At 43.1% G+C, this 72,089-nt stretch overlaps 1 protein-coding gene across 5 annotated transcripts; it reads right to left on the reverse strand.

Moving 5' to 3' along the window:
• Nucleotides 1–908: 908 nt before the first annotated feature.
• On the reverse strand, nucleotides 909–39,468 carry adamts16 (ADAM metallopeptidase with thrombospondin type 1 motif, 16). 5 transcript variants are annotated; one of them, XM_058053221.2, is made up of 24 exons: nucleotides 39,280–39,468; nucleotides 39,041–39,128; nucleotides 35,573–35,928; nucleotides 29,378–29,774; nucleotides 28,122–28,324; nucleotides 25,715–25,798; nucleotides 25,172–25,331; nucleotides 23,928–24,033; nucleotides 23,708–23,845; nucleotides 20,621–20,774; nucleotides 17,569–17,664; nucleotides 14,054–14,202; nucleotides 12,997–13,169; nucleotides 12,652–12,782; nucleotides 12,345–12,468; nucleotides 11,954–12,198; nucleotides 11,664–11,799; nucleotides 10,537–10,663; nucleotides 4,733–4,937; nucleotides 3,533–3,727; nucleotides 3,402–3,458; nucleotides 3,105–3,308; nucleotides 2,570–2,717; nucleotides 909–2,226 (listed from the first exon to the last, which is right to left on the reverse strand). In XM_058053221.2, exons 1-24 carry the CDS (start codon nucleotides 39,370–39,372, stop codon nucleotides 2,111–2,113), a joined length of 3,885 nt encoding a protein of 1,294 aa, XP_057909204.2. In that variant the 5' UTR covers nucleotides 39,373–39,468; the 3' UTR covers nucleotides 909–2,110. The 5 variants fall into 5 exon arrangements, with proteins under 5 accessions (XP_057909204.2, XP_057909207.2, XP_057909208.2 ...); XM_058053224.2 differs by lacking the exons at nucleotides 39,041–39,128; nucleotides 39,280–39,468 and having other exon boundaries at nucleotides 29,374–29,774; nucleotides 35,573–35,708; XM_058053225.2 differs by lacking the exons at nucleotides 35,573–35,928; nucleotides 39,041–39,128; nucleotides 39,280–39,468 and adding an exon at nucleotides 33,029–33,134 and having other exon boundaries at nucleotides 29,374–29,774.
• Between the last annotated feature and the right edge of the window lie 32,621 nt (nucleotides 39,469–72,089).

Genomic DNA, 72,089 nt, shown 5'->3' on the forward strand with positions numbered 1-72,089 from the left:
TTGCATTAATGATTAGTTTCAGGTTCAATTGCACTCCCTGACTCTCTTTTATCACCATTGTTCATTGAAAGAGTCACCAGATAAGTCTGAATACTCCCCTAAATACAGCTACAGTGGCTTAGTTAGTTTAGTTCATTTATATACCATTATATGCCAATATAAATACAAAATAGTTAATTTATGTACCATTATATGCCAATACATATACATATATATATATATATATATACGTATATACATATACCATAGGGGGGAATCACGGCCAAGTACCCTCTAAACTGATGATCGAATTGTCCCCCGATGATGGGACCAGTGTTTCGTAATGAGATCAGACATACAATGAGCAGGTTCCCAGTCCTGTCACCAGTATGGGAGGTGGTCGTCGGTGGGGCTCCCACAGCAAAGTGCAGTGACCGCCGCCGGCCCATCCTGATGAAAAGATAACGCTGTGACTCCAAGAAGACCACCTGAGTGTAGCTTCCAGGCAGAGGAGGCCGAAGCCTTCTACACAGATGCAGTCAGAGATAGTCCAGTTTGGAACTGGGCTGAGTAAGACCTGGTTTAAGTGACACTTTGCCAGCTACCAAATTGATCTTAATCACACGGCCATGTTTACAGGAAGGCTGTCTGAGAGCCATTGTGGCGTAAACATAAATACTTCATTCACAACCTTGTCCCTACTTTTCGTCTTAAAGGACTTTTGCACCAGAGAATCCTCTTTTGAAAGCTAAACAATATGATCTTTGAGCAGTATCACCGCCACTTCATTGTTCTTTCCCCTTGCCGTGTACAATTAAATCAAGTTTTGACTTGACTGGGGTGCAGACAGGACATTCCACAAACTTCAATCTGACAGTGTGTGTGGTTTATTTCTTAGCAGATGGCATGAATTAAGCTTTTTCTATGAACATCATAAAGACACAGCACACACACACGCATCCACTTTGGAGTGAGGAAAATCTCACAGCACCACCATGCAAACGTGGTATTAAATATGCTGATTGAGGAAGTACTGTGTCATACATTTGAATGTTTACATGTCACAAGGAGGCGGGCACGGCGACTGGAACAATTGGCATGCAGACATGGTGCACGTTTATTTTATTGACATTGTAAACATGACTAACATTGCACAAGCCTTTAGCGGTCAGTTCTTGAAAAACATGGCCGTGGTATAGTACCCTATTTGTGGGCCTGTAATACGCCTTCACACGGTACAGTACGTGCTTTACTTTCTGTCTGGAACTGTGGGACTTGAAATCACGAAGTAAATCATAAAAAGGTCTCCGTTCATGCTAGCACATCCATATACTGTCTCGTCACTTTTTTATTCACCATAAACATTTCTTTTCAATGTAAATGGAGCCACTTGTGAACCAAAGTAGAAAATATAAATGAGCTAAGCGTAGAGTAATACAAGGTCACAGTTATACTGCTTATTAATACAGCCTTCCATCAATGCTGTATTGTAAAGCCAATAAATAGCAAACAGTAGTGTACATGGGTCCCAAAATGACTTTGTCCAATCATGACCCTCGAGGATGTCCCATTGCAGTGGTGACAAACAACGCTAGCACCGCTGAGTAAAGACCTCGTGTACTCAGTCATTCAAGGGTTGTTGTTTTTTCCAACCTTGCCAATACAAAGGATCATGTTTTTGCAAAATCCATTTCGGATTTTTCTTCAAGTTTTACAGTAAAATGAACGTCGCTGCATCCCTTTTCATTCTTCCTAAATCATCGTCGCATCGTCGTGCCAACAAGATGCATCATCAGTTGGAAGCTCTCCTTTGTTTGACTCGGAGGTGCTGGTTTCCGTGGCAATTAGCAGAGATGAATTGCTTTGGGCATTCAGTCATTCCAACCAACCTCCCGGATTGTCAGTCCTTCCAAACTTCCTGCTCACATTCCCGTCGAGCGCTCTCAGCATGAAGGTCATGTATTGGGATGTCCCGCATCTCAAAGAGAGTAACAAGCATGGAGGCTGAAATGTCCTCTGTGTTTTAGAGTTTTCCACGTGCGGAACGCACAAACACAGCTTGTCAAGTACGGTATTTGAACTTGGGAACTACCTTCCTGTCTGTGCGGCAGACAGAGTCCCTCCTCTGTGATTACAGGTTTGATCTGGAACAGGACTGACAGCACTGCTTGCCGTAAAACTTGTGGTTGCACACTCCATGCTGGGGCACCAAGTAGCACCAGTTGAAGTAATCCCGGCACGCCAGGTCTGTCGGAGGAAGCAGTTGGTTACATTTCAATGATGTCGTGAAATATTTACAATTGAATTGAAGTGCGTACAAACACCAACAATGCTTTAGTCACTTGCACCATCTACCAATCTACTAGAGAAGTCCCATTTAGACCAAAGGTGGGTTCCGCTCTGGACTGGTTGCAGGTGCCTGAACCCACCCCACATCACACTGAGAGGTGTCTGTGATATTTTCTAAACTGTATTTCGCCATATGTGGGGGAGAAAATGTTGGAGAGACCTCTCGGTGTGGTGCTGGATGAATTTGGTTTTACTATCAGATCTCATTGGACGCCTTCAAGCCATCGATGAGGTTCAGTACCTTTTTTGTCAGGTTGGGGGCAGAAGTTGGTATTGCAGGCCTGCGACATTGAGGGTTTCAAATGGTGGGCACAGCCAGAAAAAGGCTTCCCCTGTGCAAGACACTGGACCATCCTGGCTTGCACGCCACCTCCACATGTCACGGTACACTGGAGAACACAAAGAAGTCAGCTTCATCACGACAGGTCCCGGATTGGCTCAATTTAGGCTTGCGACTACGATTATTTGCTTAGTTGATTAATCTGAGGCTTGCTGTTTCCATGAATCCGCCAGCCGGTTATGAACCAGACAGAAACATCTAGTGCTTTGGTCCGCGACATATCAGGAAAGATGAACACGGAAGATGACGGGAAGGTAAAAATATTCACATGTGAGGATATTTACATTTTGAAATAAAACAAATGATTCAAATCGAATACCGAAATAAACGATTAATTGTATAATTGATGAATCATTGACTTATTAATTAATTTCTGCAGCTCTATTTAAGATGTAACACTGGTGTGAAAGATGATGGTCCTTCCTGCCGTCCTTACCTGAGACCAAGGTGACGCGTGCCATTCTGGCCGTGGTAGCGGTAGCGGAGCACGAGTGAAGTGATGAACATTCCATCGCTGGACTGATGGCGTTGTTCGAAGCGGACACTCGACTAAGATGCAGTGCCGCTGCAGCTCCACGATGGGTCGGGGGATGTGGTGGCACTTTTTGGCTGCAAGCTCTCTGTATTTGCCCGCTGTGTCCTTTTGTTGGGGAACCAGAAAGTTCTCAAATGGCAGTAGCTACAGCTTGTGACACCTACATAGACATGTACAAATACGTATTGTTATACTTACCTTTTCTGCACACTTGATGAAACGTGCTTGATAGCCGCTGCCACATGTTACTGAACACTGCAAAATCAATGCAAATGAACTTTATTGATACATATACAGCATACAAAGAGGCTCGTCAAGAGGCACCGTACCTCTTGCCACGTTGAGACAAACCACTGGACTTTACGTTGTTTCTGGCAGCGTTTGATGAAGCAGGATTCTTGACTGGCAGGTTTCGGCAGGCCTGCGCACAAACTGTCGGCCAAAGTCTGCGACCGTTGGTCTGTGTTGGGTCTGGTGCACAACACCGTCCGCTTCCTCAAACCATTGCCACACTTGCGAGAACACTGCCGCATGTAAAATAATACCAATTATTAATAGTCAGGTTTGTCCAAAAACAGAATTACTGTATGATTGACTTTATATTAAAGTCACATGTCAGGGTCAGTATCCGATTGCCGTAGTTTTAAGGAACTGTTAATTATCTAAAAAATGAACTCAATCAGTCAAGTGAAATGTCTTAGTTTTGGTTATGTATTCATAATTGCTCTTTAAACAAACAAAAATATGTTTTATCCGATGATTTAAAAGAGTTTTGAAATGTTGGATAGCTGCAGCCCTCGTCCTGCTGTTACTAAATATAAAAAAGATCATCGGTCAATAATAATCATTCCTATGAAGGGAAAGAAAACATGGCCGCCTCCCTGCCGCGCTCGCCCTCCCACTAAGGGACCAAGTGGGGGTAAGTCACCGTTGATGCACTACTGCACTACTGATAAGGACGTCTGCCAATTCATTTCAAAAGTTGAAGAGTACTGGGACGGTGTGAGCAGTAGAGAGTCCAGTCGGTCTTAGTGCAGGTCTTAGAGCGAGCCGCTGCTTTAAGACAAACACACCCTGTCCCACCATATTTGATTGTCTTGTGCAGGCTGCAGGCCTTCAGGCAGCAACCCCCACTTATCCTGCGAGTCAAGTTATGTGGCCTTTATCAACATCTTGAAGGGGTTTTGGTAAAGTAGTCACTGCAGTGGCGCAGGGCATCAGAGTGGAAGACGACTACTTGTGGCGAGTACCGGGGATACCCTAGTTGGGGTTACAGAGTACTGTGTAGAACAGAGAAGCCAATAGGATGCATCTCAGTGGGCTCATTGAGATTTTAAAGCTGTTGAGATCATTGTCATAAAATGTAACAATGTTAGAAGTCTTAAGACCAGGACCCGGGTCACTCGTACAGGAAATGTGTTTCTGCTTAACAAAATGTTTTTGTTCGTTTTCACTGTTACGTCATGTTTTTCCTTGTACGTTTGTGTACACGCAGGTAAAGCTCCTGCATCAAAGGACTTAGGACTCACCTGGGACCACGGCCCCAAAGTCCAAACTGGCGGACAGCTGTGGGGGCTGCAGGCCTGCCTCCTCGCTGGGGCCGGCTGAGAACAGTGCGAGTCGGCGGTGGTGTCTTCTTTGGTCCGACTGCTTCTTTGGACGCAGCGGACCTGCCGTGTCTGCTCCCCGCCTCCGCAGCTCTGACTGCACGCCCCCCATCCCCCGACAGACCAGCTGGGAAAACACAACACAGCCTGCTGAGTCAACAAGCTCGGCCTCCCAACCCCTTCTTCTCATGGCTGGAGTTCACAAATGACAGTATGATAACCGTACGAGTTTTTAAGACCTTCCCTTATCACAACTTTGCTCCTTGCTTGAGTGATGAAGGTTCCTCTCTCACAGAACAAACGGAACAAAGTAGCCGCATGAAGGAAGAATTACTGGCATGGTTGGATTTTACTTTTACTCGAATCATCTGATGAAACCATGATTGGCAAGTGTGTATGCGGCACAACATCATGTTGTTTTCACCGTTCTTACGCAAAACGTTACACAAATGTTGTCTCTGCAGACAGATTGAAAATGCAAACTTGAGAAAGGCAAACTTAAAATGGCAATGCTCATTTAATGAAACATAATATTCATTTATTTGGGGCGTTTTATCTTCTAAAACGCCCCAAAGAAAAACTTCTGATCATTTTTCTGATCCTGATGGTAGAAAGACAATAAAAACATGGGGCTGATGGAACTGGTACAGCTGGTACACATCTTATGTCAACTATCATTCCGAGTTCATCCATCCATCCACGAGAGCCAGCGTCCACCCTGGACCGACCCATTCCCACCTACAGACAATGTGGAATCATCACTGAAATGTTTTCGCACTATGGGAAGGAAACGTAGGCAGAATCAACACAGAGTAGGACCCGGATCTCAAACCACGCCTTCTTCCCTCAACACTGAACAACAATTCCGTGAAAGTTGAAAGAAAAATGGCAGAGCAGAGACGAGAATGATAATCCATTACTATAACTGCCAGACCTTTGGGGGTCCCCTTTTATCATCGACACCTGACAAACTGCGAGCAGCATGGCCCTCAGGCTCGACTTGCGAAGGCGCTAGGCATTTACTCACGGATGACTGGCTTCAGAGCAAGTTAGAACAACCCAAAGTCGGTGCTTTGACTGTAACTCAAATCCACAAAAAGCTTGAAATGCTTCTTGCTTCATCTCTGCACTCATCTCCACTCGAAGCAAACATCATCACATGTGGCTTTCATTACCGTACTTCATATTTCGTTAAGCCTCTTAACAAATGTGTTGCAAGCTGTGCAGTCTTAGTGTTCTTAGACCCAAACCGTCGCTTATTGGGTCAACATCATGTCACACGAGGCGCAGCCTTTTATTACGGTCGTATATTTCGCTGGCCTAATCCTTGTTCGGTGACCTATTAAAAACAAGCTACGTCTGCGGTGTCCTCCGAAACAATTGGAAGAGTGAAGTCAATGTCTTCGTTTTGCTGTTTGGGTTCGACATCAAAAGAAAAATACGAGAGTTCGGCTTTTCTTTCCAGGTAACTACATCTGGATCATACAACAGGGTTGTAGGACCACAACGGAAAATAATAACTTGAGGTTTGGAGAAAACAACTCGTACATCTCGGGAAAAAAGTCGGAATATTATGAGAATAAAGTCAAACTTTTCCTTCCTTCCCGAAGAGCTATGCTCTATTTTCCCTCTGACACGTCTGACATGTAACATCATCACCTCATTCTCATACATTTATCGTTTTATTCTTGGAAATTTACAGCTTTTTTTCTTGGAAATTTAGGATTTTTTCACGTAAATTTAAAACTTTATTCTTGAAATCTTTTTTTTTATATTTGTGGCCCTAAAACTCTGTCTTCCGCACAAGCTAGAAGATAGCACCTTTGGTTTGAACCCCCCATGTCCATGTGAACCAAAGTAATGGAACTTGCGCCTGACAGTTGTTGGGTCCTATTACGTCGCTTATCCAGCCAATAACACCGTGCCACGGCCCCGTGCCATACGCGTACATACGAGGCAGCACACCTTGACTTGGGCACCGGCCCAAGCATCAACCTACCCAAGTGGCCCGTGCAGCTGAACAATGCAAACCTCACGTTTGCAGGATCAGTGACTGAATGAGAATCGTGGTTGTTGGTGACTCTTTCCGGTGTCAATTGAAAAATCAAACGTGATGATTATTTACACACAACATGACTACAGTAAAGCAGTCTGGCTCAGAAATAGTACTACAGATCACAATGAAATACTACTAATATAATGATAAGGAGAATAATAACAAGGAGAAACAAATGGAGATCAGATGAGCAGTCAGTTACCCTCCCTGCATATGAAGCATATGAAGAGTCAAATATCCTCTGGTCTCAATGACAGTCTAGATTCTCACGGGGGGCATTAAATAACCCCTGACTAACATGAATGGGTGGGACGCGAGGTTGGGAAGCCCCATACGTGTGTGGAAGTGAGTGCGTTAGTGTTAGTGTGTGTATCTGGGTTAATATTTCACACTGCAAGACAGAATGATATCATTGTCTAAAAGTGAGCAGACATCAGAGATTCTTTCCCATGATGTAATCTCACCTTCATCCAATGAGCAATTTCAAGCGCAGTACCTGCAGGCCTCGGATTAGCAGAACCACAAGAGATCGACTAACGCCAATAGCAGGATAACCATAGTGAACATTTTTCAACACATGCTTCGCCTCAGCTGCCAGTTTAAGGACAAAGAGGGCCCGCAAAAAAACTTGCGGGCAAGTGGTGGAGAATAGATTTCAACATTTTCCATAGAAAAACTGAGGCATGTTTCCGATTCCGAGTTTACATTCCGGCAGATGGAAAGTGAAGCGTGGTATACAAAATGCAATCACAAGGAAAACTGTAACACCAAACAAATCTCAACGCAAACATTTACGTAACCAAATGCAACATCTGATGCAAATAACATCAACGTCAAAGCAGCCTGGAATCTTCACGTGGAAATAAGGATTGTCAGTAATTAGTATTCTTTATTTAAACTTCAAATAATGAACAGTCGCTAGTTTTAATCTTATCTAGTCTACAGTTTTTAACATATGAAATAATAACTTCAACGTCAACAATTTCTCACAATATAGTCAAATATGTTTATGAATTACATTTATGACATTCATAAAACCCGTATTTAACTTGACTCATGCATCATAGCAGACAGCATCATTGGAAATGATCTATGTTTCGTCTAGTCGGCCTAATTCATTTGGAGAATATACGTAGACAACTGCTATTTAGTTCTTCAAAACAGTGAACAATGGTTGGGGCGTTACCTCCCTGGCGATAACAATCAAGTAAAACAATGAAATCCCAACCTGATTTGAAACAGGTGATGTCAACAAGCTTTTTCCATGCGGGTGACTTTGGTATAAAAATTGCCGCTGAGGTGGAAGGACTCTTTTCCAGACATCCACAGGCAACGTGTATCAGTGAAATCCCTCGAAGCGTATAAAAGAACAGCCTGTCAGCGGTATTTGGCTAATTTACCACATCCCACAGCGAAAGAGTTTAGGCTCGAGTGGGAACTCGTGCTTCAAAAAAGCTGTAAAAAGATTCTGGATGGATGCTGGTGTTATTCCTTATAGGATGGCTGTCTTATATCTTTATTGGAGTCATTGTCGTAAACAAACAAACACGATGGCATACACGATGAAGGGAGTAACACATGCACCACAAAATATTAAAAATATTAAAAGCAGTGTAGGATAATTTCTGTAATTTCTGATTTTGCAATGACTGATTGCAGTTGCTGTAAATGTCCTATGCATGGGTCTTGAAAAACATGTTAATCATTGACATAACCTAAAGTTATTTTCCTCATTCATGTTCTCCCAAGTGTGTCATTGACTGATTTCCTTTCTAGTCTGGCCCTTTATGACGCTGTGCAGAGCAGCACTGACAAAGGGAGGGATGCAGGCCAGTGGCGCTGTGTCTTTATGTGCATGTGTATTCTACATCCTGGATTCCAAAGACCGTGACTGGACCAGCTTCGCATACAAGCCATTGGGTGCATTTTATAAACGTAAACATGTTTTTGTAAGAATGTAGTAAAAAAAAGAAGGAAAGGCATAAAGTGATAAAACTTTTCTTGCACCATGGTTGTCACTGCTTGTGTAAACGAGTAAGTACATCATTTGTTCGTTACAGTACACGACTCTGTATGAAACTGTTGTTGTTCTGGAACAGTCTTTTTGCAATCTCAGCAGTTCCACTATGGAGGATTTTGTACATTTTGAGCTAACCTCATCCTTTCATTAGCATAGAACATAAACCATAAAAAGATGTCTCTGGTGGATCCATTGTTTAGTCGTCAGCTTGGGTCCACATGTGACTTAGTCCTCACTCTGTTGTTGTAAACAAACACAGAAGCTAACAAGTCCTGACAGTTTGTGAAGTATCGTAGTGAAAGGGATGAAGCCAAAAACAAAACATCCAGTTCAAGTCCCCCTCCTCGCTGATCCTCACACGCATGTTTTGGCCAAAATACAAATTATTGTTATATTATGTGAGAGGAACGATTGTGTCACCCTCCGACAGGTGCGTTACTGGACTGGGAAAGGGTGGGGAATACGGCCTCCGCCTGACATACTCTATTCTCTTTACTGTGTGAGACTTTTGGAAAAAATGTTCAAGCAATAAACACCTTGACCTTGCATGTTTGTGTTGTACAGATGTGTGGCCATTGTAGGCCAACGACACCAAGTAATTGTACTCCATTTCAAATTACAACGGGACAGAAGGTCAGTGAAGTAAAGACAAAACTACACAATAACAAAGACGTCACCGTGAGAAAGGACAAACACACATGCCAAGTGTTGCATTCATATTATATGATTTTGACCTCTCGTGCTTGGATAACAACCCTTTTACCAAACCACCAGCATGACTGAAAGGGAGTGAAAAGGTTCAATAGCGATCAACATGCCTATTTTTAAACATCAATCCCTCATTCATCGTGGCTAATTGGTTCCGCACCGTTATTCATAAATGGAATGTTTTCATAGCTGGAGCATAGAAAACCTGTGTACGACCTTGGAAATGTGTTTTTTTAAAACATTATTAGAGCTCTCCAGGCATAAACCAACACCCCTATAGTAACCTTTGGAGCCGTATTACCCAATATAGTAGACATAATAAGAGTAAAGAAGACGTAAATAAAACTCCTGCTCATGTGTATAAATGGCAGACAGGAAGTGATGTCAGGGGTTCAGAGGTGAGTTTTAGCTTGTTGTGGCTGACGGATGCCACAGTAGTCTGTGTTGTTACTAGGGATTACTGTGCCTGTTGTGAGACCATTCCAACCTGCTGTGGTTCAAGCAGTCAGGCGTAATGAGTCGAACATTCCAGTAACATTACTGACACCTAGTGACCGATGTGGAATACTACATCAGCGTCTTTGAATGCATCTTTTGAATGCCATATATTTTTATTCTAGTTCATGTAGCCATTTTTATGCTTGAAGATGCTTAATTTAGGCAACAAATATGTAACATTATGTTAGATATGCTTATGTTTTGATTAATAATGGGCCATATTAAACCACAGAACAGCATGATTTATTCATTTATATCCATCCATCCATCTTCTATAGCGCTTATCCTCACGAGGGATATAGTTTGAAAACCATAATAGAGGTGAAGAAGCGCAAAGTGGTGAGGGATGACCGTATCATGGAAGGCCAATTATCCAATATTTGACCAAATAAAGATAACCTGTTTTTCTTTGTTGTGTTTTTGTCATCAACTGTTAAGACTTACCTGGCAGGGCATGGTTGGGTGTTGCAGGGGATCACTCCTGTGGCCGGTCTTGATCTGGCATTGCAGTATGATGTGTTCACTTGTAATCGCATGTCTCTGTAACATGCCGGCTTGGTGTTCATATGGCCTGTGAGGAAACAATGAACAATAATTATGTATTCTCATAACATTGTACACAATGAAAGCCATGCTTGGGGTGTTGTCCATTTAGGGCATAGGTCATTTATAACATGGAAGCGGATTTTCATTTGGAAAAGATGAATATGAACAGTATAATTATCCACCAACACTCTACACCATAGCTTGCCATCCCAGAAAAATGATAATTGGCCCACAGATCTGTCAGTATTGGTGTCGATTGATTTGGTTCATCTGCAACCTGATCGCTGGTTTGGTTTTTGGCCTGAGGCGAGTTCAGCCCACAAGGGTCAGTTAGTCAGTCACACTCTTTAATCAGGCAAAGGCCCCAACCCCGTGGTCTACAATCAGGACACAAAAGGTGGAGGTGCTTAGGGCAGACTGAGACAGGCCAGGGTGAGGAACTTTAACCTCTCTGGTCAATCAATAGGAACTCTACACTGGGGGGCTTTGTTGACATCAACGAGAGCAAGCAAGTGCACGTGCAACACCAACACAGAGAAATCTGTAGTATAACTAAATATGCCGCACATACACACACTTAGCCCGCTGACCTCCGGCCTGGGACTGCCCCGGTCATTAAAGCAGGCTTTATGTGTGTGTGTGTGTGTGTGTGTTGTTGGGCCACTGTGGAACTAAAGCCACTGGTCAAAGCCATGCAAGTGTGTGCTTGCTTGTGTGTGTGTGTGTGTGTGTGACACGATCAGTCCTGACCAAGAGCAGCTAATGTGTCCTGAGTCACGATGGGAACGGTGACGCTGCAACTGAAGACCTCATTAGAGGCCACAGAAGCTTGAGTGAGCTCTGCGTGTTTGTTCCTTCATCTCCAACCTGTCCTCTTCATCTGGAGCTCGCATCACATGGTTCACATGGAAGGTAGAAGGTATATAACTTCTTCTTTCTTCGTCTTCTTTCGCAAATCAACTGTACCGGGCAGTTTAAATACAAATAGGTATACTCTACATGAGCGTGAAAATGAGCAACCATACCTCCGGCACATGATGCTGAGCACTTGGAGCGTATGACGGCCCAAGTGTAATTGTGTTTGATTTGATTCCTTCCTTCATCAGCTTTATTTAGGGTGTATTCCCAAAGCACACCTGGGTTCACACCTTGCAGCAGTATCTGAAATATAGTGAAATCTAGTGGTAATGATAGGATTAATGACAGGATGTACAACGTATGCAGTGATTAAGTGAAGTACAACAAATTAAATTATCTACAAAAAGGTTCTTATGATGTATTAAAACATGCAAAGATCAACGAGACAAATCAATACCTCAATAACAAGCGTCTCATTGGTAGGGCCAACTGACAGGAGGCTTTCTGGTCTGTTGTAGGGTCTCTTATATTCAAAAATGGCTCCCGCAATTGGATGTCTGCCTGGCCAGTCCACCGTCCAATGCCCATTCAAGAAGTAGCGCCTCTGGGTATCCCTGACAGCCAAGTAGGAGCTCGACGTATTCAGCTCGAGAACCCGGATACTCCGAGCACCTGCTGGGATGATGACCACACCGTAGTACTCTGAAAGAAAAAACACGGTCCGTGATAGTCAGTAGAGCAGTCAGAAAAAAATCAGAATTTAGTCCATATTTAAAGCTGAATGACTGCATGACAATTCCATTTCAAAAAGCGATGCTACACTTCACGATGTGACAAAGATGACGTACGGTTGGAATGATGCTGCTTGGTGTATTGCCCTTTGTAGGTCTTGCAGGTGGAGTTGTCTCCTTTACACACTCCGCACACATCGAGCCCAGCCGTGGAGCCCAGCACGCGGTCACAGCCCACTCTCTGTGCGACAAAATGATCAATGGCACGTTCATCTCTCATTATTTCCTGTTGGCTGCATTTTCATTCCTTAAAGAGGACAGCTGTCTTGAGTTCACCAGAGACCAGAAGTCCCTTCCACGCTGACATCCAAAGCATGCAAACATGTTGAAAAGCATTGTTGACTTCCGAGTAAAACATTATTACCTCACAAAGGCCATCAATACAGACATTAGGACTGTCCCGAGAGCAAAGGGTCCCATCCTTGACTTTGCTCGCAAGGGCAAAGAAGAAATCATAACCTTCAGCAAAGCAGTAAAGCTTGCATATATCCTGATCTGCATGGGAGGGCAAAGTCAGCTCGTTAGACATTTTGCACATTTTATTTTGATATCTTCTAAAGAATCTCCTAAATATGGAGTGCATTTTCTGCTAAATCTGAGGGAAAGGTCACTGATGCTGCACAAGGGGGGCAGGGAGGGGAGCTAAGGGACCGAGCACCAGGCCTGGTCGATTGTCAATGATGTGGAAGTGTGTCCCCAGGATTCTCACCATCAACTCTTGTGTACGGTCTCCAGGTGTAGTGCCATCCTCTGAACTGCTTGCTGTTAAATTCCGCACATTGCTGCATTCTGTAGTCCATGGCATTGGGGGGGCAATCCTGAGTGTTGCACAGCTTAAACAACCTGGTGGAGCCTTCACAGAACTTTCCTCCATAAGCAGGTCTGCAACAGGAAGTCAAACTCACCGTTAGCATTGCTACACAGCGCGCCAGTATCATCTGATGACCAGCTTTCTGTGTTTAATTCAACGTTTGGCGGTATGACATGCTTGGATAGTCTTTATGTGGCTGGGAGGTACTACTTTTTGTGAAGGGTTCTTCAATCACAGGTATACATCCTCAGGTAGGAGATCCCTCTATGAGCTGCTCGTACTTATCTATTTTCTTTACTCTCGCATTTCCTTCTCGCGTTTCCTGCTGTGGTTGTCGACATTTCATCTTTTTCTATCTGAGAAAAACATTTCTCTGTTAGCCCTTTTCTCACCCGCTAAGGCCCTCTTATCTCAGCCTATCTCTGTCTTCTTTCCAACGCCACCTTTGCCCTCCTTCCCTCCCGTGTCTGTCTACTTTAGCCCACCATTTGTCAAAAACTTGGCAAGACCTGATAAAGAGGAGCCTCGGGTTTTGATAGAAGGCACCAAGGCTGACTGGCTATGCAAATATTCCCTCTTGATTTATGGGAAAGGGGATAAGTGAACAGATAGGAGATGATGCAGTTGAGTCATGTGACCCACACAGTAGCTAATAGTAATAATAGTAATAGTAAAATGAGATAGAGCATAACCATCCAAAGAGGTGGAATCTGTTGTTTGGTAGTATTCATGCAAGATGGCATGGATGAATACAACTGGCATCCATCGAGTACATAGAGTACATAGAGTACATAGAGTACATAGAGTACATAGAGTATGCAGATTGACCTCATTAGGACACGTCTTGCGTCATCATTTTGCCATGACGTAAGGATAGCGGCGTATCTATGATGTCATCACATGGAACTTTGAACAAGTTTTCTCAACTATTTGTAGCGAATCGTGTCTTCCCTACCTTGGGTTACTGCAGTGCCGCTCCCGATAGGTGACCCCACTCTCACAGCTTCTCGAGCAGACAGACCAAGAAGACCACTGTGACCACTGGCCATGCTGGGGCCTGGGGCCCTCATCTCCCTGTTTCACACACTGGCCCCTTCGACACCACTGGATGACAGAATGACAACGTGCATACGTTCAGGCCGGCAAGCATCAGAAGCATAAAGGTGCTCCATCGGCTTCCAAATAAACGTTATTCACTGTTAAATGGCTTTCAAAGCACGGGTGAACTTTCCACATGCGAGCCTGTTTACACACGTGCACGTCTCCAGTTGAATTAACTATGCTAACCCACATGGAGCCGAGGTAGGAGAAAATACCTGACAATTATATTACATTCTCCAGATAGATACTGATACTTTTCCAAACACTGAGAGTAGAAATACTACTGAACACAATGCATAAATCAATTAAAGCGTGATTTAGAACTTTCTTCCTGAGTAAAGACAACATTGAGTGCTGCTTTGGGGGTCTTTTGTCTCTTCAACCGAAAAGACAAATTCCTGTTTTACTCCAGCACTTGTCAGGAATACATGTGGTGTTGTGCTTACAGTGATGGAGTGCAAGTGAGGTCAGGTCTCACTGGAGTTCACAATTACCCCCGTTCTCTGAACGGGACCCGTTTACATGCGATGGAGGATGGTCCATTATGTTGCTGCTGGTCTAACGAATGAAAGTGAGGGCTAATTTTGAGGGCTGTCAAAACTAACATGTTTATTACATGAGTCATTTATGACATTCATTTTTTAGTGCAATTAACACAAGCACGCCTCTCTGTTATGACGGCAGGCAAAGCACGGTGGCGCGACTCAATTTAATAACGTCATTCTGACCTGAACACATCACAGCAGCACAATCACAGTACCATAGACTGTATCTCCAAGCCATGACACTACCTCACTCTCAATACAATGATGCCTTCAGGGACACTGTGAACAAAAACGGCTTTATAATGCCCGTGTGTGTAAATAAACAGGAAGATGAATGGATATCCTTATCGCTAACTCCGTAACTCTGGAAAATACACTGAAAACAAGTACATTATCTTTAAAATTATTATTATTGTATTAAAACGCAAGCGTCAGTCCTGATAATAACACGGTTTAACGCATGATGAGGATGTTGTGCTATTATTAAAGAGACTAGTGTCAGACACATCGATTTTTAGACTAGCGTGGTCTCCTTTATCTTTAGTCACATATTCACTGTTAATACTTATTGTATCATTTTTTTTCTGTTCATTAAATACAGTAAAAATGGGCATATTTCAGACATAGTTGCTAATAGTGATTAATCATAATTAATTCAAAAGTAATTCATCTGCATACAATTTGTAATTATCTGGCAGCCCTAATTTCCATGCTGCGTTCAATCTGATTCAAGCTGATGAACCAATGACCAACCACGACTTGAAGGGACCGTGACCTCTCTCCAAATCCCCGAATGTCATGCGAGAGGACATTCTGAAACTCAGACAAGCGGTTTCTATCATGAACCAGATCTCTTGGTGTTAAGATGACATCAGACATGTTGCAGACCTTTGGAATGATCCATGTTGATAGTTGGGGCACATGTGCTGTTTTCATGCCCCCCCCCCATCTCCCGTCTCAGCCTCATCTTGTGCTTCTCCACTCAGAACGCCAACAGCTGATTTCTCCCTCAGGTTGTTCCCCTACCGAGATTTCCAAGTAAGCTTATGATGTTTGGTTCTGTTAATTGTCCCGGCGAGGGAGAGGGTGGGATTAAGCCATCAGGTCCAATATATTGAGAAGCAAATGCCGATCAGGGGCTGTCAGGGGAGCGGGGGGGTCGGTGGCCAGAGGCTGGGAGAGAGAATGAGCCCCTTAGGGAGAATCCGTTTAAAAGAACGAAGGAAAGAAACAATAAATAAAACGAACAGATTGCTTTCTGGCAGAGATCCCATGAATACATTTTTTGCTACATCGGCAACAAAGCAGTTGCAGCTGCTCCCTCCGCCCCATCATAAAGAATATTGTATAGACGCTGCACTTGAATTATCTCAAATCTAATTTATAGTCAAGATTAGCCAAACTTTTCACTTTGCTGTAAACTCAAATGAGGCCCGCCTGCACTTAGCACAAGTGCTGTGTCAGGGAATTCCATGAAGTGGATGAGCTTCCGTTCGGTGCTTAACTGATCGATGGATGTTGCTCTACATCGACAAAGTCTTGGGACATTGGGCCTTGGCACCAACACACGCAGAGCAGGGAAGGAAATATGGAGTTGGTCCCCATTGAGTCTGCCATCCTCCACAAGATCTTGGAGTGTCTCTGTGGAAACGGCCAATGGTTCTGTCTCCTGAAAAGGCTACCAGAGAGGTCGCCATCACTGTGAGGGTCCTGACGCATGGACTACTTTGCTGGTTAATGTGAATCCCTAATTTGCTCATATGCATTATTGGGTTCATATAAAGTAAACATTATTTACTATTTCGTGTTTTGGATGAATTCCCAAGTAAACTTAAGAAAACTTGAGTCATAATACGCAGTCTAAATATATTTTATCATCGCTTGTTTGGCGTGGAACTCCATATTTTGTGTTTGTGCCAGTGAGTATTTGTCTGTCTGTTTGTGTTCAAATAACTTGAAAAGTTCATAATGGATTAGGATGACATTTTCAGGAATTCTCGGAAATGGGATATGGAAGAACTGGCCAAATTTTGGGGTTTATCTGAATCACCGTCTGGAGCCAGGACTCTTTTGGTGAACTTGCCATGTCATGCTATGTCACACTTTTGGTACCCCTTGCAGGGGACTGACTCCAATCAGCCCAATGATGGGTCCCCGATTTGATGGGGGGTTCAGGTTTGGGATCTCAGGTTCTCATCATGGACCTAGCATTGTGGACTTGGGCACAGCGATTCTGGAATAGAAAGAGCCTTTCCAAAACGGTTAAAGTTGTCAAAATGAGGAACGAACCATGCAGGTTGCATCCATCCTTGTCCATGTCTATATTTTCATTGTGGATCCTGCTCACCATTTGTCTCATATGACATTTAATCCCTCAGTGATGTGTAACATCCCTTGGAGGAGGAATGCAAGTCTGGCACCGCTGACGTGTTAAAGGGGAAACCCCCTCACTTGCCTCAGTCTTTAAAACCGTGGATTGAATCTGAGGTATTTCTAGTCGCGTTTTGTTGAGGGGATTTTTTAAACCTATGTTGTACTGTGTTTACTGGTTATGATGTTGCCATGGCGCCATATACTCGTATCAATCCACCCGATATGCTCACATAAACAAGTGTCTGTTAACTGCTGGATCGGCTACAATGGACGACTCCTTTTCCTCCACATGACCACAACAGAATCCAAACAAGACTGTTTAAATGACCCCAAATATTTAGTAGCGCCAACATGTCATGTGATGACATCCATACACTTTGAATTCTCTCTTTCTCTCACAGGCACACACACACACACACACACACACACACCAAAAGCCATGATAAGTCACCATGTCAGGTCCACAGGCCGAGCCTTCTGCTGCTGGCATGAACTTGGTCTCGCACTTCCTCCCAACACGGTGGCACCAAAGAGCCTTGCAGATATCCTGGAAGATAAACATTTCATGATACTTCTGCTACCTTCTTGTTTTTTCTCCAAATATAAAGGTCACGACTGCCACCGCGACCTAATGACTCTACTTTACACCGGCGATGTGGAGTAAAATAGATTTGCTGTCAGGACAACAATGTTCAATCTAGCAATTTCAACAATAAGAGAAATGTAGAGTGAAATGTCAAGTACTTTGCTTGTTTTAATACTTTTATCACAGGAGTCTTTTTGACACAGTAAAACTGTAAATTTGATGTATAGAATTAGCAGAATTGTGCAAAAAAACATACTAAACCGACGGCCACAAAACTTTATGAGAGGGTAACATTTTGGTGAGTATCTGTTTAAAGATGCACATACAACAACATACAGTCATGTGACTCCACTGCAATGAAATATTTGACCCTTAGAAATTCATTTTTCATGTACTTTGGTATCAATTTGAGCTATTTGGAAGCTGTCTCTTTTTATGGAGCTGAGACAAAAGAACCGCTTTGCTTCAAAGAGACCAAATTCCCATAACCATGTCAACATGAATGTTGCTTACAAAGCTAAGGATGTTTTGGCATTACTGTGTTTTTCCATTTGAGCCATTTAAGACTTGTAAAGCGTCCCCGACGTGCACTGTGGGGGGGCTGGGCGAGTTTAGGCTAGCAGATAATTGCTTTGTCATTCTACGTGGACCATGAAGTAACCTGCTTACTAGCTAACAGACGGACAAGCAAGTGTGACATTATGGTTGTTTATGGCATACGGTTGTATGATCAATACGGTGTTGGTGGGAGAAAAACATTCAGAGGCGGCTGAAGGTTTTTGCACGTTTCTGCAGATAAAATTGTTCACATAGAATAGGAATAAAGGAGTAAATTAGGAGGGTAACATCCTATGTGTTTTCATTTGAACTGACAGGTACAGATATGCAGAGGAAAAAAAATGAAAATAATCTGCAATCTCAAGAATAATAGGGCACAACTGCCAAACTCAATTCACATGATCTCACAGCCGTGATTCTCAGCAGTGGTCTGCAAGATTGGGACGCGAGCACCGTGTGGTTTCCCCGATCACGTTGCCAGAAAAACATAGCCTACTACTTTTAAGCGTTTCCATCATCTTCCTATCTGAACGGCTGGATCCGAGCGACTTTGGCAAGGCAGCAGGCATGCTGACAGGCACCTTGGAGTCGACGCTTGCCCCAAAAGGGCCACCTTGGAGGCCATCCCGAAACCCATTTGTCCGACTGTTTAGCTCGAGACTGTTTGAGAAAAAAATAAAAATGCCACGGGGAGGAAATTGAATAAATACAGACGGACAGTTAAGACATGATACTGCAATGGAGGCCACAACCTACAAGATCTGATCTTCGGTGTTTTGCAAAGGTAGCTCAGCAATTTCGAACCCGTCTCTTTCCATGAGGACATTTTCAAAGCGCCTGCCAAAACGGTTATGCATGAACTCATCGTACGATAAACTGCAGCTGAGAGGTTGATCTTTGCCATGTTTTGTTTAGAGACAAATATCTGGGAAGGCTGTGACTTTAAGTGCTGCCCAGAGACTTTGAGCCGTCGTGCAGTTCGATTCCACCAGGTGCAAAGGCGAAGAAATGTATTTAGTCATGACAAAAGACAAGTCCACGAGAGAGCGCTTGCTGAATATTTTATAGCTGAACTTGGCTTGGTGTTGTCATGTTTAGCGGTTCAGACTAGCATGTTCGGGAGGATGGCGTGTTTATGTAATAGGGGAGTCTGAAGCCTTTTCCAAACGTAGTCATGCTGTTTCTGTCATTCATCAACATGTTCTGGATGTTAACTTTATTTAACTAGACACAGTCAGATGGAACCCTCGGAAGGGGACCAGTTAAAATCCCAGTACTAGTATATACTGGTAGTATAGTCATTAGAAACATTATGTTACAAATAATTGCAACAATTAGCTTCATATTTGTAATAATGATATCAATGCTATATATTTTATAGGGTTCACTCAGAATGTTTGAATTCAATTTACGTATATGACACGGTGTCTTTGAACGTTGGGATCCAACACAAACGGCTGTATGTTAAAAGCGTCCCCTTTAAGTCAACCCATCTTTCTTACATCCTGTTTATTGAAGCGTCAGATATGAAAATATACATGAAAAAAGCGTGGTTATTAATACATGGCCAAATGCTTTGGTCTCAGGGTCGGTTGTATTCAGACGCGCACTGGCTGGGGGCAAAGGTTTGCCCTGCTTATTGCTACTTTTTTGGATGGATCGGATGGTTGGATTTCACATGGTCTAGCTTTCCGTGCCATAATGCCGCCAGGCTACAAGGAACCTGAAGCACATGAAGTCATTGACACCTCCATGAGGTCCATCTTCAGTTTAATGCGATCCGATACAAGAGCCGTGTCAAAAACCTGCGCCTTTGGAAAAACATGCAGTATATTTATTGTTGGTGAACTATTTAGTCAGCGTACAAATGAAAGAATCTAAAGTGAGATCCAGCACGTCCAACAGCGATCAGCAGTAATGAGACAATGGGAGAGTAACAAGGAGCGATTCCCATTGGCAGAGCTCCAGTGTATATTTAGTCATAGATCCCAGTGAGTATTTCATGGGCAGCGTTGCAGCCCTCCATGTTTGTTTTGCATGCGTGTGTGTGCGTGTGAGAGTCAGTGAGTGAGTGAGTGAGTGAGTGAGTGAGACTATGCATGCATTTAGACGAGAGCAAGCGAGCCTGAGATTCCACATCAGTTTCACCCTTCCTTTCCTCCTCCATCCTTTCTTTTTTCCTTGACCTCATTCCCTCAATCATACTTCCATACTTTTTGAAAAAAGAAACAGATTCCCAAAGCTCTCAGGTTCCAGGAAGTGAGCTGAGAAAATGTGAATGAATCATATAACAATGGCAGGGCATTTCCAATTCTTTTTTTTTAATCTGCAGGGGGTTTCATGACTTTTTGAAATGTACCTTCTTAAACTCAAGGGTGCAGAGTTTGGCCTTTTCCCCAAACTGCCATTTGCATTGTGTGTCTGCATCGTAGAGCTCGCCCGGCAGCTTCTCGGGGTAGCGATACTCCTTGACTCCTTGGGGTTCATCCGATAGGCACAAAGCCTGGGCAGAGCTGGCGGGTAGAACGAAGAGTGGAATAAATGGATGGTGCATTTGGAAGTGTGGCTATCATCAAAGAACCTGGGAACTTCCTTTTAAGCCATACTTTAGTATATTTAGGTATTGCAGAGTAGCGATTCAATCATCAAACAAATATGTATGACATGTATATACCTTAGTCATTAGCTCCTCAATAACTACTGTATTTTTGAGCACCGTCTTGTAAAGAGAGACCAGCACTAGTTGCAACTGTTTGATTGTGTTTTGATGTACAACAAATATCTTAACGTTGAGTTCAAGACATTTTTTTACCGGTGCAGTTCATGATATAAAATTAAGTGGATTTGACTTTCTATAAAAATAAGTAAAAACAAAAAAGCAGATACTGTACATTAGCTTCGGTGCTGTGTCGTGTACCCACGTCATTCAGCAATTATGTTGCACAGCATATGGAAGGTTGAGCAAGTCTAACGTGTAGCAGGATAAAACAAATGATGATCCATTGTTCCCCACATTTGAGAGCAACGCGGGGTGTTGCTATGGGAACATAACATTCTGACAAACTCAAACCCTGAGCGGTATATTTCAATGTACTCGGCACTCAATTTTGAGCAAAAGAGCCATGTCACCTGCATCCACGGACAAGTGGGGGATTTCCACGATTAAGTGATATCACCCATTCTCATGCGGGGAACTTAAAACTCGAATACAGTTGAACTGTGGGGTTGAGAGAGCATGAAAAGGTGCACTACTTTGGCCCACTTCACTGCCGCGGCCATGTTGCTCTAGCAGAGGATACAAGTGTGCAAAGCAGCGCTGATGCCAATAGAAAACAATTGCTGTTCAACATCGAGCTATCCTTCATTGCTCACGTCATAAAGTTTCTGAGAAAGACATTACAGGATAGACGAGTGCAGACACTCATCCTCGTTCTGTATTTAAAGACAGTTGTTACATACTTACATGACACTCTATCAGTACACATTGTACCAGCTGCTCTTTGCTAAGTCCGAGTCTATATTCTACTTATTATGTCTTTATTGGGATTACATATGGACGGTAATCAGCAACAGCAACAGCTTCCACTGATTTACTGCTTTCTTCTCGTACACACAGCGACTCTACCTTACTAAGTATTTGTAAAATATAAGCAGGACCAACACAACAGGATCAAATACAACATGTTCCTGATCCAGATCCTGTAGTGAATCTCATTAGACTGTACACGTGTTCCTAATGAAGCGTCAGATGAGTGTCTCTGTCAATACTAACTGAGAGGGAAGAATCTTACATCTTCTCTAAACGATTGGGGGCTTAAAAGCGATGGCCGTGCCAACAAAAACATTTGTAAGTGTCCTTTAAGTAGACCTCATCTGTCATGCAAGCTGTCTGTCAAAGTTAGGCATGACTTGTGTGGGCACAGACTTCCCTGTCATAGCTGACTGAGGATAAGAAGGGTTTTAGAAGAAGGGTCAGGTTGGGTGCGATTGCACAAAGATTCCTTGAACTGAAGATGTGGAGCCGTTCAGGTGTCTGTCAATGCACCCGACAGAATATCTGGATTTCAATTGGGGAATTAAACCGCAAACGGGCGATGACCCCAGGTTGCATCAGTAGCGGCCCAAGCCACGGGGCCTCGTGGGCTCGGGTGTTGATGACTGGGTTTCTTAATATAAGGCTGACAGACCTAATGAAGGTGACATCAACCCCTCTCTAATAACCCAGCGACAAACAGCGTGCGTCTCCAACACTGCAAGAGTTGAGTTAACACACTAAATTTAGTAGGGACGCCGTTTCTGCAGCGATCTGGTTTCCAGCTTCTCTCTCCCTCAGACAAACACGTGCAGGCAGCCGGACACGCCGACGCAATGCCTGCGATGCAGACTGTCTAGCTCGGATGCGTGAAAAAGTTACTGCACAAACACAGCGACAGCTTTGGTACAAATTCGCCATCAAGTATCTTGGCAGTATATTTGAGTCCTGTGAAATGTTTTTTTTCACGATATTTTTAAGCCTCACGTGCATGGAGAAAAATGGAGAATGATTGCTGAAATGTCTAAATGTGTTGAACGATTCCACGATGACTGACGATCAAATCAGCAACCACCCGGTCGGGAGAGGACCCATCTACCGCCTGAGCCATGTCACCCTGGAGACTAAGTGGCGGGTTCCAGTCATGGAAAATGGAGAACGATTAGTCACCAGCTGGGTCCTGATTTGATGTTCAACAGACTGAAAACGTAGAATTTAAATGTTGAAAAGAAAAAATGCAGCCTGAATGAAAATGGATGACTAAGTTCCGTTCCCTTTTCTCCTCCTGTTTGGCTTTCTGTTGCAGACGCCGTGTTACTGGCTGGAGGCGGAGCTGCTGAACGCACCTGAGGTTGACGGTCCACACCCACCACTTAGGCTGACTGCTGACGGCTGGGGAACGCCAGATTGTTCCTTCTCGACTCCTGCTACTTATGTGCCGCTTCTCTTTCTCTACCTGCTGGCTTCGTTTCACGTGTGCTTCAGCAGCTCCCGCCTTCAGCCATTACCGTGGGTTCTTTCCTTTGTTCTTTCCTTTGTTCCATGGTGCACCTTTTTAATCACCATCGCCTTTTTGACGGAATAAATTGTGCAAGGAAACTCGCCTGCCTCAGCATCAAGGATGCAGACCTGCACCACACCGTGAAAGAACAATTACAGTGGGATTGAGGGTCGAACCAGCAACCACCGGGTGGTCATTTTCAATTGGAGTATTGTCACAGAAAATATGTGTTAATGTGGAACTTTTATATAAATGCCAACTTTTTAGATATATTGAGAATATTGAGAAATATGGCGGGAATTAGCAGACAAAATATGGCGGAATAAGAATGAGATGATTTAGAGGAATAAGTAGATGGAAAATAGAATCTTGTGAATGCTGGGACGCATTCCAATCAAGCTATACTTTCTTACTTGAGAAAGCGGCTGAGGTACTGGCGGCTGCATGCTGACCACGAGAAGATACCATTGTGCCCTGCTAATGTGGGAGACATGATGTTTCCTTCTGATTTCTTGCAAATGTTTCCTTCACCGTCATGGACCATTCCAAAACTGAGGAATTGAAACAAAAGACGGATCATCTATGCAGCAGGAAATGATCATTGCGGTCATCATGACAGGGAGACGTTCTTACTTGTGTCCAGACTCGTGGGCAATGGTGAACGCCAAGCCGAGACCCGTGTCTTCATTAATGGTGCAGCTCCTGTACTTGCTGCACATTCCACTTATGGGGGCAAAGCCTTCAAAGAACACATACACAATACTGCATTACAGCTACACGTTGCTATGTATTCTCTTCTGAAAAGCAACGTGTACTTTTTGACCGTCTACTTCAACAATCAGCAATAATTGAAAATCAATCCAATTATTGCAATAAAACAAGCAAATGAAATCAATACAATATACAATAAAGCAATACAATGCAGAAAATATCAATTCTAGCGTTAAAATGAGAATAGTTGATGAGGATGGAAGCATAAAAGCGACTTTACAGAATTATCGAATGAAGGCGGACAGGTCAGTGCAGTCACGGGCGGGTGCCTTTTCAGACCAGGGGGGCAGCAAAACTACCAAGGTTCTATCGCCCCAGGTCAGGACATTTAAAATCAGCAGGTCATTCATCATGAGAACTACCGTTTGACCCTTCTCTCCCTTTTTGCAACGCTACTAACTCCTTCCGTAATTGGCCTTCAGCATTTAAGAATACCATATGTCCAAATGAACATGCAAAGAGTCAAAGACACCTTTGAGCTTTTCTTCTGAGCCTCAACACTTCCAAGTACAAACTGAATCTGTGTGTGTGACTGTGTGTGTGTGTACACACGTGTGGCCGCCCCCAGGAACCCAAAATGGGTGGCTTTTCCGACAGTGTGAAGAACAACAATGTGGTAGGATTGCCACGACCGCCAAAGGAGCTGTTGCATTCAGCCATTGTTTGTGTATGAACACATTGAATAGCAGATAAAAAAACACAAATCCAAGTAAAAGCAATAATAATTACAATTTCTATGATCCCTGTCTTGGTTGAACACGTCTCGTAGACATTAGTCTGGAAAAGTCTGGAACTAATTAGTTATCTCCAGCATGAAGTTGAGGTCAAACTCAGATTCTGATTCTTTGAAATCGCATTAGAAAGCAGCAATTATTTTCAGCATCTGTTTTTGTGTGTCACACCGTGTGACAAAGGACAGGGGCATATTCCCAGAAGCGGGGGGGGCAGAATGGATAAATGCGTGTGGTGCAAGAACAATAAAACCAATCCAATAAGAGGAGTTGATATTCATGCGGCCTTATCAAAACAAGCCTTTGCATTGTTCTACATTGACGTCTGGAACATAAAGGAAATATACGTTATGTATCGTTGACCAGAATACGAACCCAGGGTGTCACATGGTTCATTCTTCCAGGAGCAGATGTCCAGTCCTGTGAGAAGGATGGCGTGGTCATGACGTTGACCCTCTCGGCCTCCAAGAGTGGACTGCCACTGGCAAAAGCTGTTCAGTGTGTGGTCTGCATGGTGGCTGATCACCAATCCGTCCTGTGACATAACCAGAGGTACGAGAAATGAAGTAGTTCTTCATGAAGACACTGGAAATGTCTATGTAGAGGTAGAAAATACTGTATGTATTGATGAGTACGCTATGAATGAGTTCCACTCCTATTATGCCTTTTAGCAGGTTGGCGCACAATGTGGAGCATATCTAGTGACGTATGCACTGCCTGAGTCCAACAGTGTCCTTAATGTATTTCTATCACAAAACGTTGTCTTAGCATCCTTGAAAGAAGACTTCTTCTATGAATGAAAACCTGAATCTGCTTCTTTCCTCCGAGACTTACTAAATAAATGTTTCGCTGACAGCGCTTTGGTGCTCAGTGCCAGAACATCTTTTCTTCTGTCTTACGTGTTCAAAATGTTCTCACCTGCTCTTCATCGAGAAGCACAAGTCCCACTATTACAATGTTGATGCTTCCTCCTATGGTACCGTCTTTAAAGAGACTGGACACCTACAAGACATGCAGACAACGACCGACTGTTTACAGACATAGACATATACCGACCAGACAGCAAAAAGTTTATTGGTTCCATCTGATAAGTGAATTTCAGTGAAGTAGGATTCTTATGATTGGTCCACACGTTGTCACGTCCTACTACTCTGGGATTGGGTACATCCAATGCAAAACTGCAATAAAAGCCTGTTGTACTGGCTGTCAAGGCTACTGTGTGTCTCATCGAACATTACAGTAACATGACTGACACCTAACGACGAATGTAAAATACTACATTTCATCCACTTTTGTCAAATCAATAATCAGCAAAGAAAATCAGACAAGGAAACTACAGTGGCCCCTTAAGTGTGCAGGTACTGTATGTGGCCCTCACTTAAATGGTCTCTCGGTCCCTCACCTTGTCCTTCAGTCAGGCTGAGTGAAAACCACAGGTACCTGTCACTCTTCTTTATCTCATGGGAAACACTCATTCCTTCCTTATGTTCCTTACGTTCCTCGTCTTTGGCTTTTTTCTTGAACTGACACATGGATTGACTCAGGACTGTGTTTTGTTACCGAATTGAAGCGAAAACTCTGAGGTCAAAGAGGCAATCAAAACCATTTACCTAAAGCTGAGATCTCCTGAAACACAAGACAGACCGTCAAATTCTTAAACAGCTCCAGTGGATCACATCGTTTTCACTCAGCCCGCCGTTTTATGGGACTAATGAAGGTTTACCTTTAACCGTGTTCTTGTTTTAAAGGTGATTACCAAAATAAATGTACATGAAATCATATTTGTCTGTCCTAGCAATCATGATGTTACTGTGCGATTGAGGGAATGGATTATCAAATATTGATGAGCTTTTATGGACGGATGTGAATTGATGAGGTCAGGGTCAGTTGCTGTCTGTGAAACTCCATCTTGCGTTGAGGCAGGCTGCGATTGCTCTAACCGGGTATGGACGTGGGAGCCATGTTTTCAAAATAGATGGATTATCTTTGGGTTTGTCAGTCAGTCATTAAGGAGCCAAATGAGCGTGATGGAATTTGCTTGCAGATCAGCTGAGAGTGACGAGATGACACTTTGAGCTCGGCCTTCATGAGCTCACCCGATATCAGTGTCGTGTTTTTAGATGGGTTCTCTCTGATAAGTGAGAATGGCAGTCACTTGACCCCAAATTAGAGTCGTAGTACATAAGGTTGTCTCCTTGCACCAAACTTTAAAACAAACAAAAGTTAGCATGACTTCATGTATCATTTTTTTAAATGTCAAACTACGATTTAATGAGTACCGACGTTTATGCCAAGATGAAAAGCCAAAGAACTTGACTTTACTAAAAAGTCAATGTCCGTGTCCCCCAAGTAGAAAATTAGCAGATGACAGCCTGTCGTCAACAGGACGCTATCTCCAAGTAGCGGTGAGGACAATCTCTTGAAAGTCGCAACTGCTTGAGCGCTGACAAGAAACATGCAACATTTTGACCTCTGACCCCAGCCACCACAAGTAAGTTGGACCTGACAACATTCAAAACCACAAAGACCAGAAGCTAAATCCTTTCAACCAATTTGAAGAGCTGTCATGAGGTGACAATGAACTGATTTGACCTCTGACCCACAAACCCCAAAAAGTATGTAAATCCAGTCATGGAAAAAATGATGAGACCACCCGGACGAGCCCAAGCTTTACATTCTTTACAAATTTCCCCACGGAGGGACGAATAAAGGCATATCTTAATCTTGTTTCTTCATTGCAATGCCTGGTACAACGAAAGGTGCATTTGGATTAGATTTGGATACGGTAGCCAACATGTTATTCATTCACGCCGATGGTGATGAACTCCATTTGTAGCCACAGCCCCGTGCATGCGTGAATTTTCTCCGGGTACTCCGCTTTCCTCCCACATTCCAAAAACATGCTAGGTTAATTAGCGACTCCAAATTGTCCATAGGTATGAATGTGAGTGTGAATGGTTGTTTGTCTATATGTGCCTGGCTGGCGACTAGTCCAGGGTGGACCCCGCCTCTCGCCCAAAGACAGCTGGGATAGGCTCCAGCACCCCCGCGACCCTTGTGAGATATAACTAATTTGTTGTCATCACCACATTTACCCAAACAAATGTGCCTTAAATTGTACCAGGCGTCAAAAGACCTTGCAGAAACGAGATGGTATAGTATTTTTTTTTTCTATGACTGTTTGTAAAACTGCTGTCACTAAACTAAAACTCCATGAACTGCGTCAGGTCCTCCAGGGGCCGCATTAGCAACCTGGTAAACAAGCTTCCAACTCAATCAATGCATTTCTGTCGGGCTACAACTGGACAAGAAGGTTTCTTCTCACCATATTGAGCACAGTTAGAACATAGGTGGTAATGTTCTCATGGCCATGGCTGTCCATCATCTTTCTGTCTACTACCACCAGAGTTTCCACATTGAGCTTTTGGTTGCTTTGGTTCTTCATGAAAACTGCCCTCCTGTTCCTGGGAATGAACTTGTACTCATCTGGAAATAGGAAGAGGTCCTCAATTGGAGGTTTGGGCATGTCTGGAAAAACATGGACGGACATCCATTAGCCAAGCAAGAGGAAGTTCCTTCCAAATGATTTTGTTTTAGCTTTGACTAAGTTGTAAGAATAAATAACCTTTGTCAAACCAAATAGAAGATCCTAAACATCTCTGTAGGTTTGGAAAAGGTGTGATACAATATGTTTAGCGTTCATTGAGTTGATAACATTGATTTGACTTTATAACTTTGTTGAAGCCTACACTTATGTATTGTACAGTATGCAAGGTGGTGCACATTATATCTTTACGGGTGTGAACGGGCAATAGGTTTGTGCAAGAACAATACTCAAGAGAGACATCTGCTTCAAATTCAAATCTGAGGAAAAACATTCATTATAATCCGTGCCCATCACCACATTATGAGCACAACTCCAGCAATTATTAATACAAAATGATCCTCCTTCATCGGATCGTCTCCAACATTTGCTGATGTCGGCAGTAGGCAGGTGAGCAGCTGATGCGGCTTTGTGACTAAAACACCATGCAGGTGTTCACTGATGTCACCCTGAGGGAATGAAAACATGCAGCGTGTTTTCACCAGGGACCGGCAGCTGGAGTTGTGCAGGTCAATGGCGGCGGTACCCGTTCAGACTTCTATGACACAGCCAATGTTAACTGATATTGAGGTCGTTGCTCCAGTAAAAACACGAATCACGGTGTAAAGTGAATATTTCAGAAATACATGTAGTTCCCATAACCCTACGCAGGTCATGTCAACCAAAACATGAATGGAGATACTTGGACTTGGTGGAAAGCTGTCACCACATACGATGGTGGCGGTGGTGGTTTTCCCAAGGATTGCATTGAACATTCATTACGTATCATTTTGCCGAATCACATGCCCAAACAAAACATAGACGCCTTGGTGACTCAGTTTCTATGAAGAATTGACAACTCCATTCTACGATTCTGAAGCATGGTAATACCAACAAAAGCATATGTAACATATTTCATGACAACAGTAATAACAACTACGATAGGAATTGTGGTAAAATATTGTCACATAATAAAACGGAAAAATTCCCTTACATACATTTCTTCCGTCTTCCGCAGAAGTGCTGCCTCTGCCTGTCCTTGTGTGTGTAGTCATCATCTGGCCAATGGCTGTTATGGTAATAGCCTCCAGCATCATGCTCCCGCTGGTCGTCACGTCTGCCATTATTGCCGCCAGGTTCTCTCCGCTGGTTTCCCTGCGGGTCTTCTTCATCTGCCTGCAAGCTCCTGTCAGACTGGTGAGGAGACGAATCTGGCGATCTCTTCTGAAGCACCCGAGGGTGATGGCCACCGTCCCCTGCCCAGGCGTCCCTGTCACCTTTGTACAGGATGTGGGGCTGGTGGCTGGAAGGTGCTGTGAAGTTCTCTCCATGGGCAAAGTGGCGGGATACTGGCCTCAGGAAGTAGTCTGCATCCTGAGTGCGGATCAAACCTGTCTGGAGGCAACATGCAAAGCCCAGTTATTCTAAAATGAGCGGCTCTTTAACCTGCAAGTGTACCGACCAGATGCTACCACCAATGCATGGTAGGGCAATATATGCTATAATATATATATATATAAGATATATGAGCAAACATTGAGATATTAGGTTTGTGTTATACGAGATATTTTCATATATTCATCATTAATTAGCTTTTTTTAATATGCGAGGACTAATAGAGAATGACACCCAGGCTATACTTTGGACACCCCCGATAGTGTAGCAATATGAATATCACAGTCTTAACGAAAGCTTTATCTTTGTTTGATTTTCTGTCTTTCTGAAGCAGAAGCATCCGACGTCTCCAAGCAGACATGGAAAGTAGCCCTCAGGGCAGCAGTCACATATTCCACACAAACCTTCTCCCAACCTTCTCCAGCTATTCCTCCAACCTCCCTATCTGTCTCTGGCGGCAATTAGTCAAGATTCAACTTGGCGCGCCACAATTACTGGCTATGTTTCTTCGTGTTCAACATCTGCTCAGGGTTAGACCTTATCTCAAAATCTAAATAAGGTTGTCAGTTGAAAGACAGTGATGCGAGGACGCATGGTATATACCCTTATTATACGTATGCTCCCAGTTCACGGGACTTTGTTGCTTCAAATAACCTCACACAAAAAATACTCAGTACTGGTCGCATAGTATGTCTTATTCTGGGATATTTTGCAATAAAAAATAGAATTCCATCTGCCACTGCGGTGGATAGTGTTTCCTCAAATGTACTGTTTACTTGGATGCTCGCCCATTTCATCACCTTCATCTGTGGATGAAGTGTGAATTGCTTTTCAAAAGCGTAACAGCCTTCCATAGTAGCAGCTGACCCACAGAGTGCAGTATATAACCAGCGGACACGTCTGGGTTTGCAGTTCAGCAGAAACCTTAGTATGCATAGTATGCATGTACTATGTGTGGATACATACTAGTGTCTGTATATGATATATATATATACCAGGCAGTCATGCCAGGGCATCGCTATATCTGGATCCTGACTTCTCTCATTTAATGAACATTGACTCTCAGCGTCTGGCTGTGTGTGTAAAAATAATTGCCTCAAAATACAAGCTGCAGTTGTGTAGGGCTGCAGCTGATAACATATACTCATACAGGATACAGTCATTGATACACACTGTATTTACTACTACATGTTACTTATTAGCCTCACAAGTAGCATTGCTCTTTCATTCGTGTAGGTTAATGTGCATAAAAAAAACAAAAATGGGTGCATCAACAATGCATACATGTGCCTCAAGAGTAAAGACCTTACAAATTTAAACATTTACACTGCATGTATGTGATAGGTATTGGTAAAGCAGTGTAAATGTTTAAATGTACCACTGACTATATTAGGCGTCACCAAGGTTTTTTCTTGTCAGAGCTACTTGTAGATAATGAAAATGGCCAACAGCTACATTTATTTTCATAGCTTATTTCAGGCCAAACAGAGCCAATATGCTAGTTTTACCAGAACATGAACAAAACCGCTTCTTAAATCAGTGTGCACAATGCGGGTTTCAAACACAGCACAAACGCTCACTTGTCCACGCAAGCTGGACAGCCGGACTGGGGAAGTGCCGAGACTGGCGTGCACCCACCATGGAGTCAGAACTGGTTGCATTGGGCACGCTGTCACGCATCATCCGAGGCAGCCCCGCACACAATCCGTACTGAGGTGGTACTCATCCCCAAATTCAAGTACAGCGGGTTTGGGACCGGACCGGTTTGGGACTTTATGGCCGTTACCTGACAGATGATCACATCGCAAGCCTCAAACTGTCCACACCCTGCCAAGCGCTCGCCCCCAAAGGCTGCACCAAAAAATAAATGCATTTTGCTTCAATATGCATATTTTTCTTAACTAACAACAAACTATTCCATAATCTTCACAGTATGTTTTTAAAAGAAATCCTGTTTTTGTTTGCACAGAGGCCAGTGAGTCTACTACCGTCAGCAAACAACTGCAAATTGAAAGGTCCCATTCAATTTTTCTTGGCCAAGACAATAGTTATGATGCCTTCCTCTGTTCAGACTGTATGTTTAAGCACTGTCTTTCGCAAAACAACATGCATCCGCTCCTTCACCGAGCCCACCAAGTCCCTATGTTAAGAGATTAGGTCACTCCATTGCCTTTCCTGGCGAAGTCATCAGATTACACGCTGCACTGTACTAGGTGCAAATAGCAGTCATAAAATGCTGAAACACTACTTGGGAGGGCACAAACAGCTGGACTCTATGGAGTCAGGCACATCCAGACAAGCAGCAACAGGAAGGGGGTGGGGGGGGTGCTTAAAAACGGAACTCAGTAAGGAAGTATTTAGTACATTAAAAAGTGCACCTGACCATGTGCGGAGTCATTTCTTCCTCTCGGCATACAAATATATCAAAAACATGTTGAATTGTTGATTTGCCAGTGAAAGAACGGCCGTTGTTTGAGCATAATTTATGCAACACAGATATACCCTCCAAGTCGGGCTAACAATGCTAAAGTTAAGCATTCATTGCATGGACAAGGCTCATTGACGCCACACAATTCTTGCTGATGTCAGTGCAATTGGCCATATGTTGGCTCACCCTCGAACACACATGAGACCACATGGAGACCCATCATCTAACGTTTCCAACTGACTTCATTTCATTTCATCATTTCAGTGATCTTGCACGTTTTGCAAAGTGACTGAGGCCACCGGTCCTCTGCTTTTCAAAGCTGCATCGCTCACATCATAAGGCTTATTATGAATATTCCTGGGAATCCCAGACGTTGGATGAGTACGTACCAATCTGTCATTACAACCAATATGAGCCCTGCAGCAAGAAACATACCCATCCTTTTACAAGAGGAAAGCACAAGACCTCCACGTGATTTGTGGATTTCCAGAAAAACAGACAAGGAAATTTTAGATTTTTATGTCACTTTTCAGGCAAATAATTAGGTTGGCTCTGATGAACGCCATTTAGCATCTTTTCATCTTTCCAGAGTGTCAAAAGGATCAGAGAATATCGGGACGACAGACCAGTAAATTTGAAAATTATGAGGTGAGAGTAAAACGCCAATATGGACGCCACTGTGATCTCAGAAACTGCACAGCATCGAATGTACTCGGCATAAAGTTATGTTATTCCTCAGGCACGCATGCTCCGCTTCCTGTCTTCATGGATTGTTGATTCATGCTCTGTTGAAATAGTAAATTATCAACAAATACTCTGGACTCACATTGTTAAAAGACACCAAAGACTTCCAAGAACCGCAGCGATGTATGAAGGAGGCGGTTTCACAGTCAAATGAAGGCTACCATGTGGGGAACATTGGCTCACATCATACTCATCACACATGATGGTATGATTGGGAATGGGAACGGGAATGGGAATGGGAACACCATCCTGTCCCTACTCCTCTTTGCCCAAGTCAATTATTAGGGTAGGTCTCAGTCAGGGACTTGAACTAGCATGGGCGGAGTCATCAGCCTCTTTTATTCTCACCTTTCTTTGCTTTAAAGTGTCAAAGCCATTGTGGTTGAAGTCCTTAGTTTCAAAAAAGCTGAAATAAACTCACGGTGGACACCCAGCAGAGCACTAAAACCGCACTAAAAGTCCCATCAGGAAGTACTGACCAAAAGGGGCTCCATTCTCCCCCCATCAGGCACCCAATCAAAACGTGAATGAACAAAGTGCAGTGTTAAGTTTCAAACTAATGCAACTTTCTTTGTACGACCTCCATTTCTACCATATTATCAATTTATGCTAACTATGGTAAAGCAGTTCCCATACTTTATTACTTTAATTACAGAAAAGATACCTGAATGGTCTCACCTGGTATTTGCAAGTGCAGGCTTGCACATACACCAATATTGGTTTTGGTCCCTCTGGTCAATATTTACCAAACCAAAGTTCACGGTCCTCTTTTAGTTCTTTGGTGAACATTTTGTTACTAAACAGTAAACAGTATGCAGGGCTATTAGTACTACAGTAATATCTCATTTGTTGCAGTAAAACGTGATAAGTGAATTTCTGCCAAGATTCCTTACCGATAAATTGAGTGTTTTCGTAGTTAGACCATAGAAAACCCGTTTTATTAATATGTTTTATTTATACGTATATTCGGGATTATTGTGGCTGTTGTCAGGTAAGTCAAACCTACACTAAAAGCCCCTTGTTCCAGCAATGGAGTCTGAACATCACTGACACCTAGTGACCAGTATGAAGTACTGCATATTATTAATTCAACCATGTTCCCATACATGTAAAACATAATATCGGTCAATAATCCCAGGACTCGCTTGAGAATCAGTTCGTATGGTGCACAGCAGAAGAATACATGCCGCCATTACTAAGGATAAAGATCGTATTTTAACGTCTGCCTGGGTGTTGTAAGGATAGCGAGGAAGCAGTCGATCAACAATCTCGTTATTGCAGAAAGAAAACTTCTACTTCTACTACTACTTCTGTCAAAACATCAAAAACCTTAACTGTCCTCTCCGTATGCAGCCGTCCTCCTCTTTCATTTATTTATCATATTAGTGCTTATATTCTTGAATTGTATGTTCTTATGGTTATAATCCCTGTACAGTGGGATTTAGCAGTCAATTTTGGTTTGCACCAAATCCCCATTTCCATCACAGTCCAGGAGCGGAACTCACACGTAAGCCGAGGACCACCTGAACTGCATTTACAGCATCTGCCTTTTGAAAGGATCCTTTAGTGTTTTCAATGCTGACACACACAAAGACGCATCCCTGGAGTGCCATTCTCCGGGGTTATAGAGGGTCATTCTCGGCCATGGCAGTGGTTTTTCCCAATGATAATCCCAAACTAGCAGAGGCCAGCATGGAATCTGTTGAAATCCAGTGAAATAAAGTCAATAAAAAAACAACAGAATGGAAATGAATGGAAATGTGGTCAGACTGCTTCACACTGTCTGGAAATAATTGGAATGACATGTCTTCTGCTTTGTACTTCAACTTGAACTTGAAAAAAATAACATTGTGGAATTGATCAGCCTACTGTGAATGTCAGTTCAATGCTGAGCGGATTACACTTGTATTAATGTAGTCCTTTGTTCCCTTCAATGCTAAGAGGACTAGCATTGCAACTTGTGGTCTTATGGTGGAGCTGCTTCACTTAAGCTCAATTATTGTCATTCCCTCATTATTTTTACGCAGCAAACAGGACCACCAAGGAAAGAACTGAACCTCTGCCAGGTGTCTCCACAGAACAAAACAAGGGTATGGAGGCTAGGATTTGCCTGAGCAGCAATAAGCCAAATGCATCAGATGAAGACACGCACATACGTACACCTTCAGCCATTTCAATGCAGTCAATGCGTAGCTTTTCACTCTTTTCCTATTTAACCAAAGCTTCGGGATATATAGAAATTACGTATATCCTCAAGGCTAAACCCAGTTTCCTTCTTAATCTGTCCTGCCTAATCCCAAATCAGATCAGCAGCTGATTTGTAATTTAGTCTTCAATATCTCCAAATAGTTTCTATTTTTGTGGGAATCCAGAGATTGAAAGCGTCACAGACGTCTTAGTTTCTATCTCATCGGTTTCAACTCAGCAGGGCATCGAACGCAATGTTTACACTGTCAACGGTCCCGGGATGAGACAAACTGAACAAATATGGCTGGCTTATGAATCACTCGTACATCAAATGCTTTGCGTACTGAAATGTTCTGAGTGACAGAGAGACCTGGCTCTTGGACCCCCACCACTCATTCAGACCCTCCTGCAATCCGACCCCGGGCACGTTCAGACTCACCATCCCCATGCATGTCGACAGCGCCACCGACGAATTGACCCTCAACCTCAGTGACCCCTGGTAAAAGCAGAGGTCGTCCTGGTGGTAAGCCCTCAGGCTCTTGGTGCCGTTGTTTCCCAGGACCTGGACGGTGAAGCCAGGTGCAATCAAGCTCTTCCAGGTCTCCTTCAGCTCCATGTGGAAGTCCTGCCCCAAGCCGCTCACACGGAAGTAAGTCGTTTCACTGCCGCCATCAACGTTTGACGAGGATGCATCTGGAGACAAGGATCTGCGTCGTCTGCGCTGGTGGTGGGCAATCTCGTGGGAGACGTACATACCTTGGTGGTCCACCTCATACGGAGAAACCAGCTCATATTCTGGTCGGGATTAGAGAATAATAGTTTCATAATTGAGTCAAGAACAACAATCTTCTATACATATATTATATTACATACTTGTTCTATGGTATATTGTTGAAGAAGAGTACCTATTCAAGGAACTGGATGTAGAAAGAGAATTCGGATTGATTTACATCGGGCCCGAGCGTGTGCCAAAATACTTAGAGAATATATTCACAATAGTTCTCTGCTTTGTAATGACCCGATGCGCTTGACTAGCTCAGATAGTCAAGGTCCAGAGATCACAGTCTTTCCTTGGTGTTTGGAATATTTGGGAGTCGGCGTCTTATTCCACTTGAAGGTTTTTTTAATGTCTTTCTTTCATATGTCTTGGTTTTCACCTCATTACGGTCATTTGCAGCCCGTATCGCTACAGAACTGCAGAACAACTGCCACATACAGTAATTCCAACTCGTGGGGACAATGGGACAGAAAGCTGAGAGGAGGGCAGTGAAGGTCTCAGTCTACACTGTTTCATAGCTTCTTTCGGACCTGAACGCATCAGCAGCCGTGCTGCATTTATCGCCAACACACACACACGTCTCCAGTCCATTCATCCTGGGAACGACGCTTTGTCATTCTCATTCCACGCATGTGAGATGCATTCACGGACACTCGAAACACCACAACACCTTTACCGTGCGTGTCCGTGTGAGTAAATTAACACAAAGATGAAGAAAAACATGAAGTGAATATTTTTATTACTTTTTTCGTAATTCAGATGTACAATTTACAAAATGTAAGTATGCTGGAAAATACACTGAAAAAAATGTACTTAAATTACGTGATGTCTATGAACGCAACTTGTGATTCAAATGTTCTGCTACTGTTAAAGAGACAAGTGTTGGACAAATGGATTTTTGGACTTGTGTGGTATCTTTCAGTTTGGTTGGCATATTCAGTTTATTTGGAGATGTTAATACATACCCAGATAGATACCCTGTCCTGGCCAATGGCAGGGCACATATAGACAAACAACGGTAACACCCACATTCATACCTTTGGACAATTTGAGGTGGCCAATGAAGCTAACATGTTTTTGGAATGGGGGAGGGGAACCGGAGCACCCACAGAAAACACAAGCACAGGTAAAACATGCAAAGATGCCCAAACAGAGATTGTGAAATATTATCTTCTTGTATCAGTGGATAAAAAAATAGCTATGCTATTAGGTGAAGTCTTCAAAACAATAAGAGGATCTACTGGCATTCATCAGTTTAGTGACATACGTAGACCTCTACATTGCCACTAGGACTTCTCCCCATCATGTCTTGCCTAGATTTGCTGGGAGGGTCAAAAAAGAGTTACAAGCAACGGAAGGGATGGAGACACTTCAGCAGAAAGTGGATCATGTTTGACCTCCTGTTTTACTACAGTTTTTACCATAGCTGAGGTCAAGTAACTGCAGGTCATAAAGGCAGATGGTCTCGGGCATGCCCTCGCAGGGCCGCTACATCCCTAATGGCTCCCGGTAATTGAACCAAAAGTGTAGTTAACCTTTTGGACCACTCCACAATGACTTTTCCAGAGGTGGACACCATTCCACTCCATGGTATAGTAACTTTGCGCTCGCCAGTAAGTCGGGCAGCCAGTAACTTAATCCTTGTCTTTAAGACGCTTACATGCAAAGATTGATGTGACCGATGCCTGGGGAGATGTTATCAACCATTCTGGAGTGTTAATGGTGTGTGTCTGGTAGTAGAAGCTATCAAAACCTTCATGCACTTGATGAACTTTGGGCCTGTGAGTCACCAACAAGCAAACATATTCAATTTCACCGTCGACTTGCTGTGCCAGTGTCATGCAACAGGAAAGCGATACACAGTAGAATTATCAGCTAAAAGCCAACGTAAATATGGCAGCAACCTTGGACTTGGCGGTCAACAAAAGCCGGTTTCAGTTACTGCAAATTATGGCCTGTTTGAAGAAGCCCACATATTGATTAAAAATAGCACAGGGGCAGCGACAGCGTGTCATCAGCGTGTTTGGAACGAAGGTGCATCTTCATGTTGACACGAAGCACATCCTCTCAGCATGACCGATGCTTATTCATGGCTACATTTATTTTTAAGCAGGGTGCTATACTGAAATTTTGAACACGGGTGGTCACAGCGTGGAGCTCATCTCCAGCCCTTGAAGTGTTGTCGCCCTGTGATCTAACCACGAAGACCCCAAGGAGCAATCAAATACTTCAAGTCTGAAGCGTCTACTTTGCAGACATGAAGGCACTTAGGTAAAACACAGAATATCCTTCCTATCTTGATGCACCTTCCCCCAAACACATTTAAGTCCACTCTTGTTTGTCCCACACCCGCCCTTAACTCAAAAACCATCTGCAGTGACCCGTGTCTGACAGTATACAAACAAAGAGCTGCGGGAACTGAGCACACAAGCACACACATATCTTGTCTGATGGACCGAGACGAGATCCTGCAGTGGTTAGTTTGTTGGTTTAGTGGCTCCTGAGTGCCATTAGTGGGCCCGCTGATACGAGGTCTCACTAGTGGGTACCCTGGTTTAGTTTTAACACACTCGACATGTGACCTCTTTCAAAACCCACTTTAGCAAGCTTGCATCAGGGTTAGACACCATCCCTGACCGAAGGTTCCTGAATCACATCAACTTTTGCATTGAGAAGCATTTTGAATGGCTTACTTGGCACAGGCTCTGCTTATTATGCCAACTGGAAAATAAACTACTAATGGAATGGAGGCTGCATGGCCAAAACAGTTGCTGATGCAGCAAACCACCCGTGTGCGATGAAGAAGCAAAAACAGATGACTGTCAATAGCATCAGTGCAAATATATGACGTCATTCCTATTGTATGATAGAAGACAAACATGGACAAGTTACAATTGTTGAATATATCTCGTATCAATTATGCTATCAAAGTTACAGACTGCAGCTAATCAGTGTGAATAGCGCCCCACAGCGGCGAAGAGAGACACTACATGACATGTGTGAGCATCGTTAGATACTGAAAAGGATGCAATGCATGTTCCATGAAAAAAATCTATATAAACATGTGGACAAGTAAAGTTCCTCCTATCATATAAATTATTAGCCATACAAATGAAAAGTGTATCATACCTGTGTCCTGAGGTAAACCGAGAGAGTGAAGTACAGCTGAAGTGCCGGGAGATTCAACATTGGCCGCCCCAACATTTAAAAGAACACCCTGTAAAGCAACAGAAATTAGGATTGAATATGTTAGGCTGACATGTAAGCACACGCCAGTATAATCCCAACATGACACCTCGTCATTGATGAGTCGACAACTTTAGGAGCTCAGCATACGTCTGCAGAAATGGTGCATTCAAGTGACTTACTTGACTCAGTGCAGCACTGCAAGCCAAATGGAAAAAGAACACCGTCCTCAACAGAGCCATTGTCTTTGGAAAGGTCCGGAACAAAGCCACCATGTCTCCTGATGCCCCCAATTTCCTGTCACTTCATGAGATGTTTCAAGGTGTCAAGGAAGGACACAAACCTGCAGAGCCTTCATATGCAGAGTTCTTCTCCCTGTCCCACTTTGTCCCCCCTTTCATTTCCAAGAGTTGTATTCTCAAGCTCTCCCGGCAAGCCTCTCTCTCCCTCTCTCTCTCTCTCCCCCCACCCTCTCTCTCTCTATCCTGCTATCCCCGCACCCTTTTGACTCCCACTATAATCAGTGAAGGTCTTAAACGTCGTCAGTACTGCTATGAGCACACCTCCGTAGTACTGAGCCACTAACTGCTTCTACCAGGTATGGCATCAACCTGCTCTCACCCAGCACAATCTATTCCTGAAAACTTCAAGGGGACCTTTTGTGACCTATAAATGGAGTTAGAATGTTGTATTTTCCTGTTAAACGACACCAAAGTTTCAGATCAGGAGGTTTGCACATTTAGAAGTCAGCCCTGAAAGAATTTGGGATGGCTCAAAACGCTCGGTTTCAAAAGGCGTGGTAAAGCTGCCCCTTTGTGATGTCACAGAGGGGCAGAAAAAGCTAGCCTTTCTGATGGAGGTATTAGGAATAAAAAATATATATAACACACGACAACAACCAACAGTGTATTAAAAACAGCCTGTTAGACAGACTGTTAGACCAACTTTGTTTCATATTCCAACTTGAAGCAAGAAATGAGGAAGCCATTCTGTTCCTATTCTATGTGCACCAATCAGATGTGTGCTGAAAGTCACCATCTTTCAGTTTGGTCTGTCTTGCGTTTGGGTGACTAAATAAATTCAGGTTGTGTTGTTGCACACCTGCCGTGTTTATTTGTTTATCCAAGTGTTTGAGTCTTACTCTTTGAGGTGGAAAAAGTCGCAGATGAGATATGTTTATTGTCAGGAGGACTATTCACACCTGAAGTCCGAGGCCATGCTTCGAGTGCCAGCTCCAGGTCTGGGGATGTGATCCCGCCCCAAGTGGAGGAGTCTGAGTACCTCAGGGTCTTGTTCACGAGTGAGGGAAGGATGGAACATGAGATTGACAGGTGGATTGGTGCAGCGTCTGCGGTGATGTGGACTCTGCATCCATTGGTTGAGGTGAAGAGGGAACCGAGCTGAAAGACAAAGTTCTCAATTTACTCAATCTCCATTCTTCCCCTCAACTATCGTCATGAGGTCATTTGGGTAGTCACCGTAAAGACAAGATTGCAGGTGCAAACGACCAAAATGTGTTTTCTTCATAGGGTGGCGGCCCTTTAGCGCTGTCATCGAGGAGAACCTTGGTGTAGAAGCACTGTTCCTCTGCACTCAGAGGAGCCAGATGAGGTGGGTCGGGCATCTGGTCAAGTTGTCTCCGGGATATCTCCCTCGGGATGTGTTCAGGCACGTCTGACCGGTGAGGCCTGGAGGAAGACCCAGGACACGTTGGAGAGACTATGCCTCTCAACTGGTAACGCCTTGGGATCCACCGGGAGGAGCTGGACAAAGTAGCCAGGAAAGTCTGGGCTTGCCTGCTCAGGCTGCTGCCCAGGGACCCGACCTCGGATAAGCGGAAGAAAATGGATGGATGGCCATTAGCTCTACATTTGACTACAGACCAAATCTACCAAATCAGATTTGACTATGAAAATCCTCTATGAAAGTCAAAGACAACCCTCGTAGATCCTGAACCTCTGGTAGTCAGGATCTTCTGACCCAGTCTAAATCAGGTGGATTCCACCCATCATGCAATGGGTCATTTGTGATGGATTGAAGAAATTCAAACTCTGACCCTGCTCAATCTGCTCATCATTCTCCCACCTCACTTGTATTCAGCAGCTGTGCAGATAGGCAACTTGCCAGCACATCTCGACTCTCCACGGTGGTTCACAAAAGTACTCAAGGGTGTGGGAGCCAGATAATCGGGAGCGCTTGTTTCATATTCCTGGAGCATTTCATCCTCCCCAAAGAAATCCAGATGAGATTACAGAATCTCAGCAGGGGATGCGTGATGCTTTACGGTGTGATCGTTTGGACGCCTGGTCAGGCTCCGAATGGGAAGGAATGGAATTTAAGAAGTGATTGAAAGTGGTTTTGGAAAGTCTGCATGGAATTTCCACGCATCGGCCACAACATTAGGAACATCTGTACAATATACTGAAGTCCAATCCCCAAACTGAAAAATACGGTTTTGACTGACACATTTTGATCGTTTACCAAAATGTTTATTATTACTGAGAAGTGTTAATATTTCCCCTCGACACGTACCAAATCTTACATTTGTCAGCATGCACTTCTACACCAATTCAATGTCCAACCACAATAACAAACATATAGTTAAATACCCCTCACGCCTGTCAATCTAAACTATTATTTTAGTTATTTAGTTATTATTTTCATTATTTTGTAAAGGCCACATTTTTGATGTCATGTCTCACTAGATTGCTATATTGAAGCGTAATGTGCCTGTTTTTCCTCAAAAGTGCCTCAAGCGGTGCCAGAAGGAGACAAAGCAGAGTTTATATCAGCAGTTTGTCAATCGGGATGCCTGTGGAAAAGAATGGAAGGGAAGGAATATTTTCTTAGAGTTTACTGGGGTAACTGTCAACTTCAGGGTAATATGTTCTCAGCCAATAAAAAAAACCTGATCCAGCTTTTTTCTTTAGTTTGCCAATCAACAGCGATAAAATCCCAATTCTTACCATATGTTTGCTAGCTCGGAGTGACAGCTGCTGCAGAAGATATGTGACCCCCCACCCCCGTCCCCGCCCCCCTGCCCCATTTCTGGCATGAATACACACATAAAACATAGATTGTGTCACTTGTATCATATGTGCAGTGTGGGTAGAAGATATCGCACAGTATGTCTGTTCATTAATGCCAAAAATTGTCAGATGATTGAAAGTTTCCCAACATTTTTATTAAAGCATGCCGAGCGCTGAGGCATAGCAAAGGCTTTCATGTCTGTCTGGAGGCAAACAGTCGACAGAGAAATAAAAGACAAGATAGTCATTTGAGAAGGCTGAGCATAAATTAACATCCCGTGCTCCGCCTTGACCGGACTGCCGTGAAGGGTCTGACCTTTGAACCCTTTAGCTGCCGTATGCCTCCCAGTCTGCCCGCCCGCCTGTTTGACTGCTTGTTTGTCTGTCCGGCCGTGCAGCAATCAGATGGAGCATTTCCCTGCCTGTCGGCCTTTCATCTAGTGACGGATGACGGGAATGAGCGAGCACGAGCAGGGATTTCCTGACGTTGGCTGCAGCGCATCTGTTTTATTAGATTCGCTCACTTCACACGTTCATGAAATGAAAAAATGCTAGCGTGCTAACAATAATGTCTGGCCTCTGATGCAAAGCGAAAGTGAATGTACGTCTCACGCTAAGGTGCCTCAGGTTTACCTCGTGTCTCTTGATGGTTTTCCCTGCACTCCCTCATTTGAATGACTGTGTGCAAAGCGCTCCTAAGTCAGTTTCGTTGTTTGAGTGGGAACCTGTACATGCACGTGCTCACATGTTTGTGGTCTTTGTGTGTGTGTGCGTGTGTGTGTAGCGTAAGCTGACGGCAGCTGTAAAATTCCTCTCTGAGCCTCACAGAAGGGAGGCTGATGGGAGCTGACAGGGAGCAAGAGTGAAGGGAGGTGGGAGAGGAAGATGAAGGTGAGAGTGGAGCAAAGGGAGATGTTAGTTGCCAGGAAGTTTGATGACTGCAGGTTTAAGTCCAGCTTTGCACAAAGCCTGGATTCACCGTTTCATCTTGACCTTATCAAACTTGCCCCATGCACTGTGGATTTTGTCACTCAAGACTAATGTTTCATGTAAATATTTGCAGATGGTGAAAAAGTTTGGCTTTGGGCCACTGCTGGACCAGTTCCCGGGTATTCAATTACTCTAACTTAACAAAACTGTAAAGGGCATCTATTTTCATGATTTCATAAAGTTAACTATTATAAAATAACATTTTTGTAACCTTTTATTGTATTTGGTGATTCCCAGCAAGACAAAAATATTTTCATCTGTCACCGGCATTTCACACAGGACTGTTTTTGTGAACGTGAAATATCCTTCAAACTGTTGCTGAATCGAGAAGCAGCACGCTCTCACTGGGAAAGGTGCATTAAAGTCGCCGTGCGTCCACGCGGCGTCCTCACGCCCAGCTTCTCCTGAGCTCCACCGCACCAGCAGTGCTATGTTACCACTTCAGAGTTCATACACGGTAAGTCAGGGGTCTCCAGCCAGTAGATCACCAGCTTCCAGTTGCTCCTAAACACTTTCCAATTAGCTCTCCAAAAACTGTTTTATACGTATAAAAGATTTTCTGTGCGTGTTATTATGTGTTTCGGCTCTATACGAGTCAATACAAAGGGTATAGAAATGAGCATAATAGTTACCCTTTAATGTTCTTATCAATGACAGTAAAACTGTTGAAATGATTCACTTAATAATGGGTAATAATAACACCCCAGGAGGATTTTTAAGGACTACATTTAGCTCAGCAACACTTGTTCCTAGATGATAAACATGAATATTTAAAGCCCCCAAATGACCATGTATGCCCCTACTGGTTGGTCACGGCATGGGAGGTCTTGTTTGACCCAGATTCATCACGTGGGCACAGGAGTGCTAGGTGACTGGGTATCAGAATTATTCCTCCAGATTATACAGTGCCTGTGGTTAGCGTACATAATGACTATGTTCATTATCTTTATTGTTGGAATCAGATTATTGGCTGTGGTGTGTTTGAAATGTGTTTTTTAACAGTGTAATCCAGATTGTTTAAAGTACACCAAAGCTTATTCTGTTACATCTACTCTAACTATTGAGGGACAAACATGAGAGCACAACACATCTCACTGTTTTTGTGAGGCCAAGATTAAAAATGAACAGCTGGAGAATTGTGCTAATTATTGGTAGTCGGGTTATGTGATCACTGAGGCAGAAAAAGCATCTCTGGAGGGGTGTAACCTAAAACCAAAGTGGCCAGTCTTATGACACTCTGCAAGAGTAAGAGCCTGCTAAAGTTCATCACCTCTGTATTGTGTAAGCAGTCCGGTTATAATACCCCCTTCATCATTGCCTCAATGGAGTAACTGTTTTCCACAGAGATGGTGAATTTTAATTAGACAAGTGGTTAAGAATGTGGCCTGTGACAGCAGGGTTTGGTTCCCTTGAAAAGCAAATGCGTGGACTAAGGTACCCGTGAGCATGGGACCCAGATTCCCCAAGTGCTTGCACGGCTGGTCAAAATATCATTGGATCCATGTCGAATATGCTCCGAGAGTAATATGCCATACATTGTAGTCTTTTAACAAATCACTCAATTTGTAAGAAACAAATACTTTGTAAGGAAATATGGCATTATATGGCATTAGAAGCCTTCATCTGCATGTCACTTTCACTGCAGTACTCCACCTGTACTGTGCAGTAGCTCTGACACATCCACAGGAAATTGCACCGACACCCCAAACATTTGCATGTCTCAATACTGGTGGCTGGACGTTGCCCAGCGGGACAACTTGTCTGGCCAAGACTCCCTGACCCGCACAAGCAGCCACTGTCCGTCCAGAGGTGTTTAGCTTGCGGGTCTGGCACGGCCATGAGGGGCATAATAATTCTTCTCATGTAAAAGTTAGTTTTGACATCATTCACAAATCATGTCACCTACTTGGGACTTCAGAATCAGCGTCGGTCCACGTCCTGTACATTATTTTAGGTTTTATAGTGTTTTTTTTAGCCAAACTTCAGATTTGCCTTTCAGGGTCGTCAGCACTTTTCCATGCTCTGATTGGTTGGTGAAAGCAAGACTGGTGGAAGCCCACGATGCTCATTACATCTGGCAACGTCAACTTTGGAAGCATCAGTTTACTGCCAATCAGCGGCGGAAATTAGTCACTGACTCAAAGTTATTGGAAGTAAGGTATGAGGCCATGTATTCAAAGATAAGGGGACATTTGTCACGCCCTGTGTGGGTTCCTAAGTGACAGTTTGGGTTTGAGTTTCCTGTCTGGGCTTTGGTTTCCGTTTTGGACTCTTATGTTGGTATTTAACTTCCTCTTTTGCCCTGGCTTCGTTCGTTGTCATAGTTACCCACACCTGTCCCTAATTTCAGTGTCTATTTAGTTCAGGTGTGTGCCTCCCTGTGTTGGATCATTGTTGTTTGTCCGTCAGCTGCCTGAGTTGCTCTTCGCTGCTGCTGCAATTACTGCACAGAATAAACATTATTTACCTATTACCTATTATTATTTACCTGCTATTGGTCCTGCTCTCTGCATCGTGGGGTCGAACCGTAAAGCTCTCGTGACCGACCGTGACAACATTCATTATTAGTGATACAGTCATGGTATCGCGGCAATCTGGCAGACACTCATTGTTTCTGCCAGTACGGTGCAATGGTAATATTGGCGCATAACGTGGGCCTCCATGTTTTAAGTCCCAGGCCCAGGATTATTTATTATCCAGCCATCTATTTACTGTACCGCCTGTCCTCACTAGGGTCACGGGCATGCTGGAGTCCATCCTGGCCAAGAGGTACACCTTGGATCTGGCCTATAACAAATGCACCGTCCGCCACTGCATCCTTTGGGGAGGAGCGAGTTCAATGCCAATTCCAATTCTTGAAATCAATTGAATGGAAATTTCAAATGTTGTATTTTGCACAATCCCAATGAACACATCTATCATTTTTTACTTCAAGCTTATACAGTATGTTGTCGTCATAAATCGTGCTCATACATTTCTGTAGAGCTGACCCGAAGTTAACTTGAGTCAGGATAGATTTGAGCCGCAGAGCTGCATCAAAGTGCTGCACCACCTGCACTTTAATCATAACTCAGCATTTCCCTCATCGGTGCATAATGATCAGTCCAAAAGACCACTTGTAACTGGTAACTGCCTTACCTCCCAAGATAATCAAAGTATGAAAAGCTCACAGACCACCCAAGTATTTATGCACAAATACTGCATGGCACAGACAGCGCCGCTGAATGTGGAGTTGTACTTTTCCATCTCGTCGTCTGAAATTAGAACTCTAAAGACTGAAGTTACACATTCAGGTACGGCGTCGAAGCGAATAGTTTCTTTCCTAACCTAAGTGCTGCAACTTTCTCCACAAAAACTATGTCTGTCCATTTATGCTCTTCAACTGTGCCGCAGTTTTGTCCTGACATGAAGTGGAGACTGTTTGTGGTCACAGAACCTCCTGCTTCCTACGTCAAGCCTATCAAAGTCGAGACAAGCTGAGACGCACCTTAGTACTTTTTGTCTTACTGAAGTAGTATTTTGTCTTTGGTATCAATCTATTTATGTATATGCTGTTTAGGTTTGTTATCCAATTTAAAGCTTAAAAATGAAAAAGTGACACAATCCAGAGGCGCATCCAACGCTCCAACAACACTTCTTCGGGTCATTTATCACATATGAGGACGCATTGGAAAAACAACGATAACAAATACACAATCCTTACAGGTCACCACCTCCGTCAGCATGTGTCATCATCACAGTCGGATAGGATGCCCTCAAAGCTTTATTTTGGTTGGGGGGTTCAAAGGTCCCGGGGCGCAAGTCGAGAGAAACTGTCATAGTAGCCTGCGTGATTCTGTCCGTCAACCTGAAAACATTCGTCTGGAAGCTTCAAACATGCAACATGTGTGCAAAATGTAAATTATGAAGAAGGAAGAAATACGGTATCTATATTTCATCACACATCAACTATGGCTGGGTTAAACCATTATTTGGTCATCGATTAATCTAGAAAAGTTTTTTAATGCATCGATTAATCTAACTATTTTTTTCAAACCGATTAGATTCAATTTCAATTCGACTAGCGATCATCTCCTCATAATTTGACATATATAGCAATTATAACCAATATATTTGTATTAACAAGTTGAAAAATGAATTGTATTGAACAATAGAACAATAAAGCGCACAATGAATCCTGTCGGCCGGTGAAATAATCAGCCATGTTTCCCACAGAAATTGTAGGATGGCGGTCAAAAGGATCACAACACCAACAGAGACCTTGGGTGGCTTCAAGGGTCACCTGACAATGAGTGTCATCTGTCACTGAACTCCACACGACCTTGAAACCAGTGGAAAAATGTGACAAAGGTGAGCCGAGCAGGTTATTTTCCCAATGTCTTTCACACCTTAATGATAGTCCAATGGATGCTTGTAATTCCATTTTCCTGGAAGTGTTTCTGAAACAGGCAAGGCTAAGTGATTACTCAGCAGGGGGTCGTATTATGAAGCTCATTCTTTCAATTAAGACTGATAACAACAAAGTGGAATAACGCTGTGAAGAGAGGCTACCTTTTTTCCCTCCCATGGAAAGTATTCCCACATGATTTACTCAACACGTCTCTGTGTGTATTGAAACAAGTCAGACTTTTACCTTGTGTATGGGTGTCAGAGCCAATTTGCCTTCTCGTCGCATTCAACGTGTTTTCGCACTTTGTCCCTGTTACTCATCCAGCGGAACCACCAAAGTCAACCACAGTTTGTTTTGTGATGCTAATAGTTAGATGCGTGGGGTTGTATCTGTCTGCACATTTTATGAGCTTTTTCCTCCATACTTTCAATGTACATGCAGCATTTTTTGGAAGCCTTTTCCATATTTAAAATGAAGTAGGACACAAAAACATGCAGGTAGTATTTGGTATTAAAACCACGACCCTCGTCTCCAAAGTACCACAGTAGGCAACAATTCAACTCAAAACACTTGCATCCATCTTCAGATCCCAATTTAACATGTACACGTGTACGACATAGAAGAGTCATAGAATGAGTGTCATGTGGTTCTTCTTTGGCAGCTCTTAATCACAACATGGTATCTAATAATGCAAATTAGTAGTATGTGTAGTTAGCAGACTGGGCATGCATCTCTCCCATAGAAATGATGCTCTGCAGCAACCAGGAAATGAAAAGGCGTGCAAACGAGTGCACACACACTTCAGTTGCAAATGTGAAAATTGTATTTAGTACATCGTGATATTTTTTTTAAATAAAAAGTTGTTTTCATGTAAAGCAACCGTGTTTATATTGTTGTGATGTTGTGATATCGTTGTTTACACATTTTGACTAAAACTTTTAGCTGAAACTGGCCCATGTTCTACTGCTGATTACTAAAGAACTGAAAAAGGTAGAAACAAACTTTTTCTTTCTGATGAAAGTCTAATCTCTCTTTTATATTCCATGTCTATGTAACCCAAGAACACAATATTCTGTGTGCCTTGAAAAATCCTAAAAAATGTCAAAAGGTCTCACTTTTAAAATAAGACACAAAAAATACAGCAGCTACTGAGGAACTAAGGATTGCTAATGACTAAGACACATCAATTGAGAGCGCTTACCGAGGGACTAATGAAGGCCTAATTAGGAGGAACTAAGGCACATACGTGTAGAGTAGTGACTGAGGGACGATTGAAGCACTAATGAGGAACAAATGAGTAGTGGTTGGGGTTCGGGTTAGGTAGATACATTCCTCATTAACTTCTGGAATTTTGTGTACCTTATTGTAAAGTGTTACCTCAGCAAAACTACAAATAATCCACAAAGGCAGCGATAGGGTGGTGATGGCCCGAGAAAATGGCCCAAAGAACAAATGCTTGGTGTCTGGCACGGTACCCTAAGTGTGTTGCTGTTTATCAAAGTAAAGTGGGATTGTATTGATAAACGACCAGCACTCCGTTTCTTTGTTGGTTCATATTTGCTGTTTAAAACAAGTGATTATTTTCCATTCTTTTATGTATCATCATAGTATGTATTTCAATTATTTCCAGCCAACCTATGATGGAAATTATGATCCTAATTACATCACAGTCATCCAAAAGTTGTTTTTTTCTATTGTATGTATTATGCATATAAAGAATGGTCTCAGTTAGGATACTTCTCGGTAGGAATGAAAGATGTACCATTTCTGAAACTGTCCACCTCCTTGGACTCCAGCAGTCCCTGTGCGGTGCTTCTCCTTTTATTGTAAAACTTTGCCCTCTAGTGGACATTTGTGGGTAATGCCTTTGGACAGAATGTAAAGCTGTTGTGACCTTCCTTACCCTGCAGATTATTGGTTTGGTGTTTTGGTGTAAATATGGGTTATTTCATGCAGTCACATTTTGTGTGTGTTTTTTTGTTTTTATTACAGACGTACGAACGCTCATGTTCTGGACATTTTCAAAATGTAACTCGACTTTAACATACAGAAAAATTAATTTAAATAAAAAAAACATGTTGAAAGAATACATGCAAACACATTTACAGTGCAAGCAAAGACGTGTTCTAATCAACAACAGATTCCCGACACTGGATATGGATATGAAATCGAAATCAGGCCAAACTAAGACCAGCATGACAGCCACATTGTGTTTGACAATGGTGGTGAGCGCGTGAGTGGGATGGATGACACTAACACCAGTTAAGAGGTCTTGTGGGATCCCTGCGTTTTAGACCCGGCTTGATCAATTCCCTCCCCTTCCTCAGCTCAATAACCATCATCAGAGAGCAACAGATAAGTGACACAAGTGATTGCTGCCCCCATATACAAAAGCCAATCTCCGTGTTTTAACACAGGAAAAAATGTCGAGAAGAATAATTTGGGATCGGCAGCGGGCGGGCTCTCCTCCTCGCTGTGTCCCTTGTCACTCGGAAATTGACAGCATCTATTTCCTGTGTTCTATTTTAAGTGCCCCCTTTCAATAACAAACAAGTCATCATTACTATTTCCGCCCCATGAATATTTATCAAGAAAAACACCTTCAATAGTATGAAAAATGAAGCGGGCCGGACGAGCAGAGATGGAGCTAAAAGGGAGGATACAAAACGCCGAAGCTCCTCATCATTACGATGGCCCCTAGTACTCAGGGCCACAAAGGAATCCTTTAATTCCTCTTGCATTATGCGCTTCAGACACTTTCATGTCCTCCGTATGGGAGATGGCGGATGGGGATGGGGGATTTGCAAAGAAAAATTCTAATATGTCTCTTGCTATGAAAAAATATGCACATACATTTAGCATTTAGATTCTCCAAGGGCAGAGGAGATGAGATGGGCACATGTCAGCGACCGTATTGTGTGTGTGTGTGTGTGTGTGTGTGTGTTTGTTTGCATCTGCATGGGTGTTCATGTCAATTTATGTTTATGTGAGGACTCCCTTCTTATAATGGCTGCCTTTTTATTCATCCCTGGTGGTAATAATAAATTGGCACTTCCATACTTGCAGTTGAGAAAGGTCAGCGTGCCATTCAGGGCTACTTAGTATAAACTATGCTAAACCGAGAGGAAGGGTGCTGGTGAAACTGCTCAAAGGTTAACTGGTTTGCTGCGGAGCTGGCGGACTGACTGGCTGGTTTTGAAGTGTCTGATGGTTCTGTTGCTCTGCCAAGGAAATTAAATGGCAGTCTTTGGCAGGCCCGATGACCAAATTATGAAAGAGTTATCATACGTCTGTTTTCTGGGAGCTAAACTGTCTTGGAGAACTGGAGAAAAAGGTGTCTTTGATTCATCATACTCTTTAGTTTCAGCATCTGTGTTAATTACTGGCCACTTGTGCTCTGCAGGGCTGCAATTAAGTTAATTACACAGTAATGACAAATATTCACAACTGGCCACAGGAGGGCACAGCAGGCTCAAACGTCACCCTGTTGCTTTATTGCTTTATTACTTCTCTTCATGCTCTCGTGGACATATCTCTCCATTCAGACGTGTTAATAATTAATTACACATTTTGGAATCACAAGCACACGTCACAGACTTCATTATCTGAAAGCTGCCTCTCAGATTCTCCACAGGCCGACGACCGTGGAGATAAAGACGTCCTCACCAAGCCGACTTAGTGACTCAGACGTCCCTCGCCACAGCGTGCTTCACTCTGTCATGCTTTTTAAAATACATGACGACATCATGCTGTTTTGTGCTTGAATGTGGACAATTGTTTGCATGTTTTAGCAAATTGTATTTGTTTGGGCCTTATTTCCAAGCATAAAAAGCACTCAATGAAAATAGTCCATATTTTGGACATTCAGAAAATGCATTGGGGTGTCATTTCACATACAGAGGGCTCTAATAGTGTTAAAACCCTTTGGAAGGGTTTAAACACATTTAAAATGTTTTATATGCTCAAATTACTGAAGAATTAAATTTTTAAATAAGGAATCCTACTAATAATTCACTTATCACAACAACTTAACTGCAATAAACCAGAGATGACGGTGCCATAACCTTTGCCTTGATCAAAGTATAATCATGGCAGCACTGCCAGGCAGCGCCCTTGAGCAAGTAAACTCTCTGCCATTTAAGCAGCCATGGATCAGCGGAATGGGCAACAGCATACGTTAGCCATAAAAATGTTTTATAAAAACGGCGATAGTTTGACAGCTCTGCGGAGGGAGTTCCGACATCTTGACAAATTAGGACTCGACCGAGAACTCTGGATGAGTTAGAAGAGAAAATTCAGGATGATTGACAGTATCCCAGCTGAGATGTTGAAGCGCTCGGTCAGGAATCTCAACAGCAAATTGTAAAAATGCCATCGACAGGAAGTTTTTTTTCCCACAAATGGTATGTTTTATGGTTTCAATTACTATGAATAAAATACTTTTCATCCATCACTCTTGGTTTTATTGAATTGTGCATTCAAAATGAAAAATACTGTGAATTATGTAGCATTTTATACTGGTCCCTAGGTACGTAGTTTTACAGAGAGACACACAAGCACCAGACCTGATCGTAGGAATTATTAAAAAGACATTATCTCACGACAGACACAACTACTGTTGCAGTCGTAGCCCATGGCGAGCTAAATCTCGATTCCGAACCAAAATGTCTACTTTGCAGATCAGCATCACCATTTATCACATCGACGGCGATAAATGAGGGATTCCTGTACTGACTGCTCTTAGAGCGTTGACTTGATGTGGATTCATGCCTTCAAATGTATTTCATAGATTTCCATTTGCAGTAGTGGTCTTCCAGATGTGGTGTACAATACACGATAAAACTATAACTATACAGAATAAAACTAAAACAATACTCATCAGAGAATTCCAAACCAAGCGTGAAGGTGGGGGGGAGAGGGGGACGAGAAACCTTTTGAAACGACCTGTCCTCATAAAACCTCATTGTACTGAATTTTGGTCCTCATCTAGGTACGCAGGTTTTATTTATGGGTATGAATAATTAACTAGCTATTAGAATATCCCTCACTCATGCATTGATGGAGTTACACATGAATATTTCAATATATTAGCGAGACCGGGCTTTACAAGTATTCTGTCCATATCATTTAAAGTCCATTTTTCTTGACAGGTCAGCCTGATGTCCTTTAAAACATGCATTTGGATGACCGTGATGACAAGAACATTAGTGAAATCTGCCTTTACATGAGATCCGCTTGATTTCCTTGACATTAAGGTAGTCAGGCTGATGTGTCAAATGTGTCAAATGCCAATCATAAGTGTTGCTGAACACTCACTTTTGATTTTGGTTACTTTTCTGATTCCAATAACTAAATGTTCAAATGTTGGCATGAAGTAACACATCATTCTCGAATGTTTGTGTCAGGCCTGACGTGGGACATCCGAGTGCAGGGATGGTCACATGGCCACATTTGCTGAAAAGAGCAGTCCACCATATTTTAGCTGTAAAAGGGTCATGCACTCTACTGCATGTGTATGGGTCCCGTTTTCAGGGCCACATTTCAACATCTGGCAGTTGTTTTGCCAGAAATGCTTCATTGGGGTGGCCAAGGTGAGACCATTACTCACATAGGGGTGGCAATAAGTTGACATGGATTGTCCAGGTGGACCGTGGCCATCTTTACCAAGGAGAATAAACAGGTAGAAGAAAGAGAATAGAGAAAAAACCCAGTATATGAAATGTACTCTCCATCTAAGGATGGTTTGATGTGCTGTCCATACTGACTGCATTTACACCTGCCAGAACGTGCATAATTATACAGTCAGCAGGAGGAAAGTCGGATGTTCGTGTTGGATGTGTGAGAGTATGCGTTGTCTTCATGTTTCTGTGTGACGGCAGCTGCTGTCACTGCTTGCTGTTGGAAGTACTTCAAGACAGTAAAACTGCATGTAACAATCTCACTGTCACTTCCTTTTCTGTAAGTGTATTTTATTTTTCTCTAATGGGCTTTACCTCGTTGTCAGTCGCCGCCTCCCCTTTCACTTTCTTGTCTTCCTCCTTCTGCTCCATCGGGTTTGCCTCTGGGAGACCAAAAAGCTCCTTCTAGCAATAATTATTTGGTTTTATATTATTTGGATGGCTACAGTGTGTATGTTGACTGCGTGTTCACGTCGACATTTGTTTGGGTTTATAGGCTTGAAGGAATGCACACATTCTTTCATACGCGCTCACTCTTCATTCAGATGCCATGCAGACTTCATGTCTTCTTCTTTGTGGCTGCCTTGGCCTCCTTGGAAAACCGAGCAGTCGCCCCATTAAAAATGGCACATTCTGTGGCACATTATTAGCCCCTGTTACAAGGACAATCTTTCTCGGCTCAAACTTGGGAACGCTGGGCATTGGAGTTGGGGGGGGGGGGGGGGGGCGCTCCTGTCAACTCAGAGAACATTAGCTGTCCCACGGTGCTTGTAACCTCAGCAGGTGAGCTGACCCACTAAGACCCACCGAGACCCACCAACACCCGTCAACCCCCTGCTTCTCTCTCTCACACACCTACACACACACACACACACACACACCTACACACACATTCAGGAAAAGTCCCATCGTGTATCCGTGCCTGCACCCCCCAGTACTCAGAGAGGGGGAACATGCACTGAGACAGTAGCTCTTCATACTATTTTGGGTGAAGGGTCATCGTTCCATTAATAAGAGTGATATAAATGATTACTTTTTTGAATATACTATATACTATACAAGGCCTGCTAGTGAACAGATCAATACAGTATAGTGTGTACTTATTAGGGGTAATTAGGGGTGTGAACCTCAGCACCGAGGACGATTCCATTTGTTGCAGGGACGGACAACAAATAGCTCCAGGACAATTTGAAAAGCAGCTGAATTTTACCGATGGCCATAAACGCATCGAGATGAATCTAGATTTCACCCGTCAATTGCATCCATACCCGGTGAATAAGCCGATCTTGATGCATTGATTGTGTACAATACAAACACTATTGGACGGACGGACGGACGGATGGACGGACGGATGGACAGACGGACGGACGGATGGATGGATGGACGGATGGATGGATGGACGGATGGATGGCTGGACAAAGAATCGTTAGTACCAATAACCCCCCCCCAAACTAAAACTCCCATAAGTATTACATGTTATCACAAATTTGTCTGTTACTACGTTGTTACAGCATGTACTGCATATAAACTATTATTTGGATGATTTTGTAGGCATTTATAGGTGGAGTGGTTGAATCCCCATTACCAGTATTGATAGTGACAAACTGCCAGCACTAAGCGGCTAACTAGAAAGCACAACTGATTTTAAAATGTTCTTGTAAGGGCAGTCTTTACCGTCCTTGACCAAAAAAAAAAAGATTTGAAGCGAAGCGGAGAGAGCAAGGAAGAATGGGGCAGGGACGGGCGGAAAAAGGTGGGGGTGAGAGATGGATTTAAATGTGGAATAATGTTGCCGGAGTGAATTTGCATGGTCAAATGTCAAAAAAATGAAGCTTCCCCCTGAGCCTTGTCAGGGGGAAAAAACATAAGTGGTGCGCTCCAGCACCGGCATGCCATTAGCGGTTAGTTCTGCCTGTCATCAGTCACTGAAGAGAAGAAATTGCTGTCATTATCTCCAAAAAATGGACTGGGAGGGCTGGCTCCACCCTCTTGTCTCTTGACACAGACACAAAACCGATACACCTGAGTGTGTGTGTGAGTGTGTGTGTGTGTGACTTTAAACATGCATGTGGAAATGTAAACAAAAGTGCTATTTTTCATGGTTTCCTGATGCTTTTTTAATGATTGTGATATTTGAATGGTGATTACCGTTAGCCACCTGGCTATCGTTATTTTCCACGAGGCTGTTGACGAATAGCCCTACGGATAGCCCTTCTGGGTCAAGGAAAAAAGAAGTCATGTACCGCCTATTAACAGTCTGTATACAGACATTTGTGGGCAGTGTTGGACAACCTCTAACAAGCCAAATAATGATGTGCTCCAAGAAGAGAAATTGGAAAGGATGCCGTCTGAGGACTAGCATTAGTAATGAATGAGAGTCGCCATCATTCTCTTTTGAGATGCATATTCTTGCTAAATGGTTCATCTCCCCACAGGAAGAAGACTCTGGCAAGCAATTATATAATGTGCTTAAAGACCATATAATCTACAGTAGCAAGGACAATTAGCTATTACATTCCACGCCATTGATAGCCACATATTGTTTCTTGAAGATAAAAAAGAAATCCTCTCACTACATTGTCTGGAAAGCGTGCGGAATTTTCTTAAGGAGCCCGTACGATTCAATTAGAGCGATACATTTATTTCCTATTCTTTTCATGGAAAATGAATATCTGACTATTTGCATATTGTTACAGTCACTGGCATGAATTCAAATAAATCCAAGTCCACTTTGTTCTGTTCAGTGGCTCCATGCTAGCACTTTGATTTGTCCTTGAAAATATTGCTCCTGCCATTCAAGGATGTCATTTTCATGTGCCAATGAGACCGCGTGGGTAACAATAGCCTAAAACTGAATCTAGCTACGTATTGAGGAGAGAAGTCCATGAATTTTAACACAGGGCATATTTCGAGAATCCCGGCACCAGACAATGCACAGGAAAGATGGAAGCGAGAGAGGAAGAGAAGACCGAGTAAGGGATCAGCATGGCAGCTAATGTCATGAATAATATCTCAAGTGTAAATCCAGCCAATTGAACCCAGGGCTGCCTTCTCCCTCCAGCTAGGCTAAATGAGTTTCCACGGGAATGTGGATGAAAGGAGCGCCGACGTCTGGGTCAGGCATATTGGGGAGGACGAGGCAGAGAGGGGCTGCAAGTATGAAATAGAGTCCTCGGGGTCTGGTTTGGAGGGATTTGCACTTGTGCTAAGCCACATCAGATGTGAGAGGAGGGTCTAACAACCTTAGACTTGGGCATCAAGGTATGCGTGTAGGTCTGTTGTTGAGCTGTGTAAGCACTGAGGCACAATGTGCCCCACAAGCGGTGAGGGAATTTCATACAATTCATGCCCAATTCAGCATATTGTTAGTGGAGGGTGCTGGTGCTGACTGGTGTACGATTGCTCTGGAAGGAAAGACATTGGATACCTGTCCACATGGTGCTTATGGATGAATTTACTACAACAGTGACTTGTACAACTTTATTTTTTTTTACCGTCAATGTCTCATCTGAAATATTAATACAACGACCGCTGATTCTCAAAGCAAAATACATACTTTGAAGCTATTGTGACTCTAAGCTCCAAGGGACACATTACCTTGACATCACAGGGGTGTAGAATTAGCCGCTGTCAAAATTATTAAAATAACAAGGGGCATTTTATGTGATTGGGCAGACCGGTGCTCCCCTGACCCCGGAATTGTAATTGTCCACTTTAACTAGTTCCTTCGAGCCTTCAACATCAGTCAATGTAAAATACTGCTTTGCAGATTTCTTCCCTCCCATTAGGGATAAGGACCGCGGCCCAGCTGTCCACTGAGGCCAGCTCATTTATTATAATGACCTGCCAGGCCCAGGCATGAACATGTTCAAGTTATAAGAGAGCAGGACCTGACAGGTGCACACAACCTTGTCAGATCGCGCTCGGTCTAGTTAAAACGTACACATCCTCTCCGAAGAAACACCAACAGGCTGATTGCTTGTCAGCATGCTTCTCCCTGTATGTTAATGGAAATACTCAATAACATAAATAAGGCTATGGTATGGGTTTTTACATCAATGTTTGTCTTTAGAAAATATTTATGCAGACATTTCTAGGAGGCGGAGCTGCTTTGTTCCGAGTGTCATCAGAGTGGTTTCATAGAAACGCTATTACATGGGACACCACGTTGAAATTAGTTTCTAGACACAAATGCAGTCTTAAAACAGGTAAATAAAGGTAAGCATAATGATGTGGGTTGATTGACAGTCCACAGCGTGTCCTTATCTTTATTCTCATTAAATCATGAACTGATTAGAAATCAATTAGAGACGCAATTAGACTTAGACATACTTTATTGATCCCCAAGGGAAATTGCTTGGTTACAGTAGCCGAGTTGCAGCCAAGAATTGAGTGCAATATGAAAACAATATCATAAAATAAAACAAATATGAGATGAACAAGATTTGCATGTTTACAAACAGAGCTGGATGGCGTGTGGAATGAAGGAAGTCCTGTAGCGTTGGCTGTGGGAACCGACCTGGAGGAGTCCTCTATTGTCCGAAGCAGCGGGTGGGTGGGGATGAAGATGGAGAGAAGTTTGTCCAGTGTCTTCCTGGCTCTCACCTCCAGTCACCATCCCGTTCCACAGACTGGCAGAGGATCTCCATGCTTGGTTAGAATATCACCAACGGGTCAGGCATGTTTAAGTCATCGCAAACTCTCCCGCCACCCCTTTAAGATCCAAGGAATGTAGGTCATCCATGTCTGCATAATATGGGCCTGCCTTTACACTCGGCGTTAATCTCAACTTCCTATTATCAGCTTCAACCATGTAGATCACTCTCCATTATACAAGAACTTTGAGTTTATTTATTTATTTTTCTGCTCCTTGAACCAGCATCCACACTGGACTCTGTAATCCTCTGCCATTCTTTTAATCATCAGACACCCAGAGAGGGCAATATCTATTTTCATCTGCTCCTGATAGGATCTCTCCAGGATTTAAAGAGGGGGCCTCGGGATGCTGTGCCCAGCCGCTGAGCTGTGATCTGGGGCTTTGGGGAGTTCTCATTAGGCGTTAGCAGCCCCCAGATCGAAGAAACCCAGTTCTGGATAGTGGATTTTTAATCCTCCTATGGCCTGTGTTCGGAGATGGAGTTATTTAGGGCCCTTTGATTAGCCTCGCAGCTGCACTTTGATTAAGAGAGCTTCTAAAGATCCAGCTGCAATTTGGAGGCAGAGGAAGTGTGGAGATGGAATAGACGTGTCGCTGTGTTTTGTGTGGACGAAGCGAAACATTTCATCTGAAGCAAAGCGTACAGTCTTATTGCAGGCACACTAAGCCACAACTGTCCATTATCTTGTCTGACCAGGGCTAACCTTACATTTTGGGAATTTTGCCCATCATTCCCAGTCCTTATGTGAAACATGAACACATATTTCTTGCCCTTTCCTGTGCATTATAACAAGAGAAAACAAGTTAGAATGAGCTAGCAAACAATGCGTGTCATTGGGGCTTATCTATTTCGACTCTAAAGCCCTCTTAACGAAACTCTATGAATGTTTTATCACTTTATATACATGCAGTGATCATACTTTAATACACTGATGACAACATGTAGTACTTAGAGTATCATGTTGCAATTTGAAGTTTTAAAACATCACCAGAACTTTGCTAGGAACTTGGATTTCATAGAGCCCATTGGGGTTCTACTATAGCATGGCTTCAAAAACTAAGCCCAAATCAATCATGTGATCGATGTGAAAAATAAATCCTTAAACTGCATCATATTTACCTCAAACTCATTAAATTGACCAAACACTTTTCTTTTCTCCGGGGACTCCGGTTTCCGCCCCCATTCCAAAAACATGCTTGGCCACTCCAAATTGTCCATAGGTATGAATGTGAGTGTGAATGGTTGTTTGTCTACATGTGCCCTGGGATTGGCTGGCCACCAGTCCAGGGTGTACCCCGCCTCTCGCCCCAAGACAGCCGGGGTAGGCTCCATCATATCCCCGCATCCCCATTGAGGATAAGCGGTACAGAAAACGGATGGATGGAACCCAAATCTTCTGAGATGAGCCACTGCAATGCTGCATTCATGGTCGCTTGGCTAAGTCAGCGCACCTGTGCTCAGAGCCATTGTTTGTGTTTGTCAGTGCAACCACCCAAACGCATCACAGCACTTCACTACGTCTAAGCATTTTGTAACCTTTGATTCACTCACTCTCTGGAGTTTGTCGTTGATATTTTCCACAAGTTCCTCCGTGAAGGCTGAACAGCATGTTTGTACATCGGTAAAGTTTGTCTGAGATGAGAAATATGTCAGAGCCAATTAAAAGGCTGCGCTGGTGTCGCCTGACACAAAGTGACAGAATCCAAAGTGGGTAAACAAAAATAAGAGCATCCAAACATCCCCAAAGTAGCTGGTGCTTAATGTGCGATCTTTTTTTTTTTTACCACTCACAGTATGTCTTCTTGCTCCTGTGCTACTTTGATATATGTGTTTAACTCTCTAGAGTACTGACAAGCCTTTGATACTAGAAGGGCACAAAATAATATCTTCCCTTTGAAAAACAATTTCCGGGAGATGGGATCAGTATAAATAGGCCTTTTATGTGCACCAGGGGCCAATGTGAATCTGATGGGGAACTTGTGATAGGCTTTTTTAAATGGCAATGCAAAATTGATGAGTGGAGGGGCTCAGGCTGTTGTCGCGTGGATGGAGATGTGACTGCATAAGGACATCAAGGCCTCACACACACACACACACACACACACACATAAATGACTTTGCAGACGCATGCAAATGTGGATAGCTCACCAAATCACAAGCGTCTACAAACCCATATATGCATTCATAAACGCACAGCCACACACACACAAGCATGCATGCACAAAAGCACACACCCTCCATTGGCTTTACACGAAACGCTCTAGTCGTGGCCCAAGGTTTAATCGAGATACGAGAGAGAGCTCCAGAGAAGAAGCGAAGATGGTCTGCTCCCTTTCTCTCTCCGCTTCATCCCTCCATCTGTCCTTCAACAAGAGCCTGGCTATCCTCGCTATCTGTTATCAGCAGACCGCTCCGCTCTCCACCTTGTCCCCTCCCGAACCCGCCGCCACCTCGTCCAATCTCGATGGCTATTGGGGAATGTAAGAGAAGAGTTTCCTGATAAAGCTGTCTAATGAACATACAAGAACTTTAGTAAGTTAAGCATCAAAACATCGAAGGCTGTTTGAACTTTGACTCCCCTGCATTAGCGCTGAGTCCTTATCAGGCCACTCGAGTGGAGAGATTAGCCACTTCCTAATGAAGTGGTGAAATCGTAAAGGTCTTACTCCAAGGCAGAGTGGATTGCTTCCAACATTTTTCACTCTGTTATCTCACATACCCAGATTGCCGGTGCTGGTGGAAAAAAAGGTGAGGGCCCTCCCTCCTCTTTTCTCCTCGCAGATTTTGGGTCACACACGAAAATATGACATCAGATCAGAAGTACAAACAAACAGCTGGACTTTTAATAGTTGGACTTTTTCTTTTTTATTACCTTTTGACCCTAAGCGGGGACGCCTTATATACTGTAAACGATCCCTTGCGCTTTAGTCGATCAGGAGGCCACAGACAACGTATAAATCATACATGTCCTCTCCTCCACACTCCGCAGGTCAGACACACATTGCATATTCAAAACATCCATTAAGACCCCCATCGTTTATTCTCTGCTTCTTTTGCTATCGTATCAAAACATCAAGCCTTTTCATCAGATGTCGTCATACAAACAGACACGATTGTGATTATGCAAATGAGCAGATTATGGGGGTGATGATCTATCTGCATAATGAATGCGTTTTTTTAACAGTCATCAGGTTTACCACTGTTTACATCTGTACCATTGTTGATTGACATGAGGGGCCATGATGATATCCTTGACTGATCTGCTTGCCTCATTAATATATTACTGGCAGAAGCCCAGCCGGTGAATGAGCAGATGTAGTTGGATATATTTGGATGTGGATTGGATGTGGATCTGGCTTGTTACAGTGGCCGAGAAGTGCAGAACATATTACCATTCACACCAAAATAATAATCCTGCATTTTTGGGATATTTTGTAGAACGTCTTGGAAACTGGTCCTGTATTTTTTCCTCCAGTGCTTGGACCATTTTTGTGGAGTCATATGCACAAATGCCGAAAATGGTCCTGCCTCACAATGTTAAAGAATCCTGGATCACCCCCAAAATCAGTTCTTCCATATCCCATTTCCGACAATTCCTTAGAATGTCATCCAAAACCATTCAGTACACAAACAAAAAACATAACCTCGCTTGCTTTAATTCTAATTCCACCACCAGGGAGAAGGATTTACCGCACGGATCAGGCAGGAAGTGGTGACATTTGGAGTTATGCCGGATATTAATGGAGGACATTGGCATCATGTTCTGTCCATTTTGTGGCGCTCCCTTCAGCTGCTAGATGCAATTTTGTTGCACATGTGGCTGCTTGGAGTTGTTAAATGGTACTTACCCGACGGAAGGAACAGATGTACTACAGGAGACCATCACATATTTTAATGAGGATGTAACAAGGGTACAATCCACTTCCAGGTGGTCCAATTCTAATTTGCTTTACATTTTCTTGAGGTGTTTTGCATTTCTCGGTCACCCTAACATACGAGTGTGACCAGCAACCCCCCCACATCCGCATCCTACTGACATCCAAGTGTTTCAAGGGGGAGCTGGATCTGAATCCAATGTGGATCCATTCCAGTTTGCTTATACTGTAGGTCTGGCAGGGGTGTTGATGATGCAACAGGTACCCTGTTCATCTGCTTCTGACGCATTTGAAGATGCAATGACTTTATGCGCTTACTTTTTAGTAACTTTTCCTCAGCTTTTAATTGCATCCAACCACAAAGACTGAAGAGTATCCCATCGAGATCGGACACATTTCCTGGTTGGTTTGTGTAAACTTCTATTGGGTCGCCTCAGGGGTGCGTCTTCTCCCTCCTTTTATTTGTTTTGGGTACTAAAGAAAGCCAAGCTCAAGTTGGCAAACGGTTGGGTGATTGTGTCTCTTGTCAGGCATGATGACTCTGACCATGGCCTGTAGTGCCTGGGTTCAAGGCCTGGTGCAGCCCTCCAACTTGTCCAAAACCAAGAGATGATCGTAGATTTTAGGAAGCATGCTACAGTCTTTTATCCCGGTGTCATTAATGTCCAGGCTGTTGAGGTGGTTCAGCAGGACACATATCTCAGAGGGTGCTGGACAACGCAAGTCTTCTTTAATGCTGATGCCATATTTATTGTTTTTAATATTGACTTTATCAATACTGCTGGCTGTGGAACAAATTGCCCCTTGGGATAATAAAGTTTACATTGACCTTGACTTTCTAGGCTACCAACATTAACCAGAAAAGGAAGGTACCAAGTCCCTGGAGCTGATGGGTCCAAATATGATCAATTCCTATAACGCTGGGATTTGGTACATTCCCCTCCTGGGTGGTGTGATTGTAGATGGTTTGCTTTTTGTTTTCCACCTCTTGGCTGCTGTAGCATATTCACGTGGCTGTTCTTTCTAAATCACGAGGACAGACCTTTTCCTATAAACAGCAGAATTATTTTCCTTTATATCAAATTTGGTCCTATTCTAGAAGAAATGGTGAAGCAAACATGTTGAGTTGAAAACATTAGTAGCAGCCTACCTACTCATCCTTTTTAGGATAATGTGCATTGCAGCCGATGCATTATTCACAAATTAAGAGCCGAGAATTTCAGTTTCCACCTCGAATCCAGCGTTTCCAACGGACGACAAGAAGTGTTGTCAGTGGCGTCCAGTGTACAACATGCATCTCAATCCCTGTAATAGCACTCCTTATTCTGACACATGTTAATAATTGATTGTTAAGTGATAAGTCTCACTCAAGCATGAGAAAAAGCTGGCGCCTGGAAATAAATCACGGACTAATTCATAAGGTTGTCTTAGATCAGTGTGGGCGTCTCTCAACGTTCTACATTATTCATCATAGACAATATTATTTTTCATATCACTTGAGTCTTAAATATTGCTTAGGATGGAATTTACATTTACAAGACAACATAGATCCATTTGTTATTTGTGTAAGCAGACAGAAACCATCACTAACCATCTTTGATTTTCCAATCCATACCAATGAAGACATCCCACTACTCCACTTGTCCACTACGCCAATCCTCGGGAGGGCTTCTAAGTTGGATTTGTATCCAGTATCAGGAGGTGAACACGTAATGATATTTTTATGGACTTTTCCCTCAAACTTCATTAGGTTTTTATGAGTGAGCAGCGGTTGGGTGGGGGGGCTCATGAAATCCCCATATGCCTCAAAAGTAGCAGGGAAGACAGAGACTGTAAGAGGAAACAGGATTTTCTGCGGCAGCAGAGGCGCTCTCTCTAGAGACTTGAACAGATAGCCCTGCGAGAAGCTCCCATAAGGCAGAAACCGAGGAGCCTTAAGTGTTTTATACGAATTCAATACGGCGGTTAAAAATACCAGAGGGAATATCGCATTCATATCTCTGTCGCTCGCCTCACTTAATACCGGGATGCTTGGTCGGGTGAGTGGAAAGGAGAGGAGAGGAATGAGGAGGGAAGTGGGCTCATTTGGCCTTCACTCGGCTTCTGCTGAGGGCGATGATGGCTAATTCCTGATGGAGCAGTCAGCAGCTGCTGGCTAACTCCTTTCGACGAGGCTCTCTGCATAATGAAGGCAAACACAATTACATTAGCCGCATTTAAGTCAGCAACTTACAAGACGTGTTCGCAGTCGTTTGCTTATCACATCCATCACGCTTCCATATTGGGTTACTCTGGTGGCTACTGTGCCAGCCAAGGTTGCCGCAATACGGGACACAAGCTTTAATAAAGGATTTAATTTTAGTGGTCAAAAAAAGGATGGAAAAACAACCATTCCCACCCACATTCATACCTACGGACAATTTGGAGAGGCCAATTAACCTAGCATGTTTTTGGAATGTGGAAGAAACTTGACTGCCGTGCAGCCCAGGAATACGGATATATTGGCGTTTTGCTATCACCATCCGTTTATCCATCCATCCATTTTCTCTTCCGCTCAGCCTCATTCGGGTCACGGGTGGACTGGAGGATTCAATGAGCTTTGCTTCTTCCTGCTCCTTTTTGGACATGTGGATTGTAACAATTTTAACATGAAGTATCTCAATGTGAAATAAATGCAAAGCAATGAATGAATGAAACACGTGACTGATATTCATGTGTTTTTTCCTTTAAATTAATGAATGTGAATTTCAAGAAAAGGTAAAACAAAAATTGTTCTGCTGTTCTCCTTCTTCCGCTCACTTGCATCTTTTTCTTCTCCCCGTCCTCCTCTCCTCAGCCTTTTGCTCAGCTTCTCTTGGCTGCTCTCCAGTCTTACTTAAGCCCATTAGCTCTATTACCGAAATTATTTTCCTCTGCGGCTATGTCTTTGTGCACAGGCAGTGAATTTCACAGTTATCAGAAGCTGTGGAGAATAAGATGGAATTATTGGGAGTCATTGCAGTGTGTGTGTGTGTGTGTGTGTGTGTGTGTGTGTGTGTGAATGTGTTGTCTGTGTGCATTCTACTCCTTGGGTGCTCATGGGGACTCCCTAATGAATGTTTTTCCATCCTGGAGGAGAAGGAAGCCGTAAGGAGAGCCTTATGCATTAACCTTATTGTGCCATTTGAGGGCAGTGCAGTCTCAGTGTTTTGCAGTCCTCCAGGATTTAATAGTATGGAAGATGACGTGGAGATATGATTTTAATTGGCCAAATTTGAGCACCTGAGTTTCAAAATGTCTCCTGCAAATGGTCGGGTCACGGCTGTAGTCTTGTATTCAAATGAGTCTTTCAACCAATCTGCATTCCGTCCTCATAAAGGACCTGATACATACAAATAAGGTGACTTTTTACTTGAAGATGTTATGTGGTTTTTTTCAATGCAAATTTGTATTGCTATTCTGTGTATTATGTTACTCGTTAAATAGCACATGTGTGTGATTTAATAAAACAACATATTTAAAATACAGTAGATTATGTCATGACTTATGATCATTTTTACTTAAAGTTCGTATTGTTCAGTTGGAAAACTTGGAATTCCCAAACCTTTTCCTATTTGAGTCGTTTTGCTTTTTTGGGCCTGAGCTCCAAACAGAGAAGGTGAATGTCAAAGAAATAACTATAAACATAACTATGTGCTTATCAATTAAAGGAAATAAAATGCACATTTTTAGCTCTTGACACGTTTATATTGCCCCCCCCCCAACGTCACAGCCTCCACATGGCCAAGCTTCTTGATGATAGTGATTTTCCTTTCATGCAAAACCGCAGTTACGCTCTTTTGCGAATAAAGAGATGACAGTGTCGCCTGCTTAAGTGCTGTTTTGGTAACCGCCGAGAGAATCGGTGGTTTGTGGATAGAGCCATCCCGCTAGGTTTTTTTGGTTAGAGTTAGTAACCGCTCTACGGGTTGCAACTCAACGCACACGTTCTGTAGGAGCCTTGCTTTCAGAGCACATTAATCCTAATTATTATATGGATTGTATGAGACACATTCTCTGAACTTGCTGACAAAAAACCCCTGACAAAACAGTCAAAATTTTTATTTGACGAGCACTTAAAATTTGTGGTGTGCAATCACTGCCACATAATAAAAAGGTATGAAAAGATAACTGTGATGTTCATGAAAAATAATAGCAAATAGAACCCTTAACTCACCAAAAATATATCAGTGATAAGAATAGTGATTTTTGGATATCAACGCATTTTAACTTGCTAGCCATAGCTATAGCATGACTTCCTGTTTTGCAGCTGGTCAGCATTAAAAGCCAAACAGAAGGCGTTCAAGGTGCTTCCCACGCTAATTAGCTTGACAGAAAGGTAACTATTTCATGGGATGCCATTTTTATATTATGGGATGGTTTCCACTGCAAGTCATTCCACTGAATGGTAGGTAACAGGTAACATGGGAGCCTCAATAATAAACCATCATGTTCTTGTCAGATTTCTCTGATTTCACTTCAGAAATGGCAAATAAATAGCAAACATTATGCAAGATTGGTTTTATCATCACTATAGCTCAATAATGTAAGGATTCCAGTATCACCTTGGGATTTCCTTTAAGTTGAAAATATACGTAGCGTCCTTGTAAAGAGCTCTGCATGTTCAGAGAACGTGTCGTCTTTTATTGTGAATGTTGACATAGAGACACTTATATAATATCATATAATACTCCAAATACATATTTCATATTTGATCAAGTGGTCCTTCCTGAGTAGCAGAGGCGAGCTCATCAGTGCCTGCAAGGACGGCGTGCTTAGTTGACCGTGACAAACTGTGGTCGCCCTGAGGCCCCCTGGGGTGCGTGAATGGCGGTGGGTGTCGTGTATCTCATTGCGTTGTCTTACTTAAAGGAATTACTTTCAAGTAAATGTAGTACTAGTTGGCTGAAAGTATTAATGTTTATCTTGCTTGGCATCGCCCTTTAAACCATCTCGCCGTCACCATCGCTATTGTGTGCGTGCACGTGCACATGCACGTGTGTACCTGCATTCCAGGCACCTCCTTGTCATTGTTGTTGTTTTGAATATCACCTCCCTCTTCTCCCCTCCCTCCTTCCCTCTCCTTTCACTGATCCGACGCTTGTTTCCTGTGACAGGGGAAGTGGCAGCTCCCGGTGACCCCTGAACCCCGGCTGGTCACCTAGGCAGCTATGCGGGACATTGAGGACTTTGTCAGAGGGCAACAAGGACTCCAGCAAGGCCACAGCTAATCAGATGGAGGAGGAAAACAAAGTAGGCTGAAGCTATTGTTTGTTATTGTGACTTGAGATGGTAATGGCTTTGTTGATGCCCTAGTTTAATTCAATCAGGGGCGTAATTAACACTAAACGCAAGTCAAATGCTAGCTGATGCCGTCTTAGACAAACAACTGATGATTGGAGGATGAAACATTGACTTTTTACCCCCTTTTGACTTTTACATACACGGTACTCAAAATGCCATCTAGAACGATAACCAATAAAAACGAATAGCAGCCGTAAAGTGGCCTAAAATCTCTGGTTGGTAAAGAAATACAAAATACAAAATACAAAATACAAAATACAAAATACAAAATACAAAATACAGTGGATTTCATAATTCATTTCTTCCAAATGTCCAGACAAAAACTGAAACATACGACAATCCAAGCAACCTAATGAATCCAGGCACCTACAAGTAGAAACAAAAATACATTTTATTGACAATAATTATGGTTTTACATGCAAAAAATAATGTAAAATAATTATAACTGATGAACTGATGATGATAAATGAAAATCTACCACAGACTCTTGGATCCACATGACAATTACTGGGAACTGATTATGGGATGCACTCAATTGTAATCTGATGCATGTTGAAATGAAATAAACCATTACCATTACAATTTCTCAACATCTTCCATCGTTTGGGACATCTATGTAGTGAACACATTCAGTAGTTCTTTGGCAGGATTAGCTTCCTTGATTTCTTAAACTTCATGTTGCTGCAGAAAACTGACTAGTTTGTGTAACATCCTCATATGAGTTTGTGCCTTGCAAGATACCGCACCGTATTTTCTGGACTACCAGTCATTGTTGTTGTTACTATGGATTTTGACATTTCACTTGAATGAGAATCTGAGAATCACCTGACTGCTATGAAAATATTCTTTGCAGGATGGACTCTACTTTGGCAGTTTGACTCCGTGTCTGTCAAACACCTGAAAATAAACGAAACAAGGAAACGGATTGTTCACCACAACCATGCCGCATTTTTTCTTGCTCCATGTGTATCATAGCATGTTGTCAAAATGCCGCTTTAATGAATTCTGCACAATTAGCGGAATGGAAACGTATTGACAGGGCAGCACCAAGCCCCCCCCCACTGCCAGACAGCATGCCTCGCTCCGTCCGGAGTGTTGGGAGCACATGCCATTGAGCCGCGCCGCTTGCTTGACAGCAAAGGCCTGGTTCAATTACATCAATTGCTTGATGACTGAGGAGAGAGCAGCAGGGCCGTGCATGCTAGTTTGTGATAAGAGCGCAACTCTGCAGCACCGCCGCCCTCATTATGCAAGCCTGACAGTAACCTAGAAAAGCAGGGAAATTGTGCACAATGCAAAGCATATGTTTCTTGTTTCTTCTGGGGAGGGAAATTGATTCCAAGGCAGTAATGATGTATACAATGCGAGGCTGACCAAAGCCCCATGACACCAACCGCTGTACTGTTTTGGGGCGAGCGCCGCGGGGATGCCAGCGGAGGTTTCTTTCTTCCCAAGTGAGCCACACTTTAAATACGTCTGAGGAGGATAAAAATGGAAGCATGGCAGCAAGTCATCCGAATAATCACTACTTTGAGGTTTGATTGTTTGCAATCCATATGATTTTAGATCAACTTGTTGACCTACTGTCGTAACTTACCGCCGTTGTTTTTAAGGCTTTTTTTAGCCGTGGCACATATGGCTGCTGACCTAATCTCACGTCAAGTATGACTCTGACATTTTTTACATGCTCATTTGGCTCGACTTATGACCCATGAGATATTAGCTATAGATAAGATATATAGAATAAGAAGGTATGGATTCGTTTTGTCCGTCGCCTTCCAAAAAGCCGACACGGTCACATTCAGTATTATTTATGGTACGCTCTGAATTGGCTCTTCAGTGCAGCATGCTGCAGTTGGCTAGTTAGCTGGGAGCATTCTGTTTGTGTCAACAGCTCCCTTTGTGTGTCTGGAGTGATTTATTATGTAAAAGAGGACTGAATGGGGGGAGCTGGGAGGGTGACACTGACCTTCCTTTAATTAACACTGATGGAGACCAAGGTGAGCGGCAAGATGATGAAGATGGATCTTCCCACATAAATCATCCTTCCTCCAGGCCGGCGTGTACGTGCGCTTGTGTGAAGCGCGTGTTAGCGTCAGCTCCAGCAGAAATAGACTTGAGGTTCGCAGGTTAAATGAACGTTTGCCGAGGTGCGGAGCCTCCATTATTTACCCTGTTGGCCTTTCCCTTTGTGGTTTGTTACTCAAAGGCTTAATTGATTCATCCCTCAACAAGTCAATTTATTATTTCTTTGGAGTACGTGTAATGTACTTTGCGTTGTTGCCTGCGGATGAAATAATAGATGTAATAGAAAAGCAGAATTGGTTGAAACGACTCCAAGCAAAATGGTACACAAAGATGGTAAAATGTTGGACGACTTCTTGTGATTGCCTGCACCGCAGGCCTTCACGCTGTAGGAACAATCATCATTTATTTACCCGGACTATTTTACAAGCTGTGAAGTGGCTGATGGGGAATAAATAAGCTAATGCTAATGAAACGCGTGGTTGACATCAATCACGCCGCAGCGTTTGCTCAGGTATGTTTGAAAATCTAATAATGTTTTGTGGAACGACACTTCTTGACATTGTGATTTAGATAAGCTGATGTGTAATTATTCCCAGAACCTTTGCACTGCTTGCTGCTTGGACGACTGCTTGCATGACTTCACTGACAAATTCCGTGTGTCATAGTCAACATTTCTTATTTTCGTTTCTTCAGGTGAGCGATGCAAGCTGATTGGCCGCCGTTTCTGTTGCTACTCTGACAGCCACTGTAAATACCAGCTCGGATTGAAAAGTATTTTACATCTTATTAATGATCAGCCAGATCAGAAAAGCAGTACCCCCCCCCCAACTCTGCAAATAGAATTCCTGTTTGCACGTATTACAAATTCAATTTTATGTTAAAATATCTGGGGATATTATGACAATATGTCCCTGCACAGAAATGTGAGACGTGCTGCGGCAGTCGGTCAACATGTTAGTTTGTTTATTTTCCATTTCCATAAATTTCCGGCGAGCAATTAGTCTGCAGTGGCGGTTGCTGAGGTTGTCTCTTTGTCAGTGGAATTGTCAGAAACGCCATAATTGAAACGTTTCCGTCTTCATCATTCCCATCAACATATTTCCAGACTTTTATGACATGCGCCTCGTGCGGTGTATTATTCTGATTGAGACTTTGTGTTAGCAAATGAGCACAACATATGCTCCGATGTGCATATGCTAATGAGTTTGTTTATCAGTCAGGCAGTCGGTCGGTCGGTCGGCAGGCGCCACTTTATGTGTCATTCTGCATCTCTTGACATTTACACATCTTAAAATCCTTCATGCATTTTTAGCCTTGTTTTCATATTTTCTTCCCCTGTTCTTGGTCGTCTGCTACCACTACAAGCACACATTCATAAATTATGTATTTATTTATCATGAAAATCTGTTTTGGAATTAAAGACTACCCCCACTTCAAAGACAGGAAACCTTTGATATGTTTGATTCTTGCCGAGTATCCGTTGGATTTATTCAGTTTATGCAAAGCACCTCCGGGCTAATAAAGGTGGCATTTGAATACATTTGACTGGACTAAATTATATAATGAGGACAGTTGCTGCCCCATATCATAACAGAAAGACACCTAATCCCCCGATTTCAATGGATAATTTGGGGTGGGGGTGCTTTGTAGGATGAGCTGACAGCGGTGGACAGAAGTGATTAGCTGATGTCTACATGGTTTATGATTTATTGCTTGAATTGACGAAGACGCAAGTACAGTCTGTGTGATCCTTTTGTTCTGGTGGCTCTATGGAGAAATGGCGTCTGTAGGGAATTTCACGGTTCTTTCAACTTCCTTTCTTCAGCGTCGTACTAATAAATTAGACATGACCAAGTCACATATGGTGCCTGCGTAACAAAGCTTTGTTCACTTTATGTGTCAAGATAGCGGATAACCCATTATACTTTGATGATCGACTGTACTGGTTACCGCCATTCACTAATGCAGGGGTCGCAAACCCGTCCATCTTTGGGAATGACCTAGTAGATTGTACAGTAAATACCCTAATTATACATTTTTATTTGGTAATGTTAGGCATATTGCAGGCCAGCCAAGAGTCCTCCTTAGGACCAGTGGCAGCTGCTGAAATCTGCTTATTTGTTTATCTGACATAATATCAACGTCAAATCAGCTGATTGTGTATTAATAGAGAATCAAACGTTCCATTTCGTTGGGTTTTCTGACGGATTTGCTTATATATCACATACAGCCAAAGCTCTCGGCGACAATCCCGAGAAAATAAAAGCATCAAATCAGTAACACCCCCCCGACCCCCATCACCTACAGGTATGAAAAAGTGATTCCAACATAACTGAGATTGAGATTTTTCAGTCTGGAAAATATTCTAAAGCCATTTGTAAAGCTTTGGGACTCCCGCGAACCACAATGAGAACCATTATCCACAAACGGCAACGACATGGACCAGTGGTGAACCTTCCCAGGAGCCGTCAGGCAACCTGAATGAGCCCAAATGTGTGAACAAGTGATTGACCCTGAAACTGCGGGTGTTGCGCAACTGTGATTGTGCTATGTGAGTGTGTGTCAACAAGGCCTTCTATGAGTGGTGTAACAATAATATTTAACACTAGTTAACAAAACAAATGTTGGTATGATATTCTGAATTTGAAAAGAATAAGAATAAATAAGTGGTCAACAACAAAAATCACATGAAAATATAAGCCATCTGCTTCCAGTCCAAAGCTATCCATTGCTAGCCACATCCCTTTCACTGAGACTGAAGCCATTAGGCGTTTACGAGTTCACGCTTACGAGCGCGCCTCCTGTTCACTCCCTGTGGAAGTGTGGCGTTTCCACTGTGGACAACTAATTATCCAGGTCTGACCCTCAGCCGTCGACACGCTGCATCCTATCAGGCAGTCAGCTGGTTGAAATCAGCATAACCAAGCCCGCTCAACCCCGTTCCTTTTCAATACCTGTGTTTCCTCTCACAGCCTGCTTGTGAATATTAAGAACGGATCCCTACATGTATATGTGTGCAAGT

Source organism: Doryrhamphus excisus, linkage group LG5 (genome assembly GCF_037039965.1).
Source record: "Doryrhamphus excisus strain RoL-2023G ecotype Guam linkage group LG5, RoL_Dexc_Guam_v1.1, whole genome shotgun sequence".
NCBI lineage: Eukaryota > Metazoa > Chordata > Actinopteri > Syngnathiformes > Syngnathidae > Doryrhamphus > Doryrhamphus excisus.

Excerpts from the sequence above, each read along its gene's own strand:
- adamts16 (XM_058053221.2), bottom strand. The coding sequence starts at position 39,372 with ATGGTGGCTTTGTTCCGGACCTTTCCAAAGACAATGGCTCTGTTGAGG. Across the intron at positions 13,170-14,053 it reads CGGCACTGCAGTAACCCAAG|ACCTGCTTATGGAGGAAAGT; the intron begins GTAGGGAAGACA and ends TTCCTGTTGCAG. Across the intron at positions 3,728-4,732 it reads CTTTGGGGCCGTGGTCCCAG|TGTTCTCGCAAGTGTGGCAA; the intron begins GTGAGTCCTAAG and ends TACATGCGGCAG.